Source organism: Nicotiana tabacum, chromosome 15, assembly GCF_000715075.1.
Source record: "Nicotiana tabacum cultivar K326 chromosome 15, ASM71507v2, whole genome shotgun sequence".
NCBI lineage: Eukaryota > Viridiplantae > Streptophyta > Magnoliopsida > Solanales > Solanaceae > Nicotiana > Nicotiana tabacum.
The window spans coordinates 23,532,986-23,605,074 of NC_134094.1; the positions used below are offsets into that span (position 1 = coordinate 23,532,986).

Genomic DNA, 72,089 nt, shown 5'->3' on the forward strand with positions numbered 1-72,089 from the left:
AATAATCTCACGATTATAATTTTTGGACTATTTTATCCCACTTGGGAGGTGGATAAAATAATCTCAAGTTTGATGGGATAAAAGGGATAAGGTGAGATATTCAATATTAAGTCTCAAATTAAATTTATACTATATCTGGTTGATGGTATAAATTTATCTAGGATAATTAACAAAATTTGTTTAGATGTTCGAAGAACCAGGTCCTCAATTGTCACGACCTGAAATTTCTATCTTCGGACCGTGATGACGTCTAACATTTCACTTGCTAGGCAAGCCAACGTTAGAATAATATTAGTCATTCTAGAATAATTTTTTTTTAAATTAATTAATAACAAAGGAACAAATGCGAAAATAAAGTCTGAAATAAAGTGAATAATTCATAATACTAGCGATGTCTGAATATCATCCCAGAATTTGGTGTCACAAGTGCACGAACTTTTAGAATAATACAAACAAGGGTCTGAATAAAATAAAGTTGTCTGAAAGAAAGCACACAACTAAAATAAAGTAGAAGGGGACATCAGAACTGCGAACGCCGTGCAGCTATACTTCAAGTCTCCACTGGTAGCTGAATCTGAGCACAATCTACAGTACGCCGCTAGGACCAACTTCGAAATCTGCACAAGAAGTGCAGAGTGTAGTATGAGTACAACCGACCCCATGTACTCCGTAAGTGCTGAGCCTAACCTCGACGAAGTAGTGACGAGGCTAAGGCAGGTCACTTACATTAACATGTACGCAATAATAGTAATAACAACAATAATAGAAATAAAATAAGTAACTCATTTCAACAGTTGAAGCCAACTCGGCAGTCATAACCAACTATTATTTCAATCAATTTCCGTTGCGGCGTGCAACCCGCTCCAACAATATAATTCTTCAATAAATTTTCGTTGCGGCGTGCAACCCGCTCCAACAATATAAACTTAAAATATAATTTGTTGTGACGTGCAACCCAATGCCCCAATATATTGCTTTTCATTTTCGTCGCGGCGTGCAACCCGCTCCAACCATATAATTTAACAACTCTTAAATATAATAAAAATACTCCAATAAATACCTCATTCAATAAGAAATTATTAGGCAACAATGCACACAATATTTATAAATTATTTAGGAACAAGTAATGACAAATAACAATTAATTATGAAAATCAGGGAGAAAATAGACAATTTAAGTTCTATATGCATAGACATATAATAATAACTTTTATATGCATAGACATAAAATTAAAATAATTAAAATTACTTTAAATGGTGAAGAATTTTATCTCAGCAATTAGATTCGCACGAAGCGCGTAGCATGAAATTAAAATATGCATAGACATAAAATTAAAATAACCAAGTTACTGATGACTTTTATAACTGCACGAAGTGCCGCAAGTTCACTAATTGAATCATAATTGAGAATATTGAGTTGCCTTATAGTTACGATATATGAATCGTGATTGAATAGAGATTTGTTATTGATAAATATAGTTACCTCTTACGTAAAGTTGGTTCTCTCTAGATAAATAGATTTAAAATAGATTTATCTTTTTATTGAAGAAACAAAAATAAGAGCAGAAATTGCATAGCTTGATCGCTGAAATTGGACATGCGATGGAAATTGCATTCTAATCCCTCTATCGATTTTAATTGATTTTAGCTATTTTTACACATATAAAGGATTTCACCTTTTAGCATTAATTAACAACACAATTAATCATATTAACCTTAATTTTTTTATTGGAAGTACAACAAATACTCCTAGGCAGAAGCGGATCCAGGATTTGAAGGTGGTGGGTACCGAAATTTTCTTTAATGTACACCTTATAATAACTAATATAGAGTTTGTTCGGAATGTTGGTAATACATAGGTTACCCTAAGCTATGGACCAAATCTCTATTACACACTTTTTGCGGAAGAAAATTACCTTACACACTCAATCTTTTCATAGTGTCCCTGAGACACACTATTTTTTTCTTGACCAATTTTTTAAAACGTGTAATATCACGCACCAGTCATACAACGACATGTGTCATTGACTTAAAAAAAAAAAAAAAAAAACAAACCCCACCCAAGTTTTTTTTTTTTTAAAAAAAAGCAATAATGAAAAGGAACCCATTTCCTTCGGGCTTCATCGTGCCTTCGTTAGCGCTTTTGAGCTCGTATCTCTTCCTTCATCAGCATTTCTCTTTCATCCTTTATCCATTAACATACACATATTCAAGAAAAATCCATAGATAAACGAAAAACATAACCCAGTTTTCACCGTCCCACCATCATTACTCACCTTCCACGGCCTTCTCGTTATCTCCATTTTCGCCGACCACCAAAAAAACCCATACCTCCATCTTACAATTCAAACAAAAAAAATAGAAGCCCTAATCAATTGCTCCTACCTTCTTATGTATTTTGTTTTTCAGAAAATTTTCAAGATATAATAAGTGGGTTTTCTCCATGGCTGCCCATTGAAAAGGAAATAAAGAAGAGAAGATTCTTCTACATTGTTCTTCCAATCTCGCTTGAAGATTTCATAACAAATTCTTCTACACTGTTAAAAATTTCTTCCTGAATCAATTTTTCAAATATTTTTCCTCAATCTGTTACAATTTTAACAGATTTCTTAATTGAAAGTGGATAAAATGGATAGTGAAAATCTGTATTATCTCCAATTTGAACCAAATTACTTTAGAAAAATAAAAAAAAAGGAAGATATTGGAAAAGGACAAAAATAAAATCTATTTAACCGTCGGATAAGTTTTATTAAATCTGGACCCTTCAAATAAAGCATCAGATATACAGTTTTTACAGTCCAGACGCCTTATTTTGTTTGTAAAACACGCACCTGCCACATAGACTAAGAGGTGTGTCTTAGGCACAATCTGAAAAGGTTGAGTGTGTAAAGTAATTTTTGTCCGCAAAAAGTGTGTAACGGGATATTTGGTCCATAGTTCAGCAGGTAATTTATGTATTTTGCCAACTTGCAAATATCAACTTTAATAGGTATTTTTATTTGCAAATATGAAAATTACATCTCTTTCTCAAACCCTACTTGTAGGATTTTACTAGGTATGTTGGTGTATGAAAATTATATCTGAGACATTAATTGACATTTTAAAGAAGGAGTCACACCTTTATTATTAACATTATAAGTAAAAATAATATTTTCACTAGGGAACTACATCTTTTTTTTATGCTAAAAATAAATTTGCGCTCATAAAATAACATCTTCAATAAAGGAATTCCGCCAATCAGAATAAGAAAAATAAAATCTTCAGTAGATAAATTATACCCTATAAGTAAATGCAGAATTAGATAAATTTTAAGATACCAAATATTTAAATCATAAATCTCATATTTTTCTAGGCAATGCTTGCAAAATATTTATCATATTTTAATTGTAAAGAGATTTAAATTGTACTTAACAATCATAGAATAATTGAATTATTTACAAGTGGTATTCAAGCTCTTATTTTTGCAACTTTAGCCGCGGCTTATATAGGTGAATCCATGGAGGACCATCATTGAAATAGTCTTATTTAGCTTAGCCCAAAGCAATGTATAAATATGATGGGTGGCTCAAGAGAATTACTCAACTTAGGGAATAGAATAGGGGAATCTAAATGTTAAAATAAAAAATAAATTATAAAAATTAAAATAGATCTCAATCCAAAATTCCTATCAAGACACAAATTTTTATTTTGAAAGAACAAAATTAAAAGATTTGAGATTAAGAGAAATGTTTTTTTTATAGTAAATTTTGGAGGCTATTTTTTGAGTGCTCTCGGTAAAGATCACAGGTAAAATAATAGATTAGATGAAAAAAATATTAAAATTAATAAACGACAAATAGAAAGCTAGGGGGTAGCCAAAAAGAAAAATGATTGGGATAAAGAAAATAAAAAGCACAACAAAAGGGAAAGTGAGACAAGGTTCAAGATAAATTCGAATTTGAATTTTACACACGAGAAAAACTTTCGAAAAGGTCTACTAGTCATGACATCTTTGTCTAGTTTGCGACTAGGGGTGAAAGGATCAAATATTTAATCTAGTTTAAGAAAATTTTTACATAAATATATGATAATTTTACCAACCTATTGGGTGTCATACCACCCCCGCCCTAAAGGGCGGATCCACCCTGCTCCTATGCTCTTTACTCCGAGGATAACTCTGAGAGAAAAAAGTTAATTCTTACTTTATATATGAAAAACTAAAATATTAGGGACCACAGAAAAAGACTAAAAATCAATTAAAGTGGAACGTAGAGAGTAGAAAATAACGTAGTTCCTTTAGAAGCGGAATAGCACATTGGAGTTTGCCTAAATCCGGTGTTATTAAACTAAATAAAATATTAAAATAATTTAATTACCATAAGATAATTTTCTTCATATCCATCTCCCAATAAAATATAGTCCTTAAATTTGTAGACCATAAAGTTATTTTAGTATTATTAGATCTCATTTAAAAGATAATATGTGTTCGTAAAAAGTAAAATTTACTGTTAGAAAATTTATGAAAGAGCAGTAGAAAGCTTGAATCGTGTGAACATGCCGTCCTTGGTTATTTCTCCCCCATAAAGTATAGTTTAATAAGACGCATCCGCGGGAACATTCAACGAGCTCTTTCAAGTGATTATTGGGAGCAGAAACAACAAATTTCAAGAATGAAAACCCAATTTTAGAATGTCACATTGATTTCTTATGCAAAATATATACTCCGTAGTCTCGTGTTATGGTTACTAAAAATAATTATCTCAAATTATTTATCTTTTATATTCTTAATAAGGGTAGAATAGTCCAATCCACTAATTAATATTTTTTAAGAGACGCGTAAAAGAAAAATACGACACATGATATGAGACGGAGGAAGTAAATTACTTTTGTATTTTCAGTTTTGTGTTCCTTGTCTTTTATAGTTATTCTTTTTCACTTGCCTGTAGTTAATTCTATTATTAATGGTACGATAAAGTTAGGCAGGTTCTCACATGCTTATTTAGTGTTTAATTCAAAGCGTTGTCCTATCAGTTTGGCGACCTAATTTTATGTAGGGACCTTTAGATTCTCTTATTACAGCAGGGGAAAGAACAGAACATTGCTAAGTTTACAAGTTTATTTACAGTCCGCAACTATTGTCATACACTTAGAACCCATCGCAACTTAAACGAAAGCACCATACAGTTCCCCCTGTTTCAATGGCAGAAAAAAATCAGTTTCAGCATCCAAATCTCAGGCAGAGTCCGTGTGAGTTCGAGTCACCCAAGAGCAAGGTGGAGAGTTCTTGAAGGGAGGGAGCCGAGGGTCTATCGGAAACAATCTCTCTACCCCAAGGTATGGGTAAGGTCTGCGTATATATTATCCTCCTCATACCCCACTAATGAGATCATACTGGGTTGTTGTTGTTGTAGTCTGTCTTGCCATAGAATCCGACGTGCCATATCTTCACAAATCATTATTTGTTTGTTTTTTCACCCAGATCTTTGGTATTTATTTTGATGTTCGACTAATTCGAATTCATACAGTAAAATCTCATTTTGAAAGTAAAACAATCTTTATCAAAAATATTTTCATACCAAGAGCGAATTTGAGATCAGATGAGACTTCAAGAATGAGTGTGGTTACTAAGGGAAGCGCTCCTCGCTAAAAGTGATTCCTCCTTTTTACTAAGTGACCGCACTCATTCTTGAGTCTCACCTTATCCTTTTCCTCCACCGTATAATAAAAATTCCACTTTTGACTCAATAATATTGACTCACAAATAATAGACTTAGACCTAGAGATGTTCAGAACCAACCTAGAGATGTTCAGAACCAATGAAGATAGTAATTACGTCTTTGTAGCTATGTTCTATTTTTCTCCAGCCATTCAAGTTACTGTCCGAAATCTCACTTAGTCATGATAGCACTTAACTCTTACATGCTAGGTAAGTCAAACAATGATCACTAAAATTAAAATGTAAGATCATCACTATCAATAAATAATAAGGTAAAATTTACACAATTACCCCACGAATTGATAGTACAAGTCATGAGCCACAAAAATTTAAATTTACAAAGCTGGTACAAAGAATAAATACAATATCTATTTGAATATACATAAACAAAATACAAATCCTAAACTACCAAGGAGAAGTGGTAGCCTATATCTGGAATGCAGGTACATCTTTAATGCTAGACTTCGTCATCCACAACAGCTCAGTTCCAAGATTTGCACGCAAGGTACAGAAGTGTAGTATGAGTACAACCGACCACTTGTACTTAGTAAGTATCTTGACTAGTCTTGGTAAAGTAGTGGCGAGGCTTTTAAGTCAAAAAATTACTCACTTTGCATAACTTATGCAGTTCAATAACATGTATAATACATAGAAATATCCAAAAAGACTTTCATAGAATAGCGGATATCAATAACAAAGGTGCACAACTAAGGTAAAGGTATTAAATAAGTTTTGCCGATTAAATAGATCCAACAAACACAACTTGCACCAACCCCGCCGACAAAGAGACATGCACCAAGTAGTGTATGCTCAAATGCTCGCAGGGATATGGGTACTCGAGATCTACTCCTTGACTCGGGTTTTGATATGGCTGGCCTGGGGTTGACTTTTTGGGAATTGGGTAAAGATTTCAACTTTATTAATTGAAATTGATTTTTTTTATATTGTTTGATATTATTGAGTCATTTTTGCTAGATTTGGACCGGACGAATGTGAATTGTAAGGGAAAAGTATTTTAGAGTATTGACTTGGCCTAATTAAGATATATGCACATTTGTACTATGTTAAACGACGTGTACACGAGGTGACGAGTGTGGACACAAGTGTATGTATGATTTATGACTGGATTAGATCGTAAACTATTAATATGCCTTGAATTGGAGTTGTTTGCTATATGAAACATGCTTTATTGTTGAACCCTCCCTACACTCTTATGTTAGTGGCACACGTGGACATGATGTGTGGTTTAATTGATGTTGTGTGTAGTATAAGGGGGGCAAGATGCATATGCAGCGACATAAGGGAGGCATTGCATTATGATGTGCATGCGGCGACATAAGGGAGGCATTGCATTATGATGTGTATGCGGTGAAATAAGGGTGGCTTATACGTGTGCGACGACATAAGGGGAGATATTTCATTGTGATGCGCACGCTGCAACATAAGGTGACTTTGTTGATGGTGTTCTGTGTTATTTCAAGGTGTTCCGTTGATGTTATTCATGAGTTGGAATGGGGTTGTTGTTTTAATCACATATTTGTCTCTTAAATGTACCACTTTGTGTTTTACGAGTTGTTGGTTGATTTGACATGCTATCACATGCCCTACTCTTATTTGATATTTCATTGGCAAAGATGGATTATTCTACATTGATATACTGTTACACGCTTTACGAGGTTGTTGGGATCTGTTCCGTTATGCACTTTATTGTCAATTTTCTTTTGATATCTTGCATATATTATTTTACTAGTGAGTGTCATGACTTGAACCTTGTCAAAACTCCACCGAGGTTAGTCTTGATAATTATCGGGTACCAGCTGTGGTGTACTCATACTATATTTTTGCATATTTTTTGTGCAGATCCAGGTAATTCGGATCGAGCTGATCGTTAGGTGGTATTCTAGAGCTTGCTGAAGACTTCAAGGTATTCATATTGTTCCATTCACAAGCCTCAAAGTCACCCTCTTAATTCATTTTCTATTGTTTATGTATCCCAAAAAGTGTTGTACTCTTAAGAACTAGGTATCATTTTCTATAGTCTGGCTCATTTTCTTGAGATACAAGCCTATCACTTCAGGTTGACCGCGCTATAAGCTTGGCTTCGCTAGGTCTATAGCCCGGTAATTAAAAGTCGTGGGCTAAAAGTCTCCCACCTAGATTTGGACTCAAGAACTTCAACCCTAGCCTATAAATTATCACGACCCCAATTTCATCATAGGCCGTGAGGGCGCCCAACACCGTTGTTAGGCAAGCCAACACTGATAAATCTAGTGGTTTCCACTTTTAATATGTTTGCAAAGTAATAATTTTCCTCATTTATAAAAGATTTAGAAATTTATTGCTGTAAAGTAATTAAACAAAAGCAATTGAGTGCAAATCGAAGTCATAATAATAAATCCAAAATCATAAGTCTACTAGTGTGTGCCAAGACCTGGTGTCACAAGTATGTGGGCTACTAGCAGAATATACAAAAGAATACTAGTCTATTGTCTCAAGAAAATAGACAGAAATATAAATCCCAAATAGAGACTCTGGCTGCTGCTGAACGGCTTGGAAGGGAAGCTCATCGTGTAGTCTCGACCTAGAAGTCAAACGTGCGCGCCAGACTAGTAACCAGATGCACCTGCCTAAGATCCTGTACATCAAGTGCAGAAGTGTAGCGTGAGTACATAAACAACGTGTACCAAGTATCTAGCCTAACCTCGAAAAAGTAGTGACGAGAGGTCGACTTCAATACTTACTAAGGGCCAAAAATATAATAATGTATAAAGCAGGTAATATACAATAATAATAGCGCTCAAAACAAGAAGATAGTAAGTAAATTCTTCTTTCAAGTAAAAATCAAACCATATCTCTCTTCTATTCCTTTCACCTATCAAGTCCATGAAATATTATTAAATATAAGAATGGATTTCGGTATTACTACGCACGAGTTATGCCGAGAACGTACGACCCGATTCAAATATAGATAATAATATACTCTGTACTGTCGAGGGTCGAACGGCCCGAATCATATAATATATCAATAAATCCTGCCGAGGCGAATGGCCCGCTCCCATGAGAGTAGTGGAAGTTTACCCCGCTCGCAGGATATATTTGCGAAACTGTTGAACATATAATTTCTCAACTCATCATGGTATTTCTCAATTCTTTTCTTAAAATAAGGAATTCAACTTCCACTTTAATCCAACAACTAGTAAGCATAAACAAGCAACGGTATCAACAAAGTATGGTGTAAGCCTAAATCTACTCGGACATAAGCATGAATAGCAGCTACGCACGGACTCTCGTCACATCGTGCGTACGTAGTCCCCCACAAATAGAAGTACATATTTATTAAGTTCACCTATGGGGTTAAATTCCCTCTTACAAGGTTAGGAAAGAGACTTACCTCGTCTCAAAGCTTACTTCCCAATTCAAGAATGCGCTCAAGCCTCCAAATTTGATGCCAAACGACTCGAAACTAGCCAAACATTATATAAATCGATCAATCTATGCTCAAAAGTTCATATCTCCACTATTAAAGTGATTACCCAACCCCAAATTGTAAGAATTCCTAAAATTCACTCTCGGGCCTACACGCCCGGATTCCGGAAATATTTGAAGAAAGTTGTTACCCATAACCTTAGAAACATAAATATATAATTTTTACTATGTTTCATAATCATTTTCGTGGTAAAATCTCATTTTTATTAAACCCTAGGTTTTTCATCTAAACCCATAATTTCTACCAATTTTTACATGTATCTACCCATAATCTATGTATTTAACTCATGTTGTATAGAAATTACTTACCTCAAAGTGCTAGGTGAAAACTCCCTTCCAAAAGCTCCAAAATCGCCCAAGAGATGAAGTGAAATGAAATAAATGGCCTAAGTCCCGCATTACATGAGCTGGGCACAAGCCTATGATGTCGCATTTGTGACACCAGGTTCGCAAATGCGACAAAACTCTCGAAATGCGAAGCCTAGCTCCAGCTGTCAAGATTGCAAATGCGATGGATGGGTCACAAATGCGATCACTGTTGAGTTCGCAAATGTGGCTCAGGTGTCGCAAATGCGAAAAATCCCCAGGCTGAGCTTCTTCGCAATTGCGAAGCTCTTCTCACAAATGCGAAGTCCGCATTTGCGAACTATTTCTCGCATTTGCGAGACCTGCAACTGGTGCCAAGAAACACCAGAAATCTGGTGTATTTTTCATCCCTTCCGCACGTCCGAAACTCACTCGAACCCTCGGGGCTCCACACTAAACATCCACACTTGTCTAACAACATCGTACAAACTTGCTCACATAATCAAAACACTGAAATAACATCAAAAATCATGAATCGGATGCCAAAACGCATGAATTAACTCATGAACTCAAAATTTCTAAAAAGACTTTCGCTCGTCCGATTTCTATCAAATCAACTCGGAATGACACCAAATTTTGTGTGCAAGTCTTAAATGACATTACAGAACTATTCACGATCTTGGAATTCCATTTGGACCGCGATATTATCAAAACCCGTTCAACCAAATTTTAAAGAGCTTCAAGAACCAACTTTTGATACTAAGCGCCGAAACACTCCCGGGTCATCCAAAACCTGAACCGAGCATACACCCATGTCCGAAATCATCATACGATCCTATTGGAACCACCAAATCCCTATTTTGAGGTCGTTTACTCAAAATATTGACCGAAGTCAAACTTGACCTTTTAAACCAACGTTAAGGAACCAAGTGTTCCGATTTCAACTTGAATCCTTCCAAATCCCGAACTAAACATCCCTGCATGTCATAAAACAGTAAAAGCATGTATGGGAAGTATTTTTTAGGGGAACGGGGTTTAGAAAGCAAAATGATCGGTCGGATCGTTACATAAATACTCCCTAAACATGTCTAAGACAAGAGGATGACATTTTTTAGAGAAGATTCGACCAAAAGGGAGATGTTTTTGGAGAGGCAAGAACACGCTAGTAGCAAGGCGGAGAGTTCTTCTATGAGTTGTTCACTTACTTCTTCCTATTTTCATTATTGGTTATGAATTTTAGTATTATAGTTTTGCATACTATTATGAATAGCTAATTTTTTATCTAGGGTTTTGATGAAACCTTTTGTAGGATGGATTATTATTACGTTTTTATATAATTGAGCCGTTGAATTTCTCTACTTGTTCAACTACGTAGTTATTGTTGTTGATTGAATGGTCATCAATTGACTGTTCCTATTTAGTATGTATTACTTGGAAAAGGGTACATATTTAGGTACACTCCTAACGTATGTAAGGAATCAATATGGAGGGTTTAAAGGTGAGATTAGAAATAACGAAACCTTGGTGCGATCTTAGTGAGCGGTGAATTAGTGCCAGCTAGTGTGTTCGGAAGAATATGTCTAGTAAATTATGGTAGTTGCTCAGAAGAGAATTACGACACCCGAAGTACTCACGATTGGTAGAGAATACTTAGGCGAAATTATAGAAAACGTAGCGTGAAGGATTCCGACAATTTGAGAAATCATAACTCTAGACCTCCTTAGGCTTGTCTCCAATTTCATCCTTGTTAGTTGATAATTTTACTGCTTTATAATATTTGTTAGTTAATTAGTAGAAATAAAAATCAAATCTTTATAACTAGGAAATTATTTGAACTTGAGTTTTTTTGCGATATTGAACTACTGTAGTTAAGCCTTAGTTCTCTGTGGGATTCGGCTTCGGGCTCTTAGACCGAATTATATTTGCAGCGATCGCTTATCCTTTTTAGGACTAGAGTTGGGCGTGATCAAATTTTGGCGCCGTTGCCATGGAACTAACGGTGTAGCTATAGCTATAAATATTGTTATTTTTTTTAATTTTTTTTTCATATGCCAACTTAAGATGTTTATAGCCAACAAAATCCTCAATACAACGACTAAAAGCAGGTCAGAAACAGAACATAAACCAAAATAAATCTAACAAAATCAATTTCATTAAAGAGTATTTTAAACACCTCACAGCCTAAAAGACAAGCTTGTGGGGTTTCATGCCCGACTTGAGGGAGAACCTAGCAGACAAATAAGCCTTCAATTCAGGAACACATTCAACGGCCTTGATCAATGCTTCATCCACAGCTTTCTGGTCATCCTTCTTTTCCTATGGAAGCATATTCTTCTCCTCTTTCTTATCTTCAAAGAACTATCTTTCACCCTTCTTCTGTTTCTTCTCAGCTTGCTTAGCAAAATACTTATCGTCAATCTTCTCAACATTCACACCAGAAACATCCACTTTAGTTGAAGTACCAATTACATAAGCTTGATTCACACGCCTCAAAGGAACCCCATTAAGCTTAAACGGTCCACTAACAAGTAAAAGCCCAGATTTAAGCTGCTTCAAAAACACAACTCTCTTACCCTTAAACCGGCAAGGATAATTAAAACAGTACCGGGTTTAATACTTGCTCTGAGTTTCGTAGGTTTTGGTTTGTGTTTGTAGACAAGGGGTTTTGCCACGTCATCGGCTGGGTAAAATTTGGGTGGTTTGACGGCCGATGGTGCGGCGGCTTTTTTTGTGGACGGGAAAAGAGCCGCCATTTTTCTTCTTGATTGCCCATAGACCCTTTTTGTGGTACATCTTGGAACGGGAAAGTTTTCCCAGGCCACGAATCAGCTTTGGATTGCGGGGACTCTTTTTTGTGGCCATTGCTGAAAGTTTTAAGTTCTCTCCTTAACAGTTTGCTGATTCACTGTACATATTGTTAGGTTTCAAGTTTAAACTTTTTTTTTTTAGACATCTTGGAATTATGAGAGTTTTGATGTTGGTAATTCTACTTTTGATCCTCTTTATCCTTATTATGGAGGAAATCACCCATCGCAAAATTATCAAAATATTCCTGAGAGCGAGTTATGTGCACCAACTCAATCTTATGTGAGGAATGTGTGTGATCTGTGTGGCGGTCAAGATGGTCATTTTTATGATTGTGCTTATATTTCTTATCTTCCCCCAATCCCTTACTTTGATGGTTCTTCTTTTTCTTGTGAAGTTAATAAGAACAAAGAACCCATGGATGATGACCTGAAAGAGATTAAGGATATGCTAAGGTGCCTTGTGGGACAAAATAATAAGAAACAACTGCACATATAAAGGCAAGATGTTACTATTCGCAACCTGGAGGCACAAGTGAGTCAACTAGTTGAAGCATTTAATGCTCAACAAGTCAATATTGTGGATAGTAGCCAAGAAGAGCATGAATTAGATACCGAAATTGCGGTTCTAATGGAGGAGTTCAAAGTAGAACACCAACAATATAACCAACTAGAATTTGAGGATGCCGATGTTGAAGAAGTAATACTAGAGTCAACCAGGGACGTTGAGGATACAAATTTAGTTGACTCTAGTGTGATTGGTGTTGAGGAGGTTAAAAATCTTGAAGGTCATGTATTTGAGCACGTTGGACCTCATTCCAAACACTTCTCTACATTATGTTCAGATGGTAAAATGAAAATTTATCTGTATGAGCCAATGCAGGAGTCAAAAGGAAGAGGTAGATAAGCTCTATATTCTGAAATTTTCAAGGTCGTCTAGGCAAAGTGACACTCCTCGGTTGAAAGCAAAAAGTGCATAAAGAATCATTTAATTTTTGGCTCGCAACAATTTGTATCGCCCCAAGAGTATGATCATAGAGCAGAATCAAAACTTGGGGTCCAATTCATAAGTTTGAAGTGGAGGTAGAAAGTTATTCACGTCGTGCCACGACGTTAAATCAAGTGCTTGTTGGGAGGCAACCCAGCTTTACCGCTTTATTTTTTTTTTTTTTATTAACTGTATTATTTTGTAGTGTAGATTGTTGATTTTTAAGGAGCATGGAAAGCAAAGCTATTGGAAGGATGCAACGTCAAACTAGATGGTTAGAACTAAGTGTGAGGTACCCGCACAAAGGACCAAGCATGGGAGAAATCTGAATACCCCATGAGTTGTTAATGCTTCGGTCTTTGGCCTACTAGGGAGTTTCTTTTACCCTCTTATTAGTTATGATGTGCATTGGGGATAATGCACAATTTTAAGTGTGGGGTGAGGAGATTGTCTGGGTGACTTTCTATGCTATTTTAGTTGTGTTAGTTTAAGTGAATAATCTTTTTTTTTAAGAAAAATAAAAAAATATTGGACTTTTCCCGACGATGGATATCCTAGACAATTTTCTTGAGGGTCTAAAGTATAACTAAAAACATAAAAAAAATAGAAAAAAATAGAAAAATCCAAAAATATGTCTTTTTATCCTTTTAGGTAGTTATAATCCCTCGTGGTTTTTCTTTGTGCCTCGGTTCTTTTCTACGGGATGTAGTTGAACCGGGTTGTTAGGCGCCTTTGACTAGTTTGATAGTAGCATATTTAAGCTCTAGCATGTGTAGTACATTCCCTATGGTTTGAAAATACTTATGATGCCTTCTTGAGTAGATAACATGTGTATTGATGCCTATATCTCATTTTCTCGGCTTGTGTCACTTTGTTCTTAATGCTTAATATTTTGTGACTCCATGAATACTTGCAATTGTTTGAGAATCGGAATGGAACCGTCCTTAGTGAATCATGTGCCGTGTGTGATGAGATCTTCCTGTGTAGTCCATGTCATTGTAACTAAGTCTAGAACTTGCCAGGCATGTTAGTTGAAGCGAAATCCTAGGCGTGCTTGAATTGAAAAATGATTTTATGCTTTCTTTGATCTTTTTGAACTTAATGTCTACCACAAATAAAATCTATCCCTAGTAAACCCTTTTGAGCATATAGACTTTTATTTGACACCCACATTACGAGCCTATACCCTTTTGTTCTTATTTTACATTATTTTGATCATTTTACCTCTTAAAGCACTTTAATTGGGATCTGTTAGCCTGATCTGTTACATTTTAATTGTAGTGATTATTTTGACTGCGCTACAGACCAGGCTTCGTGAGATCTATAGTCAGCTTGACCGCGCTACAGATCAGGCTTCACGGTCTATAGCCAGGTTAACCGCGCTATAAGCCTGGCTTCGTGAGGTCTATAGCCCGGTAATTAAAAGTCATGGGTTAAAAGTCTCCAACCCGGATTTGAACTCAAGGACTTCAATACTAGCCTATAAATACTCCCTAAATATGTCTAAGAGAAGAGGAGAACGTTTTTAGAGCAGATTCGACCAAAAGGGAGACGTTTTTGGAGAGGGGATTCAACCTAAGGAGGCAAAAACACGCTAGGAGCAAGGCAGAGAATTCTTCTACGAGTTTTTCAGTTCCTTCTTCCTATTTCCATTATTAGTTATGAATTCTAGTATTGTAGTTTTGCATACTATTATGAATAGCTAATTTGTTATCTAGGATTTTGATGAAACATTTTATAGGATGAATTCTTATTACGTTTTTATATAATTGAGCTGTTGGATTTCTCTACTTGTTCAACTACGTGTTTATTGCTGTTGATTGAATGACCATCAATTGACTGTGCCTATTTAGTATGTATTGCTTAGAAAAGGGTACATATTTAGGTAGTTGTTGAACAATATCACTCATAACGTATGTGAGGAATCAATACGGAGGGTTTAAATGTGGGATTTGGAATAACGAAACCTTGATGCGATCTTAGTGAGCGGTGAATTAGTGCCAGCTAGTGTAGTTCGAAAGAATATGTCTAGTAAATTGTGAAAGTTGCTCGGAAGATAATTATAACACCCGAAGTACTCACGATCGTTTGAGAATATTTAGGCAAAATTATAAAAAAATATAGTAGGAAGGATTCCGATAATTGAGAAAATCACAACTCTAGACCTCCTTAGGCATCTCTCTAATTTCATCCTTGTTAGTTGATAATTTTACTGCTTTATAATATTTGTTAGTTAATTAGTAGAAATAAAAATCAAATATTTTTAACTAGAAAATTATTTGAACTTGTGTTTCCTTACGATATTGAACAATTGTAGTTAAGCCTTAGTTCTCTATGGGATTTGACTCTGGACTCTTAGACCGGATTATATTTGTAGCGACCGCTTATACTTTTTAGGACTAGAGTTGGGCGTGATCAATAATGATCTAAAGTTTGTTCTACAATATTCTAGTTAAGGAATGCTACTTTGTGTCTGCTCCTTTTTTTGCTTCAGGGCTTGGTAATTTGATATAGAATAACTCAGACACACACATATAGCTACATAATCTACATGCAAATATATTCTCTTTATCCAAGGCCATTCTAGGATTTGAGTTGTCATCCTAATCCATCCATCTAATTCGAGGAATCAATCAATCCTTCTGTTTACCTTTAAAATATAGCTATCCAACGGGACGGGACGGGATGACATTTAGCTAGGACGGTGGTGGGACAGAACGAAATGGGACGGGATAAACGGGACGAAATGGTAGGCCCATCCCATCCCGCTAACAAACGGGATGGGATGGAACGGGACGGGACATGACGGTTTCGTGTGCCTTAAGTGGGTCGTTTTAAAAAAATTTATTTAAGCATTAAGTTTGGCAACGACTAGCTTTTTGACAATGACTAAATTTTTAAAGTTTGCAACGGCTAGTTTTTTGACTTATTTAATAAACTTAAAAGTTAAAACTTGAAGAAATTGCCCAAAAAAATGCTTCAAATACTTGACGAATTAATTTGAAGCTTGAAAGTTACTCCAAAAATTTGCCCAACTACTTGAAGCTTAGTTGATCACTTAATTGTGAGAAAATTGAGAGAATAATATACATAGAATGTAAGAGATTTGAGAGAGAATGATTAATTTTTGTGGGAAATAATAAAGAAGGATGGGGGTATTTATAGTAAAAAATAGGACAAAAGTATAATTTAATAAACTTAGGAGTTATATTAAAAGTTGGGGAGGGGGTGTTTTGGGAGGGGGCAAATATGTCCATTTTTGGCCGTTGGGAACGGCTAAATTTGCAAATGAGGTCGTTGCCCAAAGTCTATATTTTAAAAAAAACAATTAAAAAAACAAGCGGGACTGGATAAACGGGACGAAATGAGCATCTCGTCCCATCCCGTGTATCGTTAAACATGCCCCCATCCCATTTAGAATTAAGTGGGTCAGGACTGGACGGTATACGGAAGGGGCCTGGGACGGTACGGGACGGCCCATCCCGTTGGACAACCATACTTTAAATCGAATAACAATTAAATTTGTACGCGATTTTAAGGATAGGTGATTTAATTCAGCACAAATAGTCAAAAATATTAAATAAACGAGGCAGAGGCAAAATAAATGATCAAACCAGTTGTACTGTTATGGCCTAGCCCGAACCTAGGTTGAACAGTAACCTTGCCCTCGATCAGACCCTTGGTTCGAGTCCAGTTATGAATGAAGAACAGAACAATTAAATAAGTACTTTAGCAGTAGTAAGAGAGTAGAAAAAAAAAACTTGAATAGCTTTTATTTCTCTGTTCCAATGTCTGTTACAAAAGAAAAACTTCTCCTTTATATAGTATGAGAGTTTCATCCCTAGTATAAGTCTAAACACCAAAAATATTTTCCTTTCTCGTTAATTACTGAACCATAACCGACATCGAGTGAGATCTGCGTTGTGATATGCAGTTAAGTCTGAATATCACAACCCTCTATCTGCCGTGTGTAACTGTTTACTGTGATTCCCGAGGACTTAGAACTCGTTTTGGGTCCGGGGCACGTCGCTCTATCATGCCTGACGATGAGCACGTCGTCCACCTTCCATGTATCTCGATATGAAGGGCTTCCAACTTTGATTTCCATCTCGTGCGTCTATGTTCTTCTTCCGTTTTCTTCATCGGGAAATCGGGCCGGGGTATACGTTACCCCCGATTTTACCCGTATACAAATAGTCCCCTCATTTTTCGGAGAGTAGGTTTACTGAAATGATGGTAAACGACAGATGAACCCCGGTTCCTTCCTTCATACGTTACAACTGAGATGACGGGTAAACCGAAATGTCCCATAAATCGCGTCGTTCTGACTTCGGACACGTGTCAGTCATCGGTTGGCTGCCTTCGAATGCGAAACATCTCGTATTGATTATTTCCCCCTATAAAAGCTTCGACCTTTTTCACTTTTTCCACTTTTCGATTCTAGATTTTTTCCTCGAACTCTCTAACGGCTGTTAACTTCTCCAAATCTTCATACATAGTTCTTTAAGCCTTCATATCTTCATCTTCAATCCTCATACATTTTCTTTGAACCTTCAATCCATACCTTCATACCATTTTCAAATGTTCATATTTTTCTTCAAACCTTCATATTCTTCTTCAGACCTTCATATTACCCAGATTACAATGGCAAAAACCTCCAAGTTTGTGCCTCAGCAGGCTGCTCCTTCATCTCCCACCTGGCTGCAGATGCTGAGGTGGACATTCCCGAAGTGGCTTAGGAGCCCCCCCATGAAGAGCTTCATACCCGGGGGCTGCTCTATTGGGAATGACTTCAATGTCGAGAAGGCCTCCAATCAACAAGACCGAGGCGAGGGAGAAACCCTACCCATAGTCCGAGCGGACTATAAACGGGAGGGTAAGGACGTGGTCTTCCCCCGGCCCAATGATGATATTACTACTCACGTGAAGGGGTATTGTAGTGTTTACACTTACTCCTTTACGCTCACCCCGATGGACCCTATATTTCTTGCTTTCTGCAAAAGGTACGGGGTGCGCCTTAGGCAAATTCACCCGTCCTTCTGGATCATCGTAATCCTCTTACACAATTTCGTAAACAATACCGAAGCCCCTCGGTTCACCCTCGACCATCTACTCCGCTTATACAGTCCCTGAATCTTTCAAGGAGGACTGATGAAGCTTGTTCGCCGAGCAAGCAAGGCTCCTTGCTAGAGCGTCAACGAGGACCGAGACCAAGGCTGGCAGGGGAGGTTCGTTCGGGTAAAAACTGAAGACCTGATTCCTCCCAAGTTTCTGTCGTTCCCTGAGGAGTGGAACATATCCCATAAGTATTGTCTTTCTTGAGTATTCATTTATTTTTATTCTTTCTCTCATTGCATGTGTCTATAGTCTTGCAGCTATTGTCAAAGTTCCTAATGCAATTACCCGATTTAAGGAGTGGATCGAGAGGATCTACAAGCTGATGTCGTACTCCGAGAGCACATGTCGCAAGATTTCAAAGGGCAAATGGGAGGCCCGTTCTCATGGTGAGGTTCTTTCCCGAATAATTACCACCACGCTCTTAACATACGCAGTACTAACCCTTTCTCTTTTCTTACAGGTTTTCCTAAGACCACCAAACTTAGGTCGTTGGATGAGGACAAGGATCCATCCTCGCTTACTGAACCCTACATTTTGAGCCAGCTCGAGGATTCCACAAAGGAGGAGAAGAAAAAGAATAAAAGAAAGTCCCCGGGTTCCCCGTATGCCAAGGCGAAGAAGAAGAAAGTGATTATTCAGGTCCGGAAGCCCAAAAAGAACACCAAGTCCAGGGTACCGGACCCCGACAATCTCTACCGGCTCAGGGACGAGCCCGAAGACGACGACCTCTTTATTTCTCATGGGTCGAATCTTAATGAGGGGGAGCAGGCGACGACCGAGAAAGAGGATCATGAGGTCGATCCCCTTCTGACCCGGAGACCAGAAGGAGAGACGGAAGTTGCGGCCCCCAGGAAGTCGCTCCTGTCCCGAAGGAGGAACCCGGTGTCATTGACATCATAGAGACACCCTCTTATACCGAGTCCATGATCTAGAGGCCCAAGCAGGCAAGGAGAAGTCAAGCGAGGTGGCACAAGGCCCAAATGATGCCTTTAACACGTTCTTCGACGGCACTGGAGGACTTTTCTTGGCTTGGTTACTTGGAGGTCTCGAAGAAAGATGCGCTATCTGGAGCGAGCGGGCCGAGTTCGAGCCCAAATATATTGAAGCAATTCCCTACTCCGAGCGTGGACACCGAACACAAGAGAACGATGAGTCTTACAATCCCGTAGGATACCCGGGTTGTGTCTGCTCCGCTGGGCATAACCAGCTACCTTCGATGCCTAGTGACCGAGGAGGACCAGTCAAAGATGAACGGGGTGGGAATGTTGATCCTCTTACACGAGGCACAACAGGCGTTGAACTGGGTAGACATCGGCCATTTGCACCCCTTTTTGAATCTCACTTTGGTTTTTGATGTCCTCAACTAACTTCATTGTTTTTCAGGATTTGGTGCTTCACCGTGAAAGCTTTCTCTGGTACCGCTTAGAGATCATACATCTTGAGTTCGAGCTCAAAGAGCAGGTCCAGAAGAAGGACATGTACAGTGCTCTTAGTGAAAAGCAGGACGAGGCCCTCAAAGACCTCCCGAATCTCCAGGCCGAGCTGGAAAAAGCTTAGAAGGAGGCCTCGACCCTGAAGCGGGAACACCCCGACCTGTTGAGAAGGTAAAGATCTTTGATGCTAAAAACGAGCAACTAGTCGTGGTTACTAACAACATAACTTCGCAGGTCCAAGAAAAGATAGACCTGATCGACCAGCTTCGGGCCGAAATGCATGAGGTCAAAGCCACAACCGAAGTGTGGAAGGGAAAGATAGACCTGCTGGTTTCGGTGAAGGAAGATGTGAAAGCGGAGCTGGCATAGGTCTAGAACCAACTTTGAGTGGTGAAGGATAAAGCCGATAAGTGGTCTTGGCTAAATGATGATCTCCGGGCACGACTGAGCTCGGCCGTCACAGAACGGGATGCTCTCGGACAAGAATATGCTGCCCTGAGGTCCAAATTGGATGCAACCACTATTGATGTCGAGGAAATTGTGGCCCAGTATAAGGCCGATGTAGAGGTAGTCGAGACCCGCTTAAAGACGAAAGCTGAGTACATAACGCGGCTATGAGAGAGACCCTCGAAGAGATCCATGCCCGAGGTTTTGACTTATCGGCCAAGATTGAAGAAGCTAGAAGGCTCGAGGCCGAGGATCTCTACGAGCCTGAGGATCTCGAAGGCTCCGAGGTCTTCGACGGTTCTAGCGATGAGTCGGGCCTCGGTGAATACCGGGTGTAGATGCCTTAGAATTTTTCTAGTTTTTCCTTATGTATTCTTATTTGTTTATTTTGAGTCCGTTCTATCAGGCCTCTATAAATATATTTTTGATTTTATAAAATTTCCCCCCATCTGGCAATATCGTGTCTTTAGTTTTCCATCATCTACTTGTAATTTCTATTTGCATATTGTTTTATGCCTTCGGAGAAAATCAGATATAGTTCTGGAGCGTCCATTTTTCGGAGGTTCAAACGGAGCCCGACTTCGATGCAACATTAGTTTGCTCGTGGCTTCGAACCCTCGATGAGACCGAAGGTTTTTAAGATGCTTAAGTGTTTTTAGATGATATTTTTGCCGAAGGTAACCTTTTAGTAGGTTTCGATTTTTCGTAAGGGCGTTACTTTCTGGTTACGTACTTCGGATGTCTCCGATCCATTTTTAGAGTGGGCGTAGCATTTTATATTCAGGGAAAGCCTAGTGGGTTTGGTGCCTCCGAGATTCGGTAGCCTGAGTCGTCTGAATTTTTATCGTGTGACAATCCCCGAGTAGGGGTAGCTTGTGGGCTTGACAATCCCCGAGCAGGGGTAGCCCGTGGGCTTTAGGATCCAGGATCGAAGAAGGAAAATGCACAGTAAGGGAAGTAGAAATTTCTTTCATTGTTTAATATGCAATGTACATGATCAAAGGCACATAACACTTGTGTCGTGGCAAGAGTGGACTATGTGGGCACGGTTCATATGACTGTTTGACCCTTAAAATGAATCCTAACCACTAAGTCTTAGCTTTAAACACATAAAATTTTCTTTTTTTCCCTTGGTAAAGATCTTAACCCGGGGGTAATAGCCCCCAATATTCGAGGTCGAACTCATGAGGGCTCGATACTGTTGATCTTATGCAAATGACTATCGATTTTGGTTTAAAACCGGTCTTCAAATCTAAGGTATCACATTTTATTGTTGCCTCGTTAAAACCCTTGCCGAAAAACCAACTTCAGGACAAAACCGGTTCAAGGAAAAAAGAGTGTAACACGTGCTTTCAGACATATTAGCCACATCAGTCCTTAGCTGATTACCTGTAGTATCACTTTAAGTATGTCACGCTCTAGTTGCTTGGTAGTTATACGCCGTTTCTCGCTTCGAGTTTATATGAGCCTCTGTCGGTTATCCCGACAACTCGATATGGTCCTTCCTAATTCGGGGCCAGTTTCTCTTCATTCGATTTCCTGGTGTGTAGTGTTACTCTCCTCAACACCCAGTCCCCGATTTGAAAGAGTCGGAGGCTGGTTCTTTGGTTGTAATACCTTTTTATACACTGCTTTTGGACGGCCAACCGTACTAGGACAACCTCCAGCCCTTCATCCAATAGTTCCAGGCTCGTGATCATGGCCTCGCCAATTGGTTCTTTGATCACATACTGGAACCTGAGGTTCGATTCTCCCACCTCGACTTGTATTAAGGTTTTATCTCTGCAGACCCAAGAAAATATGGTGGCCCCAGTGTTCGATTTCTAAATATTACGGTATTCCCACATGACTTTGGGCAGGATCTCCTTCCATTTCCCTTTCGCACCGGTCAAACTGTTTTTTAGGGTTTGAAGTATAGTCTTGTTCGTTGATTCTGCCTGCCCGTTCCCACTAGGGTGATAAGGCGTTGATAGTATCTTCTTGATCTTGTGATCTTCGAAAAACTTACTCAACTTGCTGCCGATGAATTATTTTCCGTTGTCGCAAACAATATCGGACGGTATCCCAAATCGACATATTATGTGGTCTCAGATGAAGTCAGTGACTTCTTTTTCCCGGACCTTTTTGAATGCTTGAGCCTCAACCCATTTGAAAAAATAATCGGTCATGAATAGTATGAATTGAGCTTTACCGGGTGCCCGTGGTAGGGAACCGACGATGTCCATTCCCCACTTCATAAATGGATACGGGGACAAGAGCGAGTGGAGCATTTCTCCCAGGTTGATGGATCATCGGGGTATGTCTTTGGCACTCATCGCATTTCCGTACGAAGTCCTTCACATCCTTCTCCATTTTGGTCCGTCGGCCCTAATAAGTTTTTGAACCAAAGATTTTGCCCCCGAAAGGTTCCTGCAAGTGTCTTCGTGAACCTCTCTCATGGCATATTCGGTCTCTCCTGGTCCCAAGCATCTGGATAGTGGGTCGTCGAAGATCCTCCTGAACAATGCCCCTTCGACCAAGCTAAATCTGGCATCCTTGGTGTGCAAGGCTCTCGATTCTTTGGTATCCGAAGGCAATTTTCCTACCTTCAAGTAGTCTATGTATTTGTTTCTCCAATCCCAAGTTAAAATCGTTGAGTTCACTTCAGCGTGGCCTTCTTCTCTCACCAGGTTACCCAATGCATCGGCTTTACTATTTTGATGTTGGGGTACATGCTGCAGGGTCCATTCCCTTAATTGGTGTAGGGATTACCTGCAGTTTGTCCGAGTAACTTCACATCTGTTCTTCTTTTATTTTGAACATTCCTTTAACTTGATTTACCACGAGGAGGGAGTCCCACATGGCTTTGATCACTTCGGCCCCAAGGCTTTTAGCCAATTCTAAACCTATAATCATGGCCTCATACTCGACCTCATTGTTAGTGAATTTCACAATTCTAATAGACTGCCTAATTATATTTTTCGTAGGTGGTTTTAATACAATACCGAGCCCGGACCCCTTCGCGTTGGAGGCACCGTCTGTGAAGAAGGTCCAGATCCCCAAAGTAGTCCCCGAGGTTAGAAGTAGTTCCCCTTCGACTTCGGGTATCAAGGCCGGCGTAAAATCGGCCACGAAGTCTGCCAAAATCTGAGATTTTATGGCGGTTCGGTGTCGATATTTGATATCGTACCCGCTAATTTTTACGTCCCATTTGACCAACTGGCCCGAGAGCTCGGGCTTGTACCCGATATTCCTAGGTGGATAAGAGGTCACGACACATATGGGATGACATTGAAAGTACGACTTTAGCTTCCTGGAAGCGCTTAGCAAAGCGAGCTCCAATTATTTCAGGTGAGGATTCCTTGATTCGGCCTCACCAAGAGTTATACTAATATAGTAAATTGGAAATTTCCCTCCCGGACAAAGACACCACTTACCGCCACCTCGTAAACCGCCAAGTAGAGGTACAACTGTTCATCTTCCTTCTGAGTGTGCAACAGGGGTGGACTCGAGAGGTACTATTTGAGTTATTCCAAAGCTTGATGGCATTCCGGGGTCCAGGAAATGTTATTCTTCTTCTTTAATAGTGAGACGAATCGATGGCTCTTGTCCGAGGACCTCGAGATGAACAGGCCCAAGGAGGCTATACGCCAAGTTAGTCTTTGAACAGACTTGACGTTATCCACCATAGTGATGTCCTCTATGACATTTATTTTGTCAAGGTTGATCTTGATCCCTCGATTGGATACTATGAACCCGAGGAATTTGCCTGATCCGACCTCGAATGTTCACTTCTCCGAGTTTAGCTTCATATTATATTTCTTCAGTATGTTGAAGGTCCTGCAAATGTTTCAAATGGTCCTCTGCTTGCAGGGACTTGACCAACATATCGTCAATATAAACTTTCATTGAATTCCCTATTTGTTCTTCGAACATCCAGTTCACTAGGCGTTAGTAGGTGACACCGACATTCTTTAATCCAAATGGCATTACGTTATAGTAGTAGGTGCCGAATTTATTGATGAAAGAAGTTTTTTCTTGGTCGTCTGGGTCCATCCGAATTTGGTTGTACCCGAAGTAGGCATCGAGAAAACTGAGTATCTTGTGTCTGGTCGTCATGTCAATCATTAGATCGATGTCAAGCAAATGGAAAGAATCCTTAGGGCATGCTTTGTTCATGTCTTTCTAATCTACACACATCCTTAGCTTATTCCCCTTGTTAGGCACTACCACTATGTTAGCTAACCAGTCGGGGTATTTAACTTCCCGAATGGATCCTATTTTAAGAAGTTTGGATACCTCATCCTTGATGAATGCATGTTTGACCTCGGATTGTGGCCTCCTCTTATGCTTGACCGGATAGAACTTCGGATCCAAACTCAGCTTATGAGTGGTTAACCTCGTGCGCAGGTATACGTTAGCTTTAAGAAAATCAATAAGTTTTTTCTTGAGCTCGGGGATTAACCTCGTGTGCAGGTATACCTTTCGGTCTGGTAGGTGTTCGATTAATATGACTTGCTCCAACTCTTCAACCGTTGATTTGGTAGCGTCAGTGTCGTCAGGAGCTATGAATGATCTCGGTACATCATAATTATCCTCCTCATCTGTTCCTCGTTCCTCCGGTTCGGCTGAGGCCCGCATCAGTGATTGCGATTTAATTTCTTCCTTTTTGGTCAACTCTGCGTTCCTTGATGTTGAAACCGCGGGCACCGGGATTACCTTGTCGACATCGAACATCTCCTTTGTGGTCAACTGCTCTCCGTAAACCATCTTGACTCCTCCCGGTGTAGGGAATTTCAACGCCTGATGCAAGGTAGAGGATACCGCCCTCATGTTGTGAACCCATGCCCTTCCGAATAGAGTGTTATACCTCATGTCCCCTTCGATCACGTAGAACTTTGTCTCTTGGGTCATCCCAGCGGTGTTTACTGGCAGGGTTATATCCCCTTTAGTGGTTTGCCATGTTAAATCTGTTCAACATCCGGAATGCTGGAATGATTAGGTCCTGTAACCCCAATTGCTCTATGACACTTGATCTAATGATGTTGGCCAAGCTACCTGGATCAATCGGCACGTATTTGACTCGAGATTTATTGATAAGTACGGATATTACCAGCACATCATTGTAAGTTTGCACGATGCCCTCAGCATCCTCGTTGCTGAACGAAATGGTTCCCGCCGGGACATAATCCCGGGTGAATATTTCCCTTGTGATAGATACTCTAGTGCATTTTATCATTGGTCCTTGGGGGACATCGACTCCTCCGATGATCATATTGATGATGTACTGAGGCTCCTCTTGTTCTACCTGTTTGTTGACGTCTCTGTTCCTGCAATGGTTTTTGGCTCGATCACTCATAAATTCTCTGAGGTGCCCATTGTTGAATAACCGGGCAATATCTTCTCTCAACTATCGGCAATCCTCTGTCATGTGACCATGAGTGCCGTGATACTTACACATCAAGTTAGGATCTCTTTGGTTAGGGTCGGACTGCAATGGTCGAGGTCACTTGGTCTCTTTGATACACCTGATGGCTGACACGATACTGGAAGCATCAACGTTGAAGTTATACTTCGATAATCTCGGTGCTTCCCTACCTCGAGCGGTCTATCAAAACCAGTTTTGCTCATGAGACCTCGGTTACTAGGCCCTCGATCGTCTCTCTTCTCGTTCCTTGTGGGGAGATGCCCAGACATATTTTCCCTTCGGTCCGTGCTGTATGGTTGGTACCGATCCCAGACCGATCTTGGCATATGATCAACGACTCTCTTAGACCTATCACCGGCCCTGACTAGGTAAACAAACCCAGAAGGAGCTCCGAGTTGGTCGTCATCGACCATGATCTTTGACTGGTACCTGTTGTGGACACCATGATTTTTGACGGGTACCTGTTGTGGACATCGGCCCAAGTCACCACCGAGTACTCTACCAAATTTTGTTTTAGCTGTTGAGAGGCCAAGGAACTTCGTGGCTTAAGCTCTTGATTGAATGCCTGAATGACCCAATCATTTATAACCGGAGGCAGGTCCATCCGTTCCATCTGGAACCTTGACACGAACTCTCTGAGCATCTCGTTATCTCTTTGCTTAACCTTGAAAAGGTCTGACTTTCTGGTCTCGACCTTGATGTCCCCGGCATGGGCTTTTACAAAAGCATCTGCAAGCATAGCAAATGAGTCAATGGAATTTGGGGGTAAGTTGTGATACCATATCATTGCTCTTTTGCACAAAGTCTCCTCAAACTTCTTCAGTTACACCGACTCGATTTCATCGTCTTCCAAGTTATTTCCCTTGATTGCGCATGTATAGGAAGTCACATGCTCATTCGAATCTGTGGTTTCGTTATATTTGGGGATATCGGGCATACATAACCTCTTTGGGATCGGCTTCGGTGTCGTGCTGGGAGGAAAAGGCTTCTGGATAAATTTCTTGGAATCCAGCCTTTTTAATAACGGGGGTACTCCCGGAATTTGATCGACCCTAGAATTGTACGTTTCCACCTTCTTGTCATTAGCCTAAATTTTCTTCTCACCTGACTATTCCCGCTTCGTTAATTCTTCAAGCATTTTCATTATCTTGGGATTGACCCCAGGCTCGACTTCACCCGTTCTCTCGGTAAGTTGTTCGTTTCTTCGGGTGCTTTCCCGGGATTGCTCGGGTTCGACCCAGTTGGAGGTGTGGCTTTGATTCTACAGCTGTACTATTGTCGCATGTTGAGCCTGCAATATTTCGAAGATTAGTTGTAGGCTTACCTCATCACCGTTGCCTTCGGACGCTTCTCGAGCTGTCGGTCGGGGTCCCCCATGAACACTATTTTCTGGATCGGATGGCAAATTGACGTCGATGGTCACCTGTGAGTTAGCATTGACCAAATCAGCAACTGGGAAACCGTTGGGATCAACAGGAGGCACCTCGTTACTTGGCACCAAATTATTATTTTTGCCATGATGGACATACTCAGTATCAACGTTCAAGTGGGCAGACTGAGAGTTCGACATTTTTGAGCTGACCTGAAATTAAGACTTTAAAGAACAAACATAAAATAGGGTGTGTTGTGGAGATTCATATAAAATCATCACTATTATCCTTAGCCCCACGGTGTGTGCCAAACTGTTTACCCTTAAATCAGATAACAATTTAATTGGTACGCGATTTTAAGGATATGTGATTTGATTCAAAACAAATAATCTAGAATATTAAATAAACGAGTTAGAGGCAAAATAAATGATCAAACCAGTTGAAGTGTTATGGCTTAGCATGAACCTAGGTTGAATAGTAACCTTGCCCTCTATCGGACCCTTGGTTCGAGCCCAGTTGTGAATGAAGAATATAACAATTAAATAAGAACTTTAGCAGTAGATAGAGAGCAGAAAAATAAGCTTGAATTGCTTTGATTTATGTGTTATAATGTCTGTTACAAAAGAAAAACTTTCTCTTTATATAGTAGGAGAGTTTCATTCCTAGTATAAGTCTAGAAAAGGTAAAAATCTTCCTTTCTTGTTAATTACTGATCCGTAACCGACATCGAGCGAGTTCTGTGTTGTGATATTCGGTTAAGTCCGAATATCCCGACCCTCTATCCGCCGTGTATAATCGTTTACTGTATTTTTTGAGATCTTAGAACTCGTTCTGGGTCTGGGGCGCGTCGCTCTATCATGCCCGACGATGAGCACGCCGTCCACCTTTTATGGATCTCGATACGAAGGGCTCCCAGCTTCGATTTCAATCTCGTGTGTCCATGATCTTCTTCCATTTTCTTCACCAGGAAATCGAGGTATGTGTTACCCCAATTTTACATGTATACACCTTTGGAGTAATATGGACCATCACCCTACAAGTTGCAAAGTTGAGTTGTCCAAGTTGAGACCACAAGCTCGTCTCCAAGTACTACTTTTCAAACCCCATTTCAAAATAGTACTTAAATTCTTTGCAAGTGGATATTTTGAGAGGTATTTTGTGAGAGTAGGAACATGTATTTGGTCAAATAATTTGATAAGCTCTTTCGTCAGTGTTAAAGAAAATAATTTACGTTTGGTCAATCTTTATGAAAACTATATTTAAGTGTCAAATTACAAAATGGAACAATTAAGGATTCACATTACGATTAATATTATTTAAATTTTAAGTAATTTAATATTTATAATGAGAGACTTTAGTTTTAGTTTTTCTGTTTTATTATTTAAGGTATTACATAAATGAAGGATTGAAAATCTTAAGGGCAAAATAAATATGCATAGGATATGAGAGGAACTATTTCTATTCTTCAGAGTTGAGAGAAATTTAAAGTAAAGTTAGGGGTGTAAAGAATTTTCACCCATTTTATTATTTAAAAAAAGGAGATAGGGGAGAGAAAAGGTAAACGTGAGAGACTGCTAATAAACTAAGGAGAAATAATTTGATAGTTAACTATACATTTTAGTAAGAACTAGTCTTATGTGACGCGCGTTGCGTGTGTATTCCGTGTCGATGAGTTAAATATCATAAAAGTTACATCAATATGATCTTAATAGATTTAAAATCCTAAATACTAAGATTTTCTAACAAAGTTAAATTAAAAAAATTGATAGATAAAATTTATTTGATTGTGAAGTCGTAAATAATAAAGAAAATAATTGAATAACAATAATGTGAAATCTATTTATAAAGGATTAAAAAGTTAATATTTTGTCCAACATGCGTACCCCTATAAGTGACTATAATTGTTTTAAAATTCACATAATATTAAATAATGTATTTATGTTGTAAAGTAAATATTAAAGAAAAAAAGTAAGTCCCTAAGAAATGATGAATATTAATTATAGTTAATTAACTTAACAAAGGAAGAAATAGCACCTCACAAAAAGTCTTACAAAAGAGTATATTTGTTATAAAATAAAAAATGTAAAGTAAAGACAAGTATAGAGAGAAACTGATATATTATTCAAACTTCAAACTTATGTACATAATGAACTGAAAACTCCTCTATTTATAGAAGAAAGGAAGCAGCTGTGAGGCTTTTCAGGAAGCAGCTGCAAGGCTTTTCTTTAGTTGCTTGTAAGTTGTCTGCATGAGCTGCTTGCAACCTGCCTATTTAATAAGAAGCTGCTGCAAATCATTTCATTGAGCTGCTTGCAACCTGCCTGCATTAGCTGCTTATAGATAAACTTCAACAGAGTACTAAATGGATAATCTTCTTCAGGAAGATTATCTATAGCGGAGTAATAAATGAACATCCACAATATAATTATTTTTATAACACTCCCCCTTGGATGTTCATTAAAAGGTATTGTGCCTCGTTAAAACCTTACTAGGAAAAATCCAGTGGGAAAAATCCTAGTGAAGGAAAAAGAGTACACATATTTAGTAATATGCATTTCTAGCTGCCTCATTAAAAACCTTATAAGGAAAACCCTGTGGGAAAAAACCTTAGTAAGGAAAAAAGAATACATCGCGTATTTTACTCCCCATGATGAAAACCTTGTTTCAAATATTTGTGTCTCTGCATTCCAATCTTGTATACCATATTCTCAAAAGTTGAAGTTGGCAAAGATTTAGTGAATAAATCTGCCGGATTGTCACTTGAACGGATTTACTGCACATTAATGTCACTATTTTTCTGAAGATCGTGTGTGTAGAATAATTTTGGTGAAATGTGCTTCGTTCTACCTCCTTTTATAAATCCTCCCTTCAATTGGACTATGCATGCAGCATTGTCTTCGTATAAAATTGTGGATCTTTTATCACACTCTAAACCATATTTTTCTTGAATAAAATGAATCACTGATCTCAACCATACGCATTCCCTATTTGCTTCATGAATAGCTATTATCTCAGCATGATTTGAAGAAGTAGCAACAATTGACTGCTTTGTGGAGCGCCATGATATGACAGTACCTCCACATGTAAACACGTACCCAGTTTGAGATCGAGCTTTATGGGGATCAGATAAATAACATGCATCTGCTTAACCAACAAGATCTGCATTACCTTTGTTAGCATAAAACAAACCCATATCAAGAGTTTCCTTTAAATATCGCAAAATATGCTTAATCTCATTCCAATGTCTCCGAGTAGGAGAAGAGCTATATCTTGCTAGTAAATTAACAGAAAATGCTATGTCAGGCCTTGTAGCATTAGCAAGATACATAAGTGCACCAATTGCACTAAGATAGGGTGTTTCAGGACCAAGGAGTTCCTCATCCTCTTCTGGAGGTCGGAACGGGTCCTTATTCACTTCAAGTGATCGAACAACCATTGGTGTACTCAATGGGTGTGCTTTGTCCATGTAAAAATATTTTAAGACCCTTTCTGTATAGGCAGATTGATGCATAAAGATCCCGTTTGCTAAATGTTCAATTTGCAATCCAAGACAAAGTTTTGTTTTCCCATGATCTTTCATCTCAAATTCTTTCTTAAGATATTCAATTGCCTTTTGGAGCTCTTCTGGAGTTCCAACAAGATTTATGTCATCAACAAAAGCAGCAAGTATAACAAATTCTGATGTCATTTTCTTTATAAAAATACATGGACAAATAACATCATTTATGTAACCCTCTTTCAGTAAATATTCACTAAGGCGATTATACCACATGCGCCCAGATTGCTTTAAACTGTACAAAGATCTTTGTAATCTGATTGAATACATTTCCCGAGATTTCAAATATGCTTCAGGCATTTTAAATCCTTCAGGGATTTTCATGTAAATCTCATTATCAAGTGACCCGTACAAATAAGTTGTAACCACATCCATCATATGTATTTCAAGTCTTTCACGTAAGGCTAAACTGATGAGATATCAAAATATTATGGCATCCATAACTGGTGAATATGTTTCTTTATAATCGACTCCAAGTCGTTGTGAGAATCCTTGTGCGACAAGGCGGGCATTGTATCTTTCAACTTCATTTTGGTCATTCCTTTTTCGCACAAAAATCCATTTATGACCAACTGGTTTTACACCAGCATGTGTTTGGACTACTGGTGTAAAGACCTCTCTTTTAGCAAGTGCATTCAATTCTGATTGAATTGCCCCTTGCCATTTTGGCCAATCAGATCTTTGTTGACATTCTTCGACAGATCGGGGTTCACAATCCTCACTATCTTGCATAATGTTAAGTGCAACATTATATGCAAAAATATTATCCACCACTATTTCAGATCGATTTAAATTAATCCCATTACCAGTAGAACTTATTAAAAGTTCCTCACTCACTTGAGTCTCGGGTTCATTGATTTCTTCAGGAATCTCAGAACTAATCAGATCTTGGGTCTCTTCAGTAGATCCCTTCATAATATCATTTTGATCATTTGTCGATTTTCTTTTTCTAGGATTTCGATCCTTAAAACCCAAAGGCCTATCACGCTTCAGGCGTGCTTTAGGTTCACTAGTTCTTATGCTAGTAGATGGTCCTGCTGGGACATCAATTCGTATAGGCACATTCTCTGCAGGGATAAGTGACTTAGTTATCCTTTTCAAATCAGTAAACGCGTCTGGCATTTGATTTGCTATATTTTATAAATGGATGATCTTCTGGACCTCCTGATTATATATAGCGGTACGTGGATCAAAATGAGATAATGATGAAACTTTTCACACAATTTCTCTTTTGATTTCCTTTTTCTCTCCCCCTAATTGTGGGAAATTTGTTTCATCAAATCGACAATCTGCAAATCGAGCAGTAAATAAATCTCCCATCAATGGTTCAAGATAGCGAATAATAGAGGGTGATTCAAACCCAATATATATTCCTAACCTTCTTTGATGGCCCATCTTACTGCGCTGTGGTGGTGCTACTGGCACAAATACAGCACATCCAAAAATTCGTAGATGGACAATATTTAGTTCATGACCAAAAATTAATTGTGACGGAGAATATTTATTATAATGTGTTGGTCTGAGACGGATAAGTGATGCTGCGTGCAAGATAGCATGGCCCCAAAAAGTAGTGGGCAATTTTGTTTTCATAAGTAGTGGTCTTGCTATCAATTGCAGCCGTTTAATAAATGACTCTGCAAGGCCACGTATATCCCCATGTATACGTTCTAAAAAGGTAGGGGACTCAATGCCAACCTTCATTGGTGATGGTATAGTGATCATTTTGCCTTGATAACAAGCATCACAAGAAAATTCATCATTTGTAAGAATCTTCAGGTTCTTTAATGGATGCCCACTCGAATTTTCAATAATTCGTCTCATCATTATTGATCCAAGATGGCCCAAACGGCCATGCCAAAGTACAAAAGTATTTGAATCAGTAAATTTCTGGTTTACGATAGAGTGTGCTTCAACTGTACTAATCTTTGAATAGTATAAGCCAGAAGATAAAGTTGGTAACTTTTCTACAATGCATTTTTGGCCAGAAATATTCTTTGTAATACAAAGATATTCCACGTTCATTTCATCTATTGTCTCAACATGATATCATTTCGGCGGATATCTATAAAACTCAACAAGTTTCTTCGGGACTTGGGGGAGAATAATGCATTGTCTATAATAAGTTTTGTTCCTTTAGACAGAAATACAATAGCTCTTCCGGAGCCTTCAATCAAACTTATATTACCAGAAATTGTAGAAACATTTGCTTTTTCCTTATGCAAATAAGAAAAGGATTTCTAATCTTTGAATATGGCATGAGTTGTTCCACTATCAATTACACAAATATCTTCATGATTGGTCTTTGATCCAAACATAATTTGAGGATTATCCATATTCTTCAAAATGACATAAACAAAATAAATATGATAGTAAACATTATTATCAAAGAATAACTTTATTTATGTACAACAATTACATAACCATACTATCTACTACAAACAAAAATTAAAATATTTACATTTCTACAGATTCACTACCGATCACATGACTTGTTTCTCCTTCTAGGAGTGCAAAATAATCAGCTACATCTAAATGCATGAAGTCTAAATTATCTTCAGAAATAAAATTTGCTTCAGCATTTTTCTCTGTCTTCTTCAGGGAGGCTTGATATAGCTCAACCAGGTGCTTTGGCGTACGACATGTACGTGACTAATGCCCTTTTCCTCCACATCTATAGCATGCATTTTCTGGCTTTGCTTCTTGTACTGCTTCATGCTTTTGTTCCTTCCTTTTCCACTGCTGGTGGTGAGGAGGGTTCTTTGGTGCATTGTTATTACAACGATTAGAGTTTTCTCTCCGACCACGGCCATGACCATGACTGGGGCCACGTCCTCTTCCACGCTTAGCTTGGTGGAAGTTCGTCTCATTCACTTCAGGGAATGGACAAGAACCAGTAGGTCGGCTTTCATGATTTTTCACTAATAGCCCATTATGTTGCTCGGCTACAAGAAGATGTGAGATAAGTTCAGAATACTTTTTAAATCCCATCTCTCGATATTGCTGCTGCAGGAGCATATTCGAGGCATGAAAAGTGATAAAAGTTTTCTACAACATATCATGATCAGTAATATTATCACCAAATAGTTTCAATTGGAAAATAATTCTGAACATAGTAGAATTATACTCACTGATAGATTTAAAATCTTGTAGCCTTAGATGAGTCCAATCATAACGTGCCTGTGGAAGAGCGACCATCTTCAGGTGGTCATATCTATCTTTCAAATTATTCCACAGTATGACTGGATCTTTAACAGTAAGATATTCCATTTTCAGGCCCTCATCAAGGTGATGGCGTAGGAATATCATTGCTTTGGCACGGTCTTGGTTTGATGCCTGATTTTTATCTTTGATGGTGTCTGCCAGACCCATCGCATCAAGATGAATTTCGGCATCAAGCACCCAAGACATGTAGCTTTTGCCCGATATATCCAGGGCTACAAACTCAAGTTTAGAAAGATTTGACATTATTTAGAAAAAAAAAGTTCGTACCTCTGATACTTTCAAAGTATTTTCTCGAGATGGTAGAGTCTCGTGCTGATAACGTGTTATAAAATAAAAACTGTAAAGTAAAGACAAGTATAGAGAGAAACTGATATATTATTCAAACTTCAAACTTATGTACTTAATGAACTGAAAACTATTCTATTTATAGAATAAAGGAAGCAGCCGCGAGACTTTTCAGGAAGCAGCTGCAAGGCTTTTCTTTAGCTGCTTGTAAGTTGTCTGCATGAGCTGCTTGCAACTTGCCTGTTTAATAAGAAGCTGCTGCAAATCATTTCATTGAGCTGCTTGCAACCTGCTTGCATCAGCTGCTTGTAGATAAACTTCAACAGAGTACTAAATGGATAATCTTCTTCAGGAAGATTATCTATAGCGGAGTAATAAATGAACATCCACAATATAATTATTTTCATAACAATATTCAAATTTTAGAAAAATCCAGTCCCTTCTTAGTTGTTGTACGACACTTACAATCCTTAATTTGAGTTTTTCCTTACAATAATTTAACTCATTTGTCTAATTTACCTTATTAAAGTATTAAACTATTTTAATTAATTTAAATCCATATCTTCTTCAAAATTCCTTTTAGAATAAATACCTAAACTCTAACAATTCACGCCAATTTTTGCTTTCATGATTCTTATAAAATTACTAATTTTCTTTATTGAAAATAAAAATAAAGAATGAGTCTTTTGCATTGCACAGTGTGCGGTCATTCCTTTCACGAGTAAATTCAATTTTAATGGCGATAGTCGGCAGATCCAATCCTCTCCCCGTCGTTCTTCTCTGTATGTGTGGGTTGGTGTGTGTTCCTGCGAGACCCAGATTTCCGACGACATGAGCACCACCAGTATGATTTCCGGACAGATTCGGCATCACTGGTGGTCACCTCCTCAACTGGACCTATCACATCCGACTTCTAGCCACCGCCGACGTGAACCAGCAAGGAGTGGCAGCAGCGGTTCAACTCCGGCCAACTTTCCGACGACCGTCATTCAAGGGTTCTTTACTGCCGATGAGTGGCAGCAGCGGCTCGACTACAATCCAGGTTCTATCTTTTTTGCCTTTAGGGATGGCAATGGGCGGTGTGGGACGGTGCCGGTTTGAGCGTCAGCGGGTTTAAGAGTTAGCGGTTACGGGGCGCGGGTTCAAATTTTAAATTAAAAAAATCACGTGGGAGCCGGTTGGGAGATTCAAGTTTTTGAACTAAATGATCTCTTCAACCCAAAATACTAAGTGGCTATACAATAAATGATTTGACTTTTGAAATTGTTAGAAGTTTTGAACGTAAACAAAATTAAAATGAACTGTCATATTCTTAACTGTTATGGAGTTTTAAAAATCTTTACTGTTTTTTTTCATCTTTTTGTATTACTCCTCATTTTTGTTTGCTGGTGGAATTCAATTTAAATTTCATATGGAAAAAATTTCTGTCTTTTATTTTCTGAATCACTTATAATTATTATCATATATAATAGCACTACTTCGTGCTATTTAATTGTTGAAATAATCTGAAGCCATATATGGCTTGAGAGACAAATAAACAGCAAACCTTCTAAGTTTGAAATATATGAATCGAAAATTTAGCTTGTAAAGGGCGATCTATTTTTCTTGTAACAATCATCTTTTAAAAGGAAAAGAGAGAATTTTTATTTTAAAAAAATTGCGGGACGGGTGAACGCAGGTGGAGTGTAGGGCGGATCAATGCGGATTTAAATCCTATGCGGGGCGGGGCAAAATTGTACGGGTTCAGACAGAACCCGCCTCGCACCGCCAAACATTCTTACTTGCCTTGCCTTGTTATATTTTGTTTATCATTTAAAGCGTTTATCTTTGTTGTACATTCCGTTTTAGGTATACTATATTAGAACTTGTTGCTTTGTTCCTAGTGTGTTATTGTTTTGTTATATTCTACTAGTAGTGCGCGATTAATATTAAAAAATATTAATTAAATTAAATTGTGATCGAGTTTGTTTGAATAAATTAGATCGTATTGTTTTAATAAATTTCAGTTGTCGTCTTATTTGTCAATGTGATATACCCAATAATAAAACTGCTATTAAATTAAAGGGACTCATTGAATAAATTTTTTGTTATATATTTTTCTTTATTCTATTATCTAGTGTTTAGTATTTTTACATTGTTAATATAAATTTTTATTAGCATATTACTTTGCTTAGTATTTTTACATTTTTATTATATTATTGTCAGTAGTATTATCTGAATTTTAATGAAAAAAATTTCTATTAAATTAAAGGGATTTATATAGTCATCGAATAACTTTTTGTTATGTATTTGTTTTATTATATTATCCAATATTTAATATAATTGCATTGTTAAATATAAAATTTTATTAACATATTACTTTGTTTAATATTCTTGTATACTATTTTTTTTTTATAATATAATAGAATATATGCATATTTTATTTTTTGAATTTTATCCTATTGTTCTTAATAGTATTATCTAAATTTTAATGAATAAAATCTCTATTAAATTAAAGAGAGTTGCATAGTCATTGGATAATTTTTTTTGTTCAAAAACAATAACCAATAACTAATTATTAACTAAATAACTAAATATTAACTACTTATGTCATGTGATTTTTTTCTAGGCTGTCATGTGACTTAAGGAGAAGACTTTTTCCTCTTTTATTATAATATATAGATTTTCGATATATTCGGTTAAAACCTGTTGCTTTGTTCCTAGTGTATTCTTGTTTTGTACATTCCATTTTCGATATGTTGCTTTGTTCCTATCGTGTTCTTTATTAGTCGTTGTGCTCTAATTGTAGTTAATCTGTTTAGCTCACTTGTATTTGTTTGCTTGCTGACCTTTTTAGCATCCTTTGGGGTATTTAATCTCACATTCATTACTGTTACTATCATTCCTAGTTCATTAAATGTGTCCCTACTTCTGTGCCTTTTAGTTTCGGACCTCAAGGAGGATTTGGATGAGGCTTTTCATAGGAGGAGATTTTATGTCACGACCCCAATTTTTCTCTGTAGAATAACGTGACGGCACTCAGTCTCTAATACTAGGTAAGCCTAACACTTAATGAATTAATAGAAGAAATCAACCATCAAACGAAGAATATGAGATAAAAATCTTATACACAATTTCAATTCCCAAAACCGGTAGTACAAGTCATAAGCTCTACTGAGTTTGCTACAAAAACATCTAAATATAACTGTTTGAAAATAGAGATAAATAATGCAAGTACAATAACACAAGGTGACTCTGAGGCTTGTGAATGCAGTAGCAGGTTTACCTTGAGTCTCCAGAGCAAGATCCGTACATCTAGCTAGCGATCGATTGACTCTGAATTATCTATATCTGCACAAAAATTTACAGAAGTGTAGTATGAGTACACCACAACGGTTCCCAGTAAGTATCAAGACTAATCTCAGTGGAGTAGTGACGAGGGACAGTCAAGACACCTACTAGACTAAATAACCTGGACAAGTATAAGTGCAGAACTAGCAGAGTACGATATCTCTACAGAACTACGCATAATGACAACAATAATACAGTGCTTTCAATAGGAAATAGAAGCAACAATTTGCAGTGTGATACCACAAGTAATAACACAATATCGTAAGCTGGGCATAGTTTAAATCCGGTAAAAACAAATAAAGCAAACACAAGTAGCAACTTGATAAGAATAACCGCTTTCGCACCAGGTTTATTCAATAATCCCCACGAGGTACCAAACCTCAAAACTCACACCATTCACGGGTCCCAATTCATGAACCGTAATCACTTGGCATCTTGTGCTCTCATTAAAATCGATAACTGTACGGACGACTCACGTGCCAATAGAACCAATCTCACATATAAGACAAGCAGACGGAGGACGTACAAATGATCGGTAGCATCAGTGTTCATCTTCTTAAACCAATAGGGTGATAAAGTACGTGTATGCTTGTGCAAGTGTTCTATCACAGTCCAGGCCAACGAATAAGAGTAGGGGCAATGAGCGACACATAAGAAACGATCCCCACAATTTGCACCAAGTAAAACTCACACAGGTTAGACACGCCACTACACAAATATCAACAACAACAAAGCCCCCAGGCCATCACACGTCATCACAAATCAATTCTCGACATAGCCCACCTTGTCTCGCCACATAATAAAGTAAATGCCCGCCTTGTCTCACCGCACGCGCATAATAGTATTCCACCTTGTCTCCCCACATGCGCAAACCCACATATATAGCCCACATTGCCATGCCGCATGTGCCAATATCAATAGTAACAATAGCACGACAGAAACCTTGTGCAAACACCCGAACAAAACCTCCCAACAATAGCACGTGCCAACAACACAATATTACAATAGAATGACTTTCACAACATGTGCCCATACTACACAACATTTCATCTAAACAGAGTCAATACCACAACCACACATAGCCCTCAGCTCAACAGACTGAGTACAACAACAACAACAATATCACGAGAATACAACAAGTAAATCAACTCAAGAGCTATGGATCATAAAGAAACGGTAGAACGAGCTCACAAAGAATAAACACAATAGGGAATACTAGTCACAATAAGAATGGCTCAACAAGGGAGAAATAATATGTAACAAATTATTCTAAATAAGGATGAGGCAACTACGATAAAGGATAACTAAACTTCATTTAGGGTTGAGCAATTACGAAGAGATGCAACAAATTTAATTAAGGATAAGCAACGAAAAAGATAATCATAACCTCAAATAGGGATAGACAATTATAGAAAAGATAATAATAATTCCAATTAAAGATAAGCAATTAGGAAAGGATATCATGGCAATCAAAGAGGCAACAACTTCAGTTAAGGCACACAATAGTCAAATAGGCAATAAGGGTTAAACATGAAGCAATTAATTCCAATTAAGACACGTAGAGGTGAAATAGTAAATGAAGAACTTAACATAACAAAACAACTTCATATTTAATGAACATAAGAACCTAAGAGCCCTAAAAGGTCAACTTTCCACAATAAGCCCAAGCACGTACTCGTCACCTCACGTACACGGACTTCACATGACCCAATTAGCACCAAAGGCTTAGTTCCTAAGGGGTAGTTTCTCCCCCCCCCTCCCCCACAAAGTTATGCAAGATACTTAGCTCAAACCACGCTCAATCAATCAATTAGTAAACCTTTTCCCTCGATTTCCAACTACGAACGACTTGAATCTAGCCAAAAATAATTCATACTATAATTATAACTATAGGAAACTAATTTAAATAATAAACTACTGATCTTAAATAAGGATTGAAAAATCGCTCCAAAAAGTCGACCCAAGCCCGCGTCTCGGAACCAGACCAAAATTATAAAAATCGAACACCCATTCGATATCGAGTTCAACCATACCAAAATTATCAATTTCTGACCTCAATTCGTCCTTCAAATCATATTTTACATTTTGAAATATTTTATAAATTTCCAACTTAATTCACTAATTAAATGATGAAAATAGTAATGGATTCATAAAATATAACAAGATTCGGGTAGAGAACACTTACCCCAATGAGTTGCTTGAAGAACCCACAAACAATCTCCCAAAATCGAGATCTAGAACTCAGAATATGTTAAAAATATCAACCCTCGACATATAAGTGCTCTGCCCAGCGCCCTTCGCATTTGCGAGCAGGAAAGTCGCACATGCGGCCTCGCATTTGCGAGCAAACGTTTGCGTCTACGAACTCAACTTACCAGGCCTAGGTCCGTATCGACAAACAATATAGCCGCACCAGCGACACCGCAGAAGCGCCAAAAGGAGCGCAGAAGCGAACCACTTCGCATGTGCGATCACTGGACCGCAAAAGCGGTCTTCGCACCTGCATGCCAGCCTCCGCAGAAGCGAGCGAGCTCCCAGGCCACTATGATCATAGATGCGACCAAGCTCACGCATAAGTGGAGCCGCACATGCGCTCCAAAACGTTGCAGGTGCGAAGCACTAGAACTAGACCTGATCACAAGCATGAAAATCATCCGAAACTAGTCTGAAACACACTCGGACCCCCGGGACCCTGATACCTCGTCCAAGCATAAAAACAAGTTCCATAACCTAATACGGACCCGCTCGAGGTCTCAAATCACATCAAACAATGTTAGAACTACGAATCACACCATGAATCGAACTTATGAAATTTCGAATATTCCAACTTCTAAAACCCATGCCGAAGCATACCAAATCAACCCGGAACGACGTCAAATTTTGCATGCAAGTACCAAATGACATAACGAAGCTAATCCAACTCTCAGAATCGCATTCCGAACTCGATATTCAACTCTTGGTCAGATCCCTCAACCTTCCAAAAACTTTAACTTTTCAATTTTCGCCGAAATGTTTCAAATTACCCTACGGGCCTCCAAATTTAAATCCGGACACACACCTAAGTCCAAAATCACCATACGAAACTATTGGAACCATAAAAATTCTATTTCGGAGTCGTCTACACATAAGTCAAATTTTGGTCAACTATTACCGCTTAAGTTTCTAAAACACGAATCCTTATTCCACATCAATCCTGAATCACCCGAAGTCCAAACTCGACTATACATGCACGTCATAACACATAATACGGAGCTGCTCGAGACCTTACGCAGCTGAACAGAGCGCTAATTCTCAAAATGATCAATCAGGTCGTTACATTTTAATGGCCACATTGGGGCGACATCTGGGGGCTACGATGACGCGCATGGCGGCTTTGGTTTTAGAGTTAGAAATGGAGGTCAAACTTCACTACTGAATTTTGCTAAGGCTTTTGATTTGGTGATAACTAACTCATGTTTCCCAAAGAAGGAGGAGCACTTGGTCACCTTTCAGAGTTCGATGGCCAGGACCCAGAATGATTATCTACTCTTCAGGAAGTCTGATAAAGGCATGTGCGCAGACTGCAAGGTCATCCTGAGTGAGAACCTCATGACTCAACATAGGCTTTTGGTTGTGGACTTGGAGATCATGAGGAAGCGGAGAAAGAGGATTGTGTTTGGTCTACCTAGGATCAAGTGGGGAGCTTTGACAAAAGACAGAGCAGGAAAAGAGGACGAATAGGGAGCGGTATAAGATATCTAAGAAGGTAACGAAGTTAGCGGTCACTGCGGCCAAGACTGCTACGTTTGAACGCTTGTACGAAGAAATTAGAGGCAAAAAAGGGGATAAGAAGTTGTACAGACTAGCCAAGGTGCGAGAAAAGAAGTCTTGTGACCTGGACCAAGTGAAGTTCCTCAAGGACGAGGAAGGCAAAGTTTTGTTGGATGAGGCACTTATTCGCCGAAGATGGCAGGCATACTTTCATAAACTCTTGAACGAAGATGAGGGTAGGAATATTGAGCTAGGTGAATTAGAACACTATGAGAGTCGTCGAGACTTTGGGAATTATAGGCGCATAAAAGTCAAGGAGGTTGAGGAGGATCATAACTATTTCTAAAAACTAGTTCGGATTTATGCCGGGACGTTCGACTACAGAAGCTATCCATCTTGTTAGGAGGTTGATGGAGCAGTATAAGAAGAGGAAGAGGGATTTACATATGGTGTTTATCGACTTAGAGAATGCTTACGATAAAGTACCGAAGGAGGTTCTGTGGAGATGTTTGGAGGCTAGAGGTGTTCCTATTGCATATATTAGGGCTATTAAGGATATGTATGATGAAGCTAAGACTCAAGTGAGGACCGTGAGAGGGGACTCGAAACATTTCCCAGTTATGATGGGGTTGCACCAGGGGTCAGCCATCAACCAATTTCTATTTGCCATGGCGATCAACGCTCTGACGCGCCACATTCAAGGGGAGATGCCGTGGTGCATGTTATTTGTATATGACATTGTACTGATTGAGGAGACACAATACAATATTAACGAGAGGTTAGAGTTTTGGAGGCAGACCCTAGAGTCTAAAAGATTTCAAGTTGAGCAGGACTAAGACGGAATACTTGGAGTGCAAGTTCAGTGGTGCGACTCAGGTAGTGGATCGACGAGGATGTTACATATCGTATTGGGGCGGGGTGGATGAAATGAAGGCTCACTTATGGTATTTTGTGTGATAAGAATGTGCTACCAAAACTTAAAGGTAAGTTCTATAGAGCGGTGGTCATATTGGCTATGTTGTATGGGGCGGAGTGTTGGCTAGTCAAGAACTCCCATATTCATAAAATAAAGGTAGCTGAAATAAGGATGTTGAGATGAATATACGGGCAAACTAGGTTAAATAGAACTAGAAATGAAGTTATTCGGGAGAATGTGGGCATAGACCCTGTGGAGGACAAGATGCGAGAGGCGAGACTTAGGTGGTTCGGGCATGTGATAAGAAGAGACACATATGCTCCGGCGAGGAGGTGCGAGAGGTTGGCCCTGGAGGGCCTGAGGAGAGGTAGAGGCAGGCCAAAGAAGTATTTGGGAGAGGTTGAAAGCATTTAAATTTTATCGAATTTAAATCGATAAAGTAATGCATGTTTTAAATATTAGTCCAAATAAATTTATTGGGCTAATATAATTGGATTAGTTATATAAGTCCAACATATATGGATTAAATAAATAAGTCTTAATCTATTGGGCTAGCCCATTTAATTGGGTTAAAGTGATGAGCCCATTTCATTAAGCCCAAGATGTCATCTTCCTAGAGGCCCAATTTGGTGCCACGTGTCAAATGACATGGCGCATCAAGTCAAGCAAAAGAGCCAATAGGATTGTGCCACGTGTCAAAATGACAAGACATGCAAAAGTCAAATTAAAGGGCCAATGAAATCGCGTCATGTGTGCAAGTGACATATTTTGGCCAATCAAATGCGGCCTTGTCACACTTCAATTTGATTGGTCGGAAAGAGTTTGTTCTTATCATAACTTTTCTCTCCCACAACTATAAACAAGGGTCTTCATAACTCAGAAAATAGACCAGAAGTGATAACAAGAAGCAAGAGGGAGCTCGTGGATCAAACGCTGCAGATTTCTCTAAATCTACAAGCATTCAAGTGTTGTAAGAGGACAAGCATTGGCAGATTTCTTGGCAGATCATCTGATACCTGATGACTGGGAGCTAACTAACGAACTGCCTGATGAGGACGCATTGGTCATTGAAGTTCAACCTCCATGGGAGATGTACTTTGATGGTGTTGCGCATCGCGGAGGAGCTGGTGCTGGCATAGTATTTGTCACATCCCAAGATGAAGTCTTGCCCTACTCATTCACCTTGACACAACTCTGTTCGAACATTGTTGCTGAGTATCAAGCATTAATACTTGGGCTTGAAATGGCTGTTGATATGAAGCAGTTCCAGTTGCAAGTCTTTGGTGACTCCCAATTGGTGATCAACTAACTTTTAGGTAGTTACGAGGTCAAGAAACCTGAACTACACCCATATCATGATTAGTAATGGGGTGGGTCGGTGACGTGACTATTCAACATGTGCTAAGGAAAACAAACAAGAAGGCTGATGCTTTAGCTGCCATAGCTTCATCGTTAACCCTACCTAATCAAGCTTAAGTTACTGTCTGCCAAAAATGGCTGAAGGTGAAAAAAATGATCTCAAGCATCTTGTCGTTGTTTCTGAAGCTGAGAAAGAAGAATGGCGATAATCCATTATCGACTACTTAAGCTATGGGATACTTCCAGAAAATCTGAGAAGAAGGACTGAAATTCATTGTCGTGCACCTCGCTTCCTTTACTACAAAGATACTTTATATAGAAGGTCGTTCGAGGGAGTGCTCTTGCGATGCTTAGGGGAATAAGAATCACTCTAAGCTCTGCAAGAGGCACATTCTGGGGTATGTGGGTCACACTAGTCTGGACCAAAGCTCCACTTTCATATAAAAAGGATGGGATATTATTGGCCAACGATGTTGAAAGATTACTTGGACTACGCTCGAAGATGCAAGGCTTTCCAATTTCATGCAAATTTTATTCATCAGCCTCATGAAGTGTTACATCTGACTGTTGCGTCCTGGTCGTTTGACGCTTGGGGATTAGATGTTGTTGGGCCACTGCCAAAGTCCTCTGATGGGCACGTATACATCTTGGTTGCAACTGACTACTTCTCGAAATGGGCTGAAGTTGTTGCTCTTAAGGAAGTAAAGAAGGAAAATGTTGCAAGTTTCATCCGAGTAAATATTATCCATCGCTTTGGCAGACATTTACTTGGATAATAACTTGTCCAACACCAAATGAGTTTTGAAAACTTTGCACTGCATTTAAAACTTTGTCCCACATCGATATTTAGCTCTCAATAGCTGCCTTTTGATATCTATAAATATCGTACTTCATTCCATTAGTACCAATTCCAGCGCTTACAAATTGCTTTGAGTCTACTTTTGACGACTTGGAGGCATTGACGCGAAGGTAATTTCTTCCTCTTTTCTTGTGTTTTCTTTTTTTTTTTCCTACTATGTTGTCTCCTTTTTTCTTTTTAGAAGTAACTTCATCAAACTACAAAGTACTTTTAAAAGTTCGAGACGATGACCTTTAAAAGTTCGCGATGACGACCTTTAAATTTGCAACGAAGACCCATAAAAGTTCGCGAAGAAGACCTTTAAAATTTATGGAGAAGACCTAAAAAAATTTGCGCAAAGATCCTTAAAAGCTCACGGTCATGATCTTTAAAACTTTTAAGGGTCTTCGCCACAAATTTTTAAAAGTCTTCATCGCGCGCTTTTTAAAAGTCTTCATCGCGTGTTTTTAAAAGTCTTCACCGCGAACTTTTAAAGGTCTTCACTGTGAACTTTTAACGATAATGACCGCGAACTTTTAAGGGTCTTGGCCGCATATTTTTAAAAGTCTTCATCATGCGCTTTTAAAAGTCTTCATCGCGAACTTTTAAAGGTCTTCACTGTGAACTTTTAAAGATCGTGACCGTGAGCTTTTAAGAATTTTTGCGCGAATTTTTATGGGTCTTCTCCACAAAATTTAAAGGTCTTTTTCGCGAACTTTTATGGGTCTTCACCGCAAATTTAAAGGTCGTTATCGCGAACTTTTAAAGGTCATCGTCTCGAACTTTTAAAAGTACTTTATAGTTTGATGAAGTTACTTCTAAAAAGAAAAAAAGAGATAATAGAGTAAAAAAAACACAAGAAATTCGCGTCAATGCCTCAAAGTCATCAAAAGTAGACTCAAAGCAATTTGCAAGTGCTGAAATTGGTACTAATGGAATGAAGGGTGTACGGTATTTATAGATTTCAAAAGGCGGCTATTGAGAGCTAAAGATCGATGTGGGATAAAGTTTTAAAGGCATTGCAAAGTTTTCAAAACTCATTTGGTGTTGGACAAGTTATTATATAAGTAAATGTCTGCCAAAGCAGTTTGACTTCTAGTATGATTTGTTTAAAGTCAAAGTAGAATACAAAGGAGTGTCCTACATGGATTGAGAGGCTTATCTTTGGCGGTTTCATTCAGTAATATATCAATGTAAAGCAATCGATCAACGAAAGCTAATGTCAAGATTTTTATAGTAAGTTGATCACGTGAAATTCCATGGAAAGGCTCGCATTTAAATTCTAATTCTTCTTAAGTTACATTGTAACGCGAAAAGATCAAAATGAAGTAATAATTGGTGAGAAGTCAATCAAAATGAAGTAATAATTACTTTTTATATACTTTAAGTCTCGTCTTAAAAACTCGATAAATTTATACCTCGACAAGCCTTGAAGTAGGGGGCATTTGTAAGCATTTCAATTTTATCGAATTTAAATCGATAAAATAATGCGAACTTTGTTTTAAATATATTAGTCCAAATAAATTTATTGGGCTAATATAATTGGATTAGTTATATAAGTCCAACGTATATGGATTAAATAAATAAATCTTAATCCATTGGGCTAGCCCATTTAATTGGGCTAAAGTGATGAGCCCAATTCATTAAGCTCAAGATGCCATCTTCCTAGAGGTCCAGTTTGGTGCCACGTGTCAAATGATGTGGCGCGCCAAATCAAACAGAAGAGCCAATAGGATTGTGCCACGTGTCAAAATGACTAGGCATGCCAAGTCAAATCAAAGGGCCAATGAAATCGCGCCACTTGTGCAAGTGACATGTTCTGGCCAATCAAATACGGCCTTGTCACGCTTCAATTTGATTGGTCGGAAAGAGTTTGTTCTTATCATAACTCTTCATTCCCACAACTATAAATAAGGGTCTTCATAACTCAGAAAAGAGACCAGAAGTGATAACAAGAAGCAAGAGGGAGCTCGTGGATCAAATGCTGCAGATTTCTCTAAAAGCTACAAGCATTCAAGTGTTCTAAGGATTAAAAGATCAAGACGAAGATTCAAGAACAAGCTGCAAGTCCTTAGATTAAAAATACGTAAAGATCAAGATCAGGCCTCAAGCACTTGGATTATAATAAAATAAAATTCAAGATTAAGGTCGAAGATTTTTTTATTTACTGTTGAAAAGTAAAATCAGATGATTCATAGAGATTGTAACACTCATATTATTTGAAATTAAATACTACGATTGTTGCAATATTTTCGGTCTTGATTTTATTTTCTCGACGTAATTTATTATCTATAGAGGTGACTAGGCAGGATATGGCGTTGCTCCAACTTACCGATGACATGACCATGGATAGGAATGTATGGAGTTGAGAATAAAGGTAAAAAGTTAGGATAGGTAGTCGAGCGTTGTCCTGTCTGTGTCTTTTCGTATCCCTTGATTTCTGTTATTACTTGTTGTTGTTTTCGTTTTGGCTTTCTGATTACAGTACTTAATGTTAGTTTTGTATTTTTGCTCTGGTTTGTATTTTTGCTCTGGTTTTCCGATTGATATGCTTGTTGTTGTCTTTCTTTTATCTTTTTCAAGCCGAGGGTCTACCGGAAATAATCTCTCTATCTTCTTGAAAGTAGGGGTAAGGTCTGTGTACACTCTACTCTCCCAAACTCTACTAGTGAAATTATACTGGATTATTATTGTTGTTGTATATGCCATATTTGAGAAATAGACCCAGTCGACATGATGATAGATGCAATATCAATCTTTTTGCACTACCTTTTTTCATATTCAATCAACCAATAAAGGCGGTCCAAAATATAGTCCGAAAGGACTTTTGGCTAGACGGAGTTACAGTAGTTACCCCGAGATTCAACCTTATTATAAGAAAGTATACATTATATTACCGACTTACATTCAAGATCCATCAGTGAAAGTTTTAGTTTTGTTGGACAGTTGGTTTGTGGATACATATGGGCATAAGCTTGTTTATCCTAGATTTTCAGAGTGGTTTAAAGAATTTATAAGTGTTACTTAATATTTAATATGATTTTCATCATTTTCTAATAATTAGTTATACGTATTTTTAAAATCCTAAATTTTATTTAACTTTCTATAAGTTCATAATCCAGCTAATATTGTAAATGATCCATTTTTGCGTGATATTGCTTGAAAATCTGACCATAAAGTTAGAAAGATGTCAAAGTACTCTCACAATGAGTACAAGTTTCATACAGAAGAATGGTTTAAGGGCAAGAAAACCAATAATAGTGGAGTGTGGATGAAAGGTGATGAGGAAGTTATTGTTACGGTGTGCTTAGGATATCTTAGAGCTCGAGTATAGTGTTGGTTTGCCGGAAAAAAAGAGTTGGTACTCATTTGATGTGAAAGGTATGATCCAACACCTGTAATAAAATCAAACCTAAGTGATTTTTTCTTCTTCTTATTTTAGTAATAGTTAACATTTTTAGATAACTAAACAACTATTATCCAAACCGTTTGAAGAGCTCATCGTTGGGCAAAATGCTAGAATAATATATAGTACTAATAGCAATAATGCATATAAGGAGTAACATTATAGATAACTAGACACTTGTAATCCAAACCGTTTGAGAGACCATTGTTGCAAAATGCTACAAATAATGTTATTGAATAATGTGACTAAAACTGTACGAATAATTTTCGTGCTGATTCTACGTGGAGATTTTCTTTTTGTTCTATGAATATATGTTTCCACTTATAAATATTCACAGTTCAATGCTGTTCAAGGACACTACTACTATTTCAACCTTTCGGGGGTCTAGCATTATTACTCCCCTAAGAATCTGTTTTACATTCCTTTTAACATTTTGGTGAATAAAGTTACTCGACACTGATAGGAGATTACAATAAGCATTATTATTAACATTTTAAAAGTTTAAAAATTTAACTAAAAGAATGCGATTTGTACTGAATTTGTGTATCCATTTCTCTAATATGTCTATATAAATAAATTGGTTTTCTCTTTCAAACTTTTTCCTTCTTTTACAACCTTTCGCAAAATACTCTTTCTTCAATTTCCTATTCAAAAGATCAAGTTCTACAATTTTTGCCTTTCAATATATTTCTTCACTATTTGCTTAGTGTAGAAATTTATAGTCTTGTCATATCTTCTAAAACTATTTGCATAGAATCCCTGATCAATCTCGTGAAGGAGAGGGAACAAATATTACTTTAGGAAAGTGTTCCATTCAATTATGTGTTTGTTGTTCATATTTTTATAGTACTTCCCCCATTTCAATTTAGATGACACATTTCGTTTATCGAGAGTCAAATTGTGTTAAGTTTGACCAATATTTTAAAATATTTTTTTATTATATTAATATGAGAAAAATTATAATTTAAAGTACTTTTCGTATAGTTTTTAAATATTTAAATTTTAATTTTAAAATATTGAGTTGAGCTCAAAGTTTAGTCAAATTAATTTTCGATAAGCGAAATATATCATCTGAATTAAAACGGGGAAAGTAATAATTACTCAATACCTGTATTGATGGGACGTAGCAAATACGAGATAAGATAGATAAGTTGCGCAAATTTATCCCAACATCATCGTCGTAACAAAAGATTGGACCACGGACACTTCTATGAAATATATGCCTTCACCCAACTTTTGAATCAATTCGTCACTTCAATTGACAAAACGATTTAATAACACTATCCCACGTGCAATGCCTGAATTATTTTCTATTTCTGATATGATAAAGGTTGGAAGGTTCATCTTTTGCAAGCTTTGTCCCCTAATTAATTTTCTGTTGGGACCTTAAATTAGAAGATAACGTCACTATAAACACAATTTTGTTAAATTAGAACATAACGGTTAATTAGTCACAAGTTTGTTAGTACTATAAATAAGAAGTAGCACTTGAGCCCAGAACAACAGACTAAAGCCCCTATAGTTTCCCATACTTTGACATCAATAGCTTCAAAACCAGCAGCAGCACAAAACAATAGCCCAGTGCGTCGCACTAATGCTTTTTCCTGTCAGACCACAAAAAAATATTCAGTCTCTGAACTTTGAAAATTTCTGACAAAAATTTGCACTAATGCGTCGCACAGTGCCTCGCACTAGTGCATTTCTTCAGCAGTTGCTTCTTCCTTGAATTTTGACGTCAAGAATTGATCCTCGACTCCCGAACACGATCCCGACTTAATATCTTGGGCTTTTACTCAGACTTTAAGGCTCCATATAGCTCGAATTAGTTCCATAACATCTACATAACTCATAATCACTCTTACAATGCATAAAACACACAATATGTGCAAAACACTAGCGTTTAAAGCTCAAACACAATAAAAATGCAGTAAATTAGAGTGCGATAAACGACTAAAATACGCAATTATAGCCTACCATCACCGAACAATTTCACTCAAACAACAGGTAAATTAAGATTCCATTTTCGACCCAGTTCTGAAAATAATAAATCTCGAGTCACCTATTGTAGACTCAGAATCAGAACTGTTCAGAATCAATGAAGAAAATGTGATTGTAGCTGGCTATGTTTTGTTTTATCCTAGCTATTCAGGTTACTTTGAGAAACCTGATTTCTTCACTGAGAATATGTACATTAGAGAATGCTATAGGCGGTGTGGTTTCGGAAAAATGTTGTTTTCTACTGTTTGCTAAGAAGAAAGATGAAGATAAGCTTGAATAGAAGTTAGAACTTCTCAATTTGTAACTAGTCTTGCTAATTAGAAGTCTCATTTTCGAATTATTCAGTGGTGGAAGATTTTGTTCCAGTAATGTTAACTTACTAATTATCATTATTCGGTTTAAATAACCAGGGTTTGCTTGTATTTTAAGGCTTTACTTTTTATCTCAGAATAATATTTACTTTGAAAAAGGATGTGATGATTTACGGATTATGAATTCATGTCCGCTATAAAAGTTACATGTGATTTACTTTAAGTAGACCGAATAATGTAAAATTTAGTTAGTGTATATTATAAATACTTATTATTGCATATCATTTTAACTTGATGGTATATAAAAAGGTTCGCACTATTCACGCACATAACTTTAATGACTGCAACTTTTGGTTATAATGTGTTAATAATTTCTATTGCTTAGTAGATTTTCAGTAATGAACAATACAAAAAGCAATATGGATAGAGCAGTGGTGAACAACACAAGTCCAAGAATATTGGGGGATTTGCAGTCGTACCCTATATTTGTGCCACCTTTTAATTTGTACCCTATTTTTTAAAATTATTGATTTGGTAGCCATTTCACAAAAAAATCATAATAATATGACAATTACACCCCTGACAAAAGATATAAAATGATCTCCTCCTCTCGTCTCAGCAACTTTATAAAAAAATCAGAAACTTGTCCAGATTCATCTTCAAAGTCACACTTGCATGGAATTGTTTCAACTTGAAGTTAAAACTTCATGCTAATACATGCTGAAGTTATTTATCCTGCAGTCTACAATTTTGCCATGAATTTTATCCGAAACTTCAGTCTAAATATGTTGAAGTTATTTAGTTCATTTGCTAAAACTTCACATTAAACATGCTGAAGTTATTTAGTTCATTTGCTAAAATTTCAGACTAAACATGCTTAAGTTATTTAGTTCATTTGCTAAAATTTCAGACTAAACATGCTTAAGTTATTTAGTTCATTTGCTAAAACATCATACTAAACATGCTTAAGTTATTTAGTTCATTTACTAAAATTTCAAACTAAACATGCTTAAGTTTTTTAATTTATTTGCTAAAATTTCAGACTAAACATGCTTAAGTTTTTGTGTTGTAGTATGTAATTTTCTAATGAGTTTTTGTTAATGCTTATTGAAGTTATTTAGTTTATTTGCTAAAACTTCAGACAAAACATGCTGAAGTTATTTAGTTCATTTGCTAAAACTTCAGACTAAACATGCTGAAGTTTTGTAACGCAGTCTACAGTTTTGTCGTGAGTTTTATCCGAAACTTCAGTCTAAATAAGCTGAAATATTTTAGTTTATTTGCTAAAACTTCAGCCTAAATATGCTTAAATTTTTGTCCTGCAGTTTATCAATAGTCTTTTATTAAAGAAGGGCAAAGTCGTCTTTTTAAAATGCTTTTAACAAAAAAAATGGGTATGGATACAAATGAAAAAATAAAACGGGTATAAGTTAAAAAGGGGCGACCAAATAGGACGCCCATGCAATTTTTACAAGAATATTAGTAGTTGTTGCTCATGGCCCATCACTAGCTAGAGGCAATTGTAAGCCTTGCTTCTCCATTGTTACAATGTGAGAGCAGCCCTATAATTCTGTGCCTATTAATAATGAAAATTATTTGTATAATAAAATCATAATCTGATTTGATGATGCTTTTTTTTCCAAAAAAGAAAACTAAATTTTACATGTCAATTTGCATAATAAAATTAGAATGACAGATGCATGCTTTTTTTTTTCCTAAAAGAAAACTAAAATTCTGACCCATCATATGCATATATTTTTAATTATTTCGCACATGTACATATAATTATTTCGCACATGTACATATAATTCGTAGGGACGAAAACCACTACGAAGCTCACCCGAGCCCCTGGGCCCCACTCCAAACATTCATACAAGTATATAAACTTCATATGAACTCGCTCGTGGGCTCAAAACACCAAAATTATATCAAGAATCAAGAATTACACGTCAAAACTCAAAGATTTCAAAATTCATAACTTTTATTTTTTCCCCGAGAACTCCAACCAAACATGCATACTAGTCCAAAATCATCATACGATTCCTACGGGAATCATCAAAACACTGATCCGAGGTCTTTTACCAAGATTATTGATCGTGGTCAACTCTAACAACTTTTAAATTCAAAAAACAAGTTTTCTTTGAAAAATCAAACTTAAACTTTCTAAAACTCAAAATGGACCATGCACGCAAGTCATAAATTATCAAATAACACTATGTAAGTTCTCAAATAACAAAATAGGAAGTTAGAACTCAAAACGACCTATTATGTCGTTACATACATAATACGTAGGATAGTGGCGTATTATATACATAATGGAGAAGAATATAGTGGGTATTACTCCTTTAAGACTTCTACTGGTCCCATATTTTCTGAAGAAATCAACAAGAAGCACCAAATTTTCTGATAATAATTTGAGAAAACTATCCTCTATAGCCCCTCAAAATTTTAACAGCCCATGTTTTTCCCCATTGACACGAAATGGACCTCCGGCCCAAATATATTACATTTAATAGCCCGAAATATCTATTTCGTATATTTTTGGTATATTGACAGTCTATTTTATATATTTTCTGTATAGTGATAGTCTATTTTGTATAAATTATTGTATAGTGACAGTCTATTTAGTATATATTTTGTATAGTGACAGTCTATTGTATATAAAATGTATAGTGACAGCCTATTTAGTATATTTTTGTATAGTGACAGTCTATTTTATATATTTTTTGTATAGTGACAGTCTATTTTGTATATATTTTGTATAGTGACAGTCTATTTAGTATATTTTTTTGTATAATGACAGTCTATTTGTATATATTTTGTATAGTGACAGTCCTATACAATTCCTCTTGCTTTCTTTTGTTTCTAGCTGGTTGTAATAGATTTGCCTACAACCTTGAATTAATGTGAACCTCATTGGTTAAGGTATAGAAGCTACATACAGAATTGAGAAAGATGACATGTACAACATTGGCATCATAAATCAAAACTCTAAAGATGTCATACTGCTCATGAATGTGAACATTTCATCAACAATGTACAACATAAAGAAAGCAAAGAGTATTTGTTCGACAAACAATGGACCTTGTCGCCTCAATGTGTCATACCCTTTTACCCAATATGTTGTGCTGGCAACACATGATACTGTAAGTACCCAACTAGTATATTTTTACAAAACCTAGAAAAAGACCTAATAGGAGAATACAACTTCCTCCTACAATAGGAGGAAGAGTTTTTGAAGCTCAAACACCGGCGACCCTCCATTAAATCCGGCAACTCTTTCTTCTCATTTCATTTACTGTTTTTGGGGCTTTTGATATAATAAAAATCTAGATCTAAAAGATGGTTTGCTTGTTATTTGGATTTTGGCAGGCCGGTATATAGCTTTTTCGGCCACTGCTGCGATTGGTGAAGTTTTCTGGCTAAACCATTTTGGGCTGAAAATTATTTCTCCAGTGAATCTGTGTTTGTACTTATGGGTCAGATGTATAATTCGGTGGCTAGCCGTTATAATTGATTTTGGACTATAAAATGCATATTGTAATTTGTGGCTAGCGGCTGATATTAGTTTCTAGCGGATGGCTAGTTATGATTTTTCCTCTTATAATTTTGACACTTAATAGTTTTAAGATTTATGAGCCCAATAATAATAAATAGTCCATCACCTATTAATCAACATCTCAAATAACTTCAAACTTGATAGAAAGCTTTAGGCGTGCTTAAATTAATCATATATTGTCTTTGATATTTATATGTTCACGTAACATAGTCATGACCCTTAATAAAAGGTAAAGTACGTATTCTTGCGACTTAACCAAATGACACAAAATACATTAATAGTTACAGTTGTCTTTGATTATGTACATCTTCACGTGACATAACCATGACACCCAAAGAGACGAGGAAACATTCGCGTGACTTGTTAAGTATTTTAAGATAGGCTCCAAAAATCAATCAATAATCAAGCGGATCATAAGCAATCATTAAGATTAATAAAATATAGAAAATATCCAAAAATTAATTTAAGTCATGAAGATAAGTTGATAAAGCAATTTTGCTAGAAATACGGGGAGTGTCTCACACCTTTCCCTTGGTCAAACTTTCTTATTTGGTCTTACGTGTTCACAGACAATAAAAATGAAGTCTAACCTTTCTTCTTGCAAAATTCACAGAATTTAGTATAGTTTCTCGTTGGTTTCTGATATCCACCAGATTATTGAAGGTTATTAGATTGAAAATTACTATGCTGAAAATTTGATTGAAAACCACCAGCCCTTGAGGTAAACAGAGCAATTGACTCATAATTCTCAGAGCGAACAGAATCTTAGACCTAAAATTTCATGTTGTAGCGGCTATGGATCTCTAATTTTCGTCACTGATCATAAACATTGAGTATGTCTTACTGACTGAAGGCAAAGAATATATCATTAATATTTGACTTCGTTCTTGGGAATATGAGTCACTTAATTCCATATTAAATTGATACAACTTTTGCCTTCTCATATGAACAACATAATCACAATCACACAGCGCTGGGACTAATGCCTCAAACTGATGCCAAAGGTCCTTCATTTTTGTGTAATACACAGAGACATGTGGGAAGTATCTTGGTAAAGAGTTGTAATTTTCTTGTGTAGATTGTAAGACCTAGATCCATTAACTAATAATAAGTTGAACTTTTCCCGTAGGTCTTCCCATCAGGGGCGAAGCTACAGTGTAGCAAGGGTGGTCAACTGACCACCCTTCGTCGGAAGATGTAAGAAAATTAACACTGTGTATATAGGTAAAATTTTAAATTTACATGTATGTAATACATATTGAACACCCTTACAACAATGAAGAATCATAGCTCAGTGGCAAAGGGTGGTCAAGAGGGCCACATGGTCTCGGGTTTGAGCTCCACTCTCCACAATTTTTATTTTTCTTGTTCAAGTTTGAACACCCTTGAAATATTTTCTAACTTCGCCACTGCTTCCCATACTGCATGCCCATCAGATCCAAACACAACTCCTCCAATAATTAAGATGTGGAGTTGCAACATTGTTCCCATAAGATTTGGACTAATAATTAAGATGTTGTATTATCTTATGTATAATTAATACATAGAAAATCATGGTATTAGTAATACCAAGGCTATTAATGTATATATTAGCATGGTTAAAGACAAAATTATCCTTAAAGTCTCATAAAGCTAAAGAATATGGAGGGTATTTTTGTAAACAACTAATTTTCTTAAAAAATATGCAATGCATTTTAATCTTTTAATACACCACACCAAACATTGGATACGAAATAATATCTGCATAACTAATGTTTGTATTACTAATCCATGCATTACAAAAATATCTTACTCAACATTATTCTTATATACCCTACCAAACGACCCCTTAATGTACTCAAGTCTCCTGGGCTTAGCTAATGTCCATGGTGGCCCAATATCTAGCTCCTCAGAATAGAAGTTGCATGATTGGACCAATTAAATACTGGTCGCTAAAATGGGTTAACAACCGAAAAATATATATTTTTTATATATTTATATTCTGTATGTTATATACAAAAATTATACAAATTTTATATATATTTTTTCGGCTACCGAATATAAATAGTTTTTGGCGCAGACTAAAAGTGAAAAAAGCCCTATTGTTTTGGAGTTGATAGAGGAAACAATTATCCTTGAGAAAACATATTTATAAATTCCTTTATTTCAATTTACGTGTCTTAATTACTTTCTTTTTAATTCGGTTTAATAAAGAATATCGTACTTTTAATATTTAGTAAGTTTCTCAAGTCTAATATTTTTATTTTATCCTTAATAATAGTCATATAGGCAAGACATGACATGTTTAAGATCACAAAATTACAAAAGAATTTTTTGTGTGCACCCCTTTAGTTAAAGACCGCAAGTTGCAATTCTTTTTTATGTTTTCAAACTTCATACTTAAATCAAACTAAACTACATTAAATGATAGTGAATCCCGTGAAAACTGTCTTATCACTGTAGTAGGTTAAGGATAAGGTGGTGAGTTTGTACTACTTGTTGAGCAAAATCTCAAAATGTAAATTGTAATAATAGGAACAGAAAAGTTTGAAAAATTTATTGGATGCAAGGCGCTTCTATGAAACAAGAACTAAAACTTGCATTGACTTTTGCTAAATGAATTAATATAAAGGCAACAAATTAAGGAAATGAACCACAAGTTACAAATAATTAAGATCGTACTTCACCTACTAATCAGCAAATAAAAGTAACAAAGCAAAAACAGTAAAAAGTTGATCATTTGCAAGTGAAGACTAGGGAAAAGTGGCATCTCTAAGGAGTTGGGAATAAATGTTGCTTATGTAATTGTCGTTATGGGCCTTCTCCGTGTCAATGTGTTTACCATGTAGAGCCATTAGTAAGCAAATATTTATATAAACAATATTACTTTTGTTTTATTTCATATATAGCACATTCATTTACATATATAGCATATCTCAAAATTGATACATTACCATCGGTCTTTATTTTTTAAAACATTCAAGGGATAATGTATTAGAGATTAAAAGTCTCCCATATTTCACCAAAATTTCAAAATTATAGTGATTATTTCTACTAATCTCTCCATCACAACGAATCCAAAATCTCACTCTTTTCGTTCCTTCTCTCATCAACGAAGGCAAAATCTTACCTAAAAATATTTCCTCTTCCCTTCTTATCGTAAACTGCAAATTACATGGCAAATCACTGAATATAAGATGTATATAGCAGCTTTCTTTGTATACTAATGTATTAATATACATGGTATAATTTTATTAAGTTATAATATTATATATATATCTCGTAAAATATTTTTTTTAGAGAAATACAATGTATATAATGTTATTAAGGTATAACATTATATATAACTAGTATAATGATATTTCAAGAAATACTAATGTAATAATATACCTTTGATCTTTTTAATAAGAAAGTACTCCCTGGTATAATAATTATATAAAATTACATTGTTTATAATGTATATATACCTCAAATATACATTATATTTTTCATGAAACATATGTATTTTATTTTTTCAAAATATAAAGATGTATACTTTCGCTAGAGTTTATGTTGTATAAAAAGGTACTAGTACTCTTTTTTCTAGTAAAAAGATCCATATATGGAAAGTATAAAATCCGTTATGGAATGAATTAGTTTCCAACGAAAATAGGAAAAGATATTATCATTTAAATATGTTAAGGATTATATATACTAGTAATGTATATTCATATATAACATTACTATTCATCATGTATTCAATAATTATACAACACAATATATTATTAAAGTTAATATATTATAAGTATAACAATTAGAGTTAAAAGCAGTTAATGAGAGCAGGTAATGCATTAATTGAGGGGGAGAAAGTTGTGGGAATGATTGTTTCAGCATTATAGGGTTGTGTTAGAAATGTAGTTAATTATGTGTCATATTTGTTAATTACTACATATTTAGCCACTCCAAAAAATAATTAGCCGATAAAATATATATTTTTTGTATACATATTTATTATATAAATATAATATATATATTTTATATATTTTTTGGATAGCGAATATAATTAGTTCCAATCGACCGACCAAATTTTATATTTTGTTCCTGTTCTTTCCTTTTAGCTTTTTATAATTTCCTGATAATCTATAGTAGTTTCAAATGCTAATTTTTACGTGGGCGATATTTCATAATATAAAAATGCCGAAAACAAGGAAGGGCAATTTGTTCTTGAACCAGGGCCGGCTGGAGGGTAAGGCTGCTCAAACCATTGTCTTGGGCCCCAAATTCTAGAGGGCCCACAAAAATATTATACTATATTATTATGTAGAAAAATTACTATATTATTATGTAGAAAAATTAACCCAAATAGCCGTTCATCCAACTATTTAAATAAAAAATAGTCGATGAAGGTATAACATATGCATAATTTATGTATTATATATGAATAATTATGTGTAATCAATGTATAATCTATATATATGACCAGAAAACGTAAATAGTGAATATGACCGGCTATTTGTGTAAAGATCCCTATTATGTATTAGTATATATCTTATGCGATTACTCTTAAGAGTCCAAATTTTAATATTTGGTTAAGAATGCACAGATGAGTGAGTAAAGAGCGATAAATCACCGTCTTGTTAGTAGTATATTTATTTTCCTCTTCCGTTCTAATTTTTTCTCCTTTCACATGACTTTGAGATTTCGCTTTCCAATTTCAAGCTCTGTTTTTTTGATTTAGCTACTTTCTAATGTTTAATTGACCCATTAATCAGAACAGGAGATCTTTTGTGTCTTACTGTTACATGAATTTTGTGAAATAGGCCTCTTAATACAATTTGATTTTAGGCCATTAACTTCGTTGAGCCGCCCCTCTCTTGAATAATATTAGTCTGCTGATAAGAAAGTGAAGTTAGATTAGGCCGGCGGCCAAGAGTAACCTTGAAAAACTTTATATACGTGCTTCTTCCCACTGGTCATTGGCCTGCAGTACTCTCGAACAGATTCAGATCCATGATTTAAATTTTATAGATTCAATATATATTTAAGATTTTTAGTATTGAACTTATTATATTTTTAAAGTTATAGCTTCATATCTATTATTTATTGTAAATTTAATAAATTTTTATATATAAATTATATTTCACGTTTGAAAGTTATGGGTGCAATTGAACTCATCACTTTAACACTACATCCGTCACTGCTCTCAAGCACATTTTGTGTACATAATACGAATATATTTCCCCTATATATTTCCAACTTCGAGTAATTTGATGATTGTAATTTTAGTTCCACGTCCTAGTAGATTTTTAATGAAAATACGCAATATATGACATAAGTGAGTCCACGTTTCTTCTAATTGGACGCGGAGGCTTGAGGGGGTCGGGCGAGGGGGGGGGGGGGGTCAATTTTTTTATTAGTCAAAGAGGGGTGGGTAGTAAGTTGGTAGGTTGGATGGTTTGACCGATTTCCAAAGTGATCATAGGTCAAAGAGGTCTAATATTCGAAATCACTAGTCAGATTAATTTAAATTTGTATTAAAAAAAATTATAATGAAAAATCATTTTTATTAAAAATTTACCATTAATTAAATTTGTAATTTAAAATATATAATTAAAGGTGAAAAGAGTTTATTCATTAAATCATATTACAAGGTGGAAAGAGAGCCTTGCATTAATAGTAAAGTTATTTTCGTGTGATCAATAGGTTCGAGCTATGAAATCAATCGTTGATACTTACATTAGAATATGTTACGTATATTACGCTTCCATTGGGGTGCGATTTTTTTAGATCCTGTATGATTTAAATTATTTTTATATATTAATTTAGAATTGCTATACGACTTATAAATTTCAAATGGTGATTTCGGTGTCTCACTTGTTTACATTCTTAGCCAAGTTGTTACTCCAAAAATTCTTCATTTTGCCAGCTTGGCAATTCGTGTTTCTTCCAAGTTTCATTGGTCTGCATGCCGAATAACATTTTGGTGTAAAACAAAAAGATAATTAACAACGTTTATGTTTCCTCTATTTTACCAATATTATTGGTCGGGCATTTAAGTTGATGTAAGAACATTTGACTCATCCCTCCAACTTAATAGATATCATGTGGCTTACACTCACGTAGAGTTACGAAATTGAAGAAACTTTCTTGAACATATATTTAATCATTTCGTGAGAGCAATTTAACCTTTATTTTCTCAATTTAATTGAAGTGGCATAAGAAGGAGAATTTTTATACCAATTTCAAGTTGTTTGAAATTGAAACGATATTGTTATTAATCATATTCTATAGATTTTGCAATGTAAGTAATCATTGCATTGGACTAATATCAATATGGTAATTATTGGGCATGCAAGTCACCTTCAAATTGATAGGGACAAATCAATATACGGCAAAAAGTTCAAATATACCCATATACTTTCGAAAATGGTCTAAAAATACCCTTCGTTATACTATTGGGTTATCTATACCCCTACAGTTATACTTTGGGTTCAAATATACCCCTCATCTAAACGTCCTGTTGGCCAATTCTAAATATCTCATAATTAATTAAAAAGTCTCATTACCCATACCCGAAAATTAATTTTCTAAAGCAATTTTTTTTATAAAAACTGGAAAATACTGAATTTGTTTTTAAAAAAACTAAAAAAACGAAAATATTTTTTTTCTTCAGTTTTTACAAAAAACCTGAAAAATATTTTCTAAAATAATATTTTTGTAAAAATTGGAAAAAAAAAACTGAAAAATAATTTTTTAAAGCAATTAAAAACTGGAAAAAACTGAAATTATTTTAACTAAAAACTGAAAAAAAAATATATTTATTTTTTCAGTTTATACAAAAATATTACTTTGAAAAATTACTTTTCAATTTTTTTTTTAGTTTTTACAAAACAAAATTGCTTTAGAAATTACTTTTCAGTTTTTTTTAAAGCAATATTTTTCTAAAAACTGGAAAAAAATATTTTAGATTTTTCAGTTTTTAGTAAAAAAAAAAACATTCAGTTTTTTTTTTAATTTTTACCAAAATATTGTTTTAGAAAATATTTTTCAGTTTTTTTTAAAGTAGTTTTTTTGTAAAAACTAGAAAAAAATATTTTCGTTTTTTTTCAGTTTTTACTAAAAAAAAAATCAGTTTTTTTCAGTTTTTACAAAAAAAAATTACTTCAGAAAATTGCTTTTCGGGTATGGGTAATGGGTCTTTTTAATTAATTAGGAGATATTTAGAATTGGCCAATAGGACGATGACACGTGTCCCTCCGTTTAAAATGAGGGGTATATTTGAACCCAAAGTATGACTGCGGGGGTATGGATAACCCAATAGAATAACGAGGGATATTCTTAGACCATTTTCGAAAGTACAAGAATATATTTGACCCTTTGCCCATCAATATATTACTGCTCTTTTCTTCTTCGCTTGGGGTGGGGATTTTTTTTGGGGGAGGGGGGTGGATTCACTTTTATATAAGTCAATTACAGGCTAGGGATAGGTAGGTAAGTTGTAGGTTGGATGGTTTGACCATTTTCTCAAAACGAGAAGAAAAAGTAAATGAAGATTTGAGGTAGTCTCCCTAGCTACTTGTCTCTTGTTAACTCTACACAATTTGGATTTAGGTGCGGGACAGTCCAAAACTGCAAACTATATGTGTAATTACAATTTATATATGGGTTTAGACGAACTCATCAAAAAAATTGTTTGATTTTGTATTTATATTAGAATTTTTTCTATAAGTTCATTACTTTATGTCTCTTAAATAATTATTCACGGATATTGATGCCTCTTTACCTTGAATTAAACATTTTGTTTTAATTTATGTATAATATATTTAAAACATATTATAGGAGTTACAAATAGGAATTATGTAATTATTCAATTATAAAAAAAATTCAAACAGCAAAGTATTGGATTCTATTAATTTGAACAAAGAAAAGGAAATACTTCAAAATTTTGTAACAAATTAAAGAAGAAAGGTGAACATGCGGTTAAAAATAGAGAGACTTTTTTTCCTAAGAAATTGTAGAATTAGTAGTAAACGAAATTTAACCGTAACAAGAAATGCCATTAATAAAAAATATTCATTTGCTGATTCGTTGAAATTTTAGAGCTACAGTTGCATGAGCTAACGTTCTACCTTATAATAGTATCGAACCTAAATGTTAAAAGGATAATGATTTTAATCAAGTCATAGTATAGAACATTCTCTTTTCTTTGCTTTCATTTTCTCCAATGTGAAAACATGGAATTATTCCCTTGTCTATATTAGTTGAGTTAGTATCTATCAGGCGTTACTTTGACAAGGTTGACGAAGTTTAATGGTTATTCAAATTGAGATAGTGCTACTGTTTATGTAATTCTTCCTCCATTTTTATTAATTTGGCGGCGTTTGACGGAGACATAGTATAAATATCTCATTTTGTTTTTGGTAATATGCAGTTTTAAATATCTCATGAGCTTTTTATGTCCATGAATAAATAATATTTAAAAAAATATATAAAGTTAAATTATTTTCGAATATAAAAAATAGCATCATATGATAATAGATAAACTTAGGACCCGTTTGTTCATAGACATTTTTTCTTTTTTTCTTTTGATTTTTTTTTCAAAAACGTGTTTGTTCATGAAATTTTGCATGTTTTGAAAATTTTTCGAAAATAAATTTTTCAAAAATCAAAAAGTGGTTTTGGCCACTTTTTCAAATTTTCAGAAATTTTTGTTTCCCCACTCATAAAATTACAAATTTATTTTAAGTGAAATGTATGTCCAAATATAATTTTAAATTTTAAATATTAATTTTTAATTTAACTCCAAATACTATTTTTTTTTCAAAAATTATAATATTTTACGTCTAAACTCGTGCTTAACGATGGGCCGAATAAATACAGTGTGGGGGAAAAGATAAAAGTCAATATCTACTGCATCTACCCTTCCAATTCAATGTTCAAAAGACACGTCTTAACATCACAGCTTGTCTCTTCACATCCATTTTTGGTATGTTGTTAACTTGTCAGAACGTCCTTGTACATTTCCTACCAACATTTTGCAGTTTTATGATTCAAGTCAATATAATATAACAAGATATTTCTAAGCCTAATAATTTAAAAAAAAAAAAGAATTTCAAAGCGTTACCTACTTTTGTAAAATTTAATGTTAAAATAAGGTTTTATTTCACAATTTAACAAAAAAGAAGAGAAATCTCGTTTCATTTTCAAAAAGAATTATCTTCCCGTTCCAAATAACTTTCCTATATGTCTGTTGATATTCTCTCAATCGCGAAAATATTGCATGTACGTATGGTCACAAACGGAGCCAGGATTTTTAGTTTATAAGTTTTGAATCACAATTCTTTATGCTTATTGGGTTCATAATATATACAAATTTATCAATTATATACACTTTAGAAATTAAATGAATATCCTTTTATATTATGAATTAATTATTTTTCATCCTTATTCTCTCTCCCTCCCGCGCTCTCTCTATCCGTCTCTCTCTATCTATGTCTCTCTCTATCTCTCAATCCCTAATTCCAGTAATGTAGAGCAAAGGGAAAGAGAGCAGCAATTCCATGCTTATTGAAATTTCAGTAATGTAGAGATGAAGGTGTTGCACAATTGGTGTTCAAATTCCAGTAATATTGCACAATTGGTATTCAAATTGAAACTATCAATCAATAAATTTTGAAAGTATTTGACTCTCCACCATTGACAACCATTAAAAAGTTTTAAAGCTTTGAATTCGAATTTGAATTTTCAAAAACCATTATTGTTTGGATTGGATGTTGTTGCAAACAATTGAGAATATTGTTTGGAGTTTATATCTCAATTTTGATGGTGTTTGGTGAAGAATAGACTTGATTTTGGCTGAATTTCAGATTGAAACTCGAAGAAGAAGAAGAAGAAGAAGAAGAAGAGGAAGAAGAAGAAGAAGAAGAAGACATGATATACATTATACTTACGAAATTGTAGTAAAGTTATAGTAAAATTGTAGGTAAATTATATTATGTTATTTATATATATTTTTTTATTTAAATATTATATGAAAGTTGAACAAAATTTATATAAAAATTATATTTAAGTTGTATGATATTGTAATTATATATAACCAGGTAGAAATAATATATGAAAGTTGTAGATAAGTTGTATAATATATAATTAATTGTATGAAATTTATTTTTACTATGTATAAATCAGATACAAAATATACAAAAGATATATTGTATAAAATTTGTATAAAAATTATATTTAAGTGGTATAATATTGTAGTTGTATATAACTGGGTAGAAATAATGTGTGAAAGTTGTAGATAAGTTGTATAATATATAATTAGTTGTATGAAATTTATTTTTACTATGTATAAATCAGATACAAAATATACAAAAGGCATATTGTATAAAATTTTGTATAAAATTTGTATTTAAGTTGTATGATATTATAGTTATATTTAATTGTATAAAAAAAATATACAATAGGAAAGTTTGATGAAAATACTTTTAAGTCTATTACAACCACTGTTATTTTCACTTTACTCGTTTTAAAATTTAAGTATAAAGAAGATGGTTTTTTCCATTTTGTCTTACTGTTGGTAAGGATTTCCAATATCAAAATTACCTTACACAGAAAATATTTGATTTGATGAGGTATTTGTGTTGAAAAATGGAAGAAATATGCGAAGGAAGATGCCACAAAGGCGTTCTGTCAAAGTAGTCAACGATGATTTGTTGTCTCTGTTTCAAGAAGAGAGACGTAACCATGGTTAAATTAATTTTAATTAAATAAATCTCATCCATCAATTAGAGAGCAGGATACGTGTCAAAGGATGAAAACCCTATTGAAGGATACTGGAGCAATCTTTACTGGAGGGGATCCCGTACCAATATTCTGAAGAGAAGAAAGAGAAAAGAGAAAAAAAGAGAGGAAAGGGTGTAACTAAATCTCTTGATTGAATGCACTAATAATAGATTGAGAACCTTTTAAAGTGGAATATATATATTTTGTAGATAAAACTTGTTTAAATCGGATAATTAACTAAACATGGATATTTTTGATAATAAAATTTCAAATAGTGTATAGGAACAAAAAAATTTCTTATTTATATATGTTGAATGAGTTTCTTAACATAAATACAAAGTCTGAGCCAAATCAACTAGGTTTTCCAAATCCAAAACTATAATAAGAAAAGGCCCAAAAAACAAAATCAAATGAAACTACATGGGTAAAAAGTTAGAAACAAACACAATGACGGAATTCTCACTATGTAATATTAAAAGATGAAAATGTATATTATTTCATAGTGATTTAGTGATCAAAGTGTGTGTAATGACAAGTATCATGTAACTAATGAGTGGATGTAAACATCGAATCCAAATAAATCTTTATGTTAAAAATATAAATTAGAAAAAGAAGACTACGTACCTACGTATACTTTTCATATTTCTTTTCTAATTTAATTCAATTAGTTCACGAGATATAGTATACCATAAAAAAACAGACCCAATACCACGACCTAGTCCATCAATTACCTCACCAACTCTGTCTATAGTTTTATAATTCAATTCACTCCATGTCACTAAACCAAATTGATGCAATATTAAATTAACAATTTGGTTAATGTGACATATTAAGAACACCAAATGACACCGTGACTATAATATCACAACTTGTTACCACATCGATAGGCAACTTACAAATTCTAAAAGAAAAGCTGCGTGAAACACTTGAAGCTGGAATTTTAGATCGAACACAATGTCAAATAATTTTAGGAAGCAAAGATCACTTTTAGCCGGTGGTCGAAATTATTTATATCACATAAAGACAGAAGAGTATAAAATTTATATATTTTATGTATATTGTTAGAACATGCGCAGCGAAAGCAAGCATACAATTCAAACATCACATGCACATAGACTAGACAACGATATAAAATTACGAGATTAGAACTACTAACCTCTTGAAAACGCTGCACATGTCCTCTTCAAAAGCAAGAATTCAGGGCTGCAGTCAGAGGCAGACCTACATGGTCACTAGAGGGGTCACCAGAACCCGTTAGCTTCGGCAAAAAGTGTGTATGTATATTTATATATACATCAAGGACCCCCTAAATAATTTTAATGTGCCCCTCAAACAAAAAAGCTGGATTGCTGGGTTGGTTTGACTTGGAGCATTTGTAGCTCCCTCCCAAGATCACCGGGGTTCAAGACCCAGCTCCAGCAGCAATGATGCTCATTTTCATTTTATTTTTTTCCTCTTTGAATTCATGATAGTTTAGTATTCTGTATTTAGTGCTCGATTTGGTTTTCTCTTTTTTTTTTTTTTTTTTTTTAATCTTTTTTGAGTTCAAAAATATTTTAGCACTAGTACATATACCGAACCTAGTTTAGCTTTCCCCCTTCAAATCTCTCTCTTAAAAGCCTCAAACCAAGTTTCTCTCCACGATTAGTTCTTTAGAGCTTCTACATAAAATAGTCAAAAATATTTTTTGAGAAATGTCTTTCTAGATGTTGAAAAAGGTAATAGAGAGAGACATAAAAGATTAAAGAAAATAGGGAAAGGAATAAAATATTCCATTAGCTAGAAGCCAATTATATTCTTTTTTCTATAACTAAGTTTATAAGCATCATCATTTTCTTGACTTGTATTAAAATAAGTAATTCAACAAAAATTTCTCCCAAAAAGACTGATAGAAAAACTCCAAAATACTTCTGTTGTAACGATCCGACCGGTCATTTTGAGTATTGTACCCCGACCCCCCATTTACTGCTCAAATTATACTTTACAGTTATTTTATAACTTGTCGGGATAGTTGGTTCGGGTCCGGAAGGAATTCGGAATGAAATGAGATACTTAGTCTCACAATTGAAAAATTAAGTTAGAAAAATTGACCGGATATGGACCTATATGTAAAAGACCTCAAATTCGAATTTTAATAATTCCAATAACTCCGTATGGTGATTTTGGACTTAGGAGCGTGTCCGAAAAATTATTTGGAGGTCCGTAGAGGAATTAAGCTTGAAATGCCGAATATTGAATTTTTGGAAAGTTTGACCCGGGGGTTGACTTTTGATATCGGTATCGGAATCTGATTCTGAAAATTTGAATACCTCTGTTATTTTATTTATGACTTGTGTGCAAAATTTGAGGTCAATCGGACGTGATTTGATAGGTTACGGAGTCATTTGTAGAAATTAGAAATTTCAAAGTTCATTAGGCTTGAATTGTGGTATAATTCATGATTTTAGCGTTGTTTGAGGTGATTTGAGGGTTCGACTAAGTTCGTATGGTGTTTTAGGACTTGATGGTATATTTGGTTGAGGTCCCGGAGGAATCAGGTGATTTTTGGATGGTTAACAGATTAAAAATTTGGACTTGAACAACTATTGGAATTTTATGATATATGATGATGTTTTCCTTCTACGCGATCGCGTGAATGAGTCTGCGATCGCGTATGCTTAGTTAGTCAGTGGAGGTTTTGTTCTACGCGATCGCATGGGGATATCTGTGATCGCGTAGGGTAATATGAGGCAGTGGCATTTTGTGCTTCGCGATCGCGTGAAGCGGGATGCGATCGCGTAGCTCTGGGATTTTGTGACTCGCGAACGCGTGAAGAAGGTCGCGTTCGTATTTTGTGCTTCGCGATCGCGTGGACGAGTCTGCGATCGCGTAGGTCTGTGATATTGTGCATCGCGATCGCATGAGAAAGTCCGCGATCACGTAGAGTAAAATTTGGGCGATGGAAAATTGTTCTTCGCGATCGCGTGGGAATGTTCGCGATCGCGTAAAGCAAATGTCTGGGCAGAGAGCTTAAGTTCTGAAAATGGGACTTTGTCCCATTTTTAGTTTTTGACGGATTTGAGCTCGGGAAGAGGTTATTTTTAGGAGATTTTCAAGGAAAACAACAGGGTAAGTGTTCTTAACTTAATATTGGTTAAATTACCCGAATCCATGGTTGTTTTTATCATTTATTTGGTGAATTAAGTTGAAAAAGTTTGAAAACCCTCTTAGTTTAAATTGAAGATTTGAGGGTCGAGTTGGGGTCGGATTTTGATAAAATTGGTATGGTTAGACTCATGGTTGAATGAGCTTCCGTATTTTTATAACTTTTGTCGAGGTCCGAGATGTGGGCCCCATAGGAGATTTTTGAGCTAAAATTCGGATTTTGTATGGAAAATTAGCATTTTCTTATGGTATTAAATCCAATGAATTTTATTGACTGAAACGAATTATTTGTGGCTAGATTCGAGGCGTTGGGAGGACAATTCACGAGGAAAGGACATTATAGAATAAGAGTTTCACGGCTTGAGGTAAGTAACCGTTTTAAATCTGGTCTTGAGGGTATGAAACCCCGAAATTTTGTGTCATGTGAATATTTTGGAGGTAACGCACATGCTAGGTGACAGACGTGTGGGCGTGCACCGAGAGAATTACGACTTGGTCCATCTCGGGTAAACTATATAGTTGAATAATTTATTGTAGCTATATGAAGTTTTATATGTTGAAGAAATTTGGCTGTAAATCATGTTAGAAATCATGCTTAAGCTATGTTATAGTATTGTTGAGGCCCGCAGAGGTCGCGTACTTGTTGAATTATTTGCTAATTGATGTCTTATACTCAATCATGATTTTTCTTGCGTATTATACCTCAGTCTTTCTGGATATTTGTTGATACACTATGTTATCTTTGTTTGGGTTGATCTTTGTGATTTTTGAGAGCCCGAGATACTGGGAAGGTTGAGGACTAAGAAAGGTCGAGGGCCTATCAGTAGGTAAGGATATTATGGCACGTGAGTTGTCCGTGCAGGATATTATAGCACGTGATTTGTTCGTGCAGTACGTAAGTTATCCGTGCAGATTATGGCGCTTGGGCTGTAGGAGCCCCTGCGGAGTCTGTACACCCTAGTGAGCACGAGTACCCTTTGAGTGTGAGTGCTGAGGGTTGAGAGCCGAGTGGTTGAGTTGTTGTGATGAGTGGAGTGATTGTGGGCCTGAGAGGGTGTACATGCTTTTCATTTGTTGTTGCACTGAGTTGCTATTTGTCATTATTGTGAAATTCTCTGAAAGATTTTATATCCGAATTACATGAACTGTATAAATTGATTTGACTTAAACTGCTGGATTTAAAAGCATGTCTATTCTCTGTTGGAATTACTGAAAATGAACTATAACTGTGTAGCTCGTCATTATCTTCAATTCCTTATTTATTATTGTTACTTACTGAGTTGGTTGTACTCATACTATACCCTGCACTTCGTGTGCAGATCCAGGTATTCCCGGACATAGCGGATGTTGATTTTCTTGCACAGTTGACTTTTCAGAGATTCAGAGGTAGCTGCCGTATTTCGCAGACCTTGCCTCTCCTTCCCTATCTCCTTATTTATAGTATTTGGTCTCAGATTATCATAGACCGTATTTTCCAGACTTGTATTCATATTAAATGCTCATGTACTTAGTGACACCAGGTTTTGGGGAGTGTTCGTATCATTATTTGTGGGATTTTTTATCGTAGTTAAATATCATATTTTCAAACTTAAGAGAAATTATGATTTATTGAGACTATCGGCTTGCCTAGTATCGAGATAGACGCCATCACGACAGGTTAGGATTTTGGGTCGTGACAAATTGGTATCAGTGCCTTATGTTACATAGGTCTCAGGAGTTATGAGCATGTTTAGTAGAGTCTTGCGGATCGGTACGGAGACATCTGTACTTATTTTCGAGAGGCTACAGAACTCTTAGGAAAATTTTACTTTCTTGTATTCCGTCGTGCGAATTTGTTAATTCTGGAAACTAAATTTCTGTTAGTCTATTCTCTCACAGATGGTGAGAACACGCAATACCGGATCAGACAGTCAGCCACCAGTGCCATCAATTAAGGCCGCGAGAGTCCGGGGCCGTGGTAGAGGTCGGGGTCGAGGTAGAGGTCGAGGTGTAGCTCGTACCACAGTTGGACCAGCACCTGTAGTACCACCAGTTGCTCCAACTCAGGAGCAGATTCCAGATATAGCTGAGCCGACAAGATCACCTCAGGAACCAACTGTGCCCATTGAGATTCCAGGCCTTCAGGAGACTTTGGCCCAGATATTGGTAGCTTGCACTGGTCTGGCTCAGGTGGTTTCGGCTCAGGCCACACCTGCCAGTTCTCAGGCCGGGGGAGGTACTCATACCCCTGTTGCCCGTACTCTAGACCAGGTAGTACAAGGACTTCATATACCGGAGGCACTACCAGCCCAGCCGGTTACAGCTGCTCAGGCCCCGGTAGTTCTTTTATGGCAGATGATGAGCAAAGAAGACTTGAGAGGTTTGAGAGGCTTCGACCTCCATCATTAGCGGTGCTGAGTCAGAGGATGCCCAAGGTTTTTCTGGATAAGTGTCAGAGGATGCTTCGGACAACGAGTATTCTAGAGACCAGTGGGGTCTCATTCACTACTTTTCAGTTTTCTAGGGCTGCCTTCAGATGGTGGGAGTCTTACGAGAGGTGTAGGCCAGTCGGTGCAACACCCCTTACCTGGAAGCAGTTCTCCGGTCTATTCCTGGAGAAGTTCATGCCTCAGTCCCCCAGAGAGGAGCTGCGAAGGCAGTTTGAGCAGCTTCGTCAGGGTGATATGTCCGTGACACAGTATGAGATGAGATTTTCAGAATTGGCCCGTCATGCTTTCTAGTTGATTCCCACAGACAGGGAAAGGATCGGGAGGTGCATAGATGGCGTCACTTTTTAGCTGTGATTACTCATTACTAGAGAGAGAGAGAGTGTCTGGTGCTACTTTCGACAAGGTAGTCGACATTGCTCGTCAGATTGAGATGGTTCGCAGTCAGGAACGGGTTGAGAGGGAGGCTAAGAGGCCTCGTGGTTCAGGTGATTTCAGCAGTGTTCCTTCAAGGGGTCAGTTTTACCGCGGTAGGGGGCATTCTTATAGACACGCTCAGATAGGTCGCCCAGCTCATCGTGGTGCATCAGCTAGCCACGGTTCTAACAGTGCTCACTCAGGCCAGTCTTCATTCAGTGCCCTACCAGCGTAGAGTTCTCATCATGCCTCGTCTGCTCAAGCTTCTACAGGTAATTCTTCGGGTTATTAGGAGCAGCAGTTCCGTCAGAGGAGGGGTTGTTTCGAGTGCGGAGAATTGGTTCATTTAAAGAGAGATTGTCTTAGGTTGTTGAGTAGGGCTCTACAGTAGAGTTCTCGACCAACGACACCAGCACCAACATTTACACCACCCGCTCAGCCAGCTCGGGGTGGGGGTCAGGCAGCTAGGGGTCACCCAAGAGGGGGAGGCCGGTCAGGTGGCGGTCAGGCCCGATTCTATGCTTTTCCTGCCAGGCCAGATGCTGTTGCCTCAGATGCAGTGATCACAAGTATTGTTTCAGTGTGGTACATGGAGGCTTCTATATTATTTGACCCTGGTTCCACTTATTCATATGTATCATCATATTTTGCTCATTATCTGGATATGCCATATGAGTCCTTAGTTTCACCTGTTTGTGTATCTACACCGGTGGGCGATATTATTACTGTGGATCATGTGTATCGGTCGTGTGTGGTAACTATTGGGGAACTGGAGACTAGAGTTAATCTCTTATTACTCGGTATGGTTGATTTCGATGTAATCCTAGGTATGGATTGGTTGTCTCCATGTCATGCTATTCTGGACTGTCACGCAAAAATCATGACGTTGACGATGCCGCGGTTGCCAAAGGTTGAATGGAGAGGTTCTCTAGATCTTGTTCCTAGCAGGGTAATTTCTTATTTGAAGGCCCAACGTATGGTTGGAAAGGGATGCTTGGCATATTTGACCTTTATGAGAGATGTTGCTGTAGATACTCCTATTATTGATTCAATATCGGTCGTTCGAGAATTTTCGGATGTATTTCCTGCAGACTTGCTGGGTATGCCACCCGACAGGGATATTGATTTCGGTATTGACTTGGTGCAGGGGACTCAACCCATTTCTATTCCTCCGTATAGTATGACACCAGCTGGGTTAAAAGAATTGAAAGAGCAACTTCAAGAACTACTTGAAAAGGGGTTTATTAGGCCTACTGTGTCACCTTGGGGTGCACCGGTTCTGTTTGTGAAAAATAAAGATGGTACTATGCGGATGTGCATCGATTATAGGCAGTTGAACAAAGTTACAATCAAGAATAAATATCCCTTGCCCCGTATTGATGATTTATTTGACCAGCTTCAGGGAGCGAGAGTGTTCTCCAAAATTGATTTGAGATCTGGGTATTACCAGTTGAAAATTCGGGATTCGAATATTCTGAAGACGACATTCAGAACTCGTTATGGCCACTATGAATTTCGTGTGATGTCTTTTGGGCTAACCAATGCCCCATCAGCATTTATGCATTTGATGAATAGTGTATTCAATCCATATCTTGATTTATTTGTAGTGGTATTTATTGATGATATTATGGTGTACTCACGTAGCCAGGAGGAGCATGCACAACACTTGGGTATTGTATTACAGAGGCTGAGGGAGTAGAACTTTATGCCAAATTCTCTAAGTGTGAGTTCTGGCTTAGTTCGGTGGCATTCTTGTGACATATAGTGTCCAGTGAAGGA

The 72,089-nt window shown here is 36.4% G+C and overlaps 1 long non-coding RNA gene and 1 pseudogene across 4 annotated transcripts; one reads left to right on the forward strand and one right to left on the reverse strand.

Moving 5' to 3' along the window:
- The first annotated feature begins 5,018 nt into the window (after positions 1-5,018).
- Positions 5,019-36,209, forward strand: LOC107810244 (uncharacterized). 4 transcript variants are annotated; one of them, XR_012699176.1, is made up of 4 exons: positions 5,019-6,241; positions 7,555-7,618; positions 33,208-33,250; positions 34,816-36,209. It is a non-coding gene; the product is annotated as an uncharacterized LOC107810244 (long non-coding RNA). The 4 variants fall into 4 exon arrangements; XR_012699175.1 differs by having other exon boundaries at positions 5,019-5,312; positions 34,816-36,207; XR_012699177.1 differs by lacking the exon at positions 33,208-33,250 and having other exon boundaries at positions 5,019-5,312; positions 34,816-36,206.
- Positions 11,609-12,656, reverse strand: LOC107810161 (large ribosomal subunit protein eL6-like; annotated as a pseudogene).
- Positions 36,210-72,089: the final 35,880 nt, after the last annotated feature.